Source organism: Tinamus guttatus, unplaced genomic scaffold, assembly GCF_059628265.1.
Source record: "Tinamus guttatus ecotype Peru unplaced genomic scaffold, ASM5962826v1 Tinamus_guttatus_pri_ptg000242l, whole genome shotgun sequence".
Lineage (NCBI taxonomy): Eukaryota > Metazoa > Chordata > Aves > Tinamiformes > Tinamidae > Tinamus > Tinamus guttatus.
Genome location: NW_028288776.1, coordinates 1 through 72,089, shown reverse-complemented (window position 1 = coordinate 72,089; position 72,089 = coordinate 1). Strand labels below are relative to the sequence as shown.

At 40.0% G+C, this 72,089-nt stretch overlaps 2 protein-coding genes across 2 annotated transcripts; both read left to right on the top strand.

The window, feature by feature from the left end:
• The first annotated feature begins 29,813 nt into the window (after positions 1-29,813).
• On the top strand, positions 29,814-50,902 carry BRDT (bromodomain testis associated). Its single transcript, XM_088526006.1, is given in 19 exon segments — positions 29,814-30,053; positions 31,906-32,043; positions 32,715-32,844; positions 33,566-33,735; positions 34,819-35,184; positions 36,426-36,554; positions 36,754-36,942; positions 37,644-37,828; positions 37,903-38,195; positions 38,274-38,387; positions 40,038-40,169; positions 41,214-41,275; positions 42,316-42,511; positions 43,273-43,385; positions 43,814-43,958; positions 46,696-46,763; positions 47,666-47,868; positions 49,953-50,115; positions 50,825-50,902. Coding segments are annotated over 19 exon segments (3,114 nt in total).
• Positions 50,903-53,677: 2,775 nt separating this feature from the next.
• On the top strand, positions 53,678-69,382 carry EPHX4 (epoxide hydrolase 4). Its single transcript, XM_010222901.2, has 7 exons — positions 53,678-53,914; positions 56,261-56,346; positions 59,483-59,640; positions 61,703-61,831; positions 64,446-64,549; positions 65,534-65,682; positions 68,507-69,382. Exons 1-7 carry the CDS (start codon positions 53,678-53,680, stop codon positions 68,739-68,741), a joined length of 1,098 nt encoding a protein of 365 aa, XP_010221203.2. The 3' UTR covers positions 68,742-69,382.
• Positions 69,383-72,089: the final 2,707 nt, after the last annotated feature.

Here is a 72,089-nt window from a genome sequence, read left to right as displayed (position 1 = left end):
AAGAACACAGTTAAGATAAACAGCTTTTTTAAGAGCTAGCTGTCAGCCACTGCATCTTCACATGTACATCTGTGAGATAGGAAACTTCTCCCACACAAATAGGGAAGACCTTAAGAGTGCCATGCCATTAAAAGACTGAGTCAAAAGAAGCTTCCCTTTGAGTAGGAGTAACTATCCTCTGCTAATTGTCTGCCAAATAACCAGGGAAACTTAATTGTTTGGCACAGAAGCATTTGGTTTGAAGCAAAGGGTTTTTTTTCCATAAAAATTACCTCCAATCAGCGTGATGTGGATTTGCTTCAAAGAGGATATGCATCACTGGCATGTTCCACTCAGAATATACATACACTCCCATGTAGCTTTTACTAAAAGAAGTTTCCTGCCTCTTATTGTTATGTACCCATTTTACCAATAAAGCCTACAAAAGGCTTTGGATACATATTTAGGGAAAGGGAGGATTGCAAGGAATACCTAAATACATACAGGTAATTTGTGGATCTCGAATGCCAGAAGAACATCACTGCATCCCAAAGTAGAGCAAACCACTGGATACACCAGTACATAGAAAAACTATCAATTTTAAATAGTTCTTTCCTGCACTAATTATCACATAAGACGAGCTGGGCATATTGGAGAATATCCAACTCATTGCGAAAATCTCACTTGTGTGATTTTTTTTTTTACAACTGCCAATATAACCCTACATAGCTCTCAACCACATTGTGCCAAATGCAGCTGCAGTCAAGTCAGAATTATTTCTATAAATCTAAGACAACGAAGGATACTGGCAAGGAAACACATATTCAGTAGATCTAAACTGTACAGTAAACCCACTAGATACTTTGGGGTTATGGTCCCCATTTCATACAATGAAGCTTGACCGATTTCCAACAGAAGATGCCAACACTTACAAAGAAAACCAGATTATAAGCCTTAGGGAATACCCACTCTTTTTTAGAATTATTACTTTATATATGACAGGCCCCACTGCCTTCTGTGCAGAAAAAAAACGCATCTATATATGTTAGCCCTATAATTAATCTGCTTCAGATCCACAACCTCTAGGTAAACCATTCTCCTGGAATCTAAACAGGTCTCTTTCAAGGTCACAGCTAAACTTACTTAAAACAGAGGCCCTTTTCAGCCAGGTCCCAAAATCTTGCAGCATGCTGCAACAGCAAAAACATTGAAGCTGGCCAACCAGTACCATTAAAATTAGACAGAAACTATTAACAAGAAATTTCAAATATAGCTAAACGATCTTTTTAATGAAAAGATAAAGCTAATTTTAAAGTACTGTTCACATTATATGAAATAAGGATATAAGCCCATCATAAACATCATAAACTAGTATATTTCACCAGACAATTGTTATCTGTGATACAGTTCAACAACATATACAATGCAGTATACAATATATAAATTCATCTCTGCTAAGCTTGACAGATCTGATCATTTAAGTACTGGAGTTTTAGTTTATACTGCCTGAGAAAAATAAAAGGTGTGTGCAGGGGATGGAGGGGCAGGAAATAAATAATGACTAAATAGCACTTTAAAGACTCTCCTCTAATGATTTCCAGAGTTGTGTAAATTTGCTTCATTTTGGTTACTGTAGAGTTAATCACTGCTGTCATAGCATAAGAAATGCTGCTCTACTGGATGGCTGCCAGCACATAAAAATGAGAATCCACAGTTACGGACAAAACAATTCCAATTGTACTACTTCTTCACTGGTAGATTTTTGTGGTAAAACACGCTTCTTTGCATGAAGTAGCTAAAAATCAGCATACATCTGTTAATGACTAATTATTACTGCTATGGAAGTAAAATCTACTTATAATACACAAATATTTTATGGAATTGAGATCAAAAGTAAATTATGAAGATATTTACAATCTGTATTCCACCAAATATTTTCCAAAAATCTATGCAAGTTGGGTATGATTAGCTAATTCACATCTTAAACGTCAGAACGTGACTGCAGCAAACACAAAAAAGCATTGCAAAACAAGCTAGGCAAAGTCTTAGCACTATTTTCAAGTAAAAATTTTGCTTTGACTTTACAAACTATACTTCAGCAACTCAGAAAACCATGGGTGGAGGAAGGTTTTGTCATTCCCTGTGGGTACAATCAGAATGTGATAGATGTATGAGCTCATCAATGGAATTTGATATGGATTTTTTTGGATCTTTGGATCTAACAACAGTTGATAATGCTTTATGGAAAAGAGAAAATGTACAAGCATTGGTATATGTACACACCTGCTTACTGAACTAATGAGAAGAAACACATTTGCACATTCACTTAGTGCCTCCGTATTCAAGCACTTCTTTCAAGCACCATTTCAAATCCATATGAGGGTACAGCCAAATGAGTTTACCTCTTCTTATAACCTTATCTTAATTACAACAAAACTATATTTTATCTCCACCCACTTGAATTGCATAGGTATATACAATTGCTGTCACACACAATTTATCTTGCAATAAATCAGCTAATCCCACCTTAACTGAAAAATTGTTTAATAACAAAGTATAAGCAGCAAGATACATCACATTTACTGTAGCATAAGAGTCTGTTCCCTGGCTGCTACTAGGAAATAACTTACATGCTGCAAATTCACTTGTTAGCATTAAGCAATCTGCTTGTATACCCTTACCTAAAGTATGTGGAGCATCAGGCTTTGTAAACTGAAAAGCAATGTGGTCATTGTAAATCATCAAGATAACAGTCTTTGGTAACAACCTTTCTTTTCAGGAATCATAGCACAAAGGAGGACCGAACTGCTACAGAAAACCTAAACACTGTGAAAAGTTTCTTGTGAGAACACAGCTTTTTTGCAACTCAATTTTAGCTTTCAAAATTGTGTATATACCATCAAGAATGTGGTACATTACTTCGATTCCAAAAGTATTTGCTCAACCCATTATCTACAGCTTTATAGATAAAAATGAGATATCTTGGAGTTAAATAACTCCCTTCAAATAATTTTAACTAAGCCTCTCAGTTCTGGGTAATGCAGCAGAACACATCTCAGAAGAATAGGGGACATCTAGTGCAATAAACAAGCATATAAGAATAATGTAGGTATTCCAGCATATGGCAATTCTTCTCAAATTTGACATTCATCCTTTTCTAATAAATATTTGCAAGAAACACAGGCCCCAAATTTAACAATTTGCAATTACCATAAAAAGAGAGACTTCACAGAGTGTTTTGTGTTCCCCCTGCTGGTTTAGCAATTAACTTAAAATCAGTGTTCCTAGAAGTAGGCATCAAGATGCAACTGTATTCAAAGGTGTTTTGAATGGTGGCAAAGAAAGAAAAATTGAACCTTACTTCTCAAAAGACCTTGCACACATGGCAGGCTGACCACTTAGGGCTCTGGATCTACATACGAAGCTAAAATATTTATCAGGATCAATGACAGAGTAAAACCTCCCGAGAGAGGGGTAAGTATGATAGAAGAAGAAGATAGAAGATTGAAGAGCCACTTAAGCTTAACAAGGTTGGATTATAGCAAACAATTGGGGGAAGCGACTTTCAGCAAAAAGGACTCTTCACTGAATGAAGCCAACAACCTGCTCCCCATCACCGGCCTTCCCTTCTTGCTGCCCCTGTTAGCAAGGAGCTCCGGCTGCTACCCTTGGCATCTGCTCAGGTCCATGTCCAGGCAGAAAAGCTCCTCTGCGGCTCGCAGTCAAGCCCTGGGAAAGAACCTTCCCAAGCTAAACTGCAGCTGCTCAGCTGAACACGAGGCTGCCATTAACATCTTGCTAACACTCATGTTGGGAACACTTTCACAAGACACCTGTGCAGTTCTAATTAAAACCCAACCACCAACTTGCAACGTTCTTGAGATTCATAGAAAAACTTGGAAGAGAGAAGAAATAAAATATTCCTGGCTAGAAGTGATAAACAAGTAGACACGTGCCTTTAGGAAGAGCTGCATTTAGGTGTAGTCTTTAAGCCTTCTGCAATGAGGCTCAGACAGCAACAGAACTCCAGTTCTCTGGGAGCTTGAGCCTAATGGGTGCACAGGCTGTTGAAAAGCAGGAGACTCTCTCACGTCAGGTTCTCTCCCCAGAGGGGCTTTAGTATCAGCCAGTTTGCCCTCAGCCAAAAAAAAAGTAAATAAACTTTTAACTTGGTAGAAATACAGACCTGACCAGGTCACTGACTTTCTTAGAACAAGATTGTGCTATGGCACTGAATAAGCCAAGTTGGTTTTTCTTCTCCAAACATTTCAAAGCTTTATAAATCCTATTAAAGTATCCCTGATAAAGCTTAACCGTACTGACCATCATACATTTGAGAAGAAAAAGATATGACAGCATTAAATTATAACAACTACTGCTTAAGGGAACTGAGATAAATTGAGGCAGCACCTTGTTACATCCAGAGCAAGGGGAAAAGGTGCAACTCGCACTCAGCTGTATCTGAAACTCCCTTTTTTGGAGGAAAAAAAAAAAAAAAAAAGAGTACTTTCCTCAACAGTGTTTGTCTTCAACAGCATAACTTCAGAATCACAAGTGCATCTGAAACTGAGGAAAGCTCAATTGCTGCATTCAGATCCGACTTCAATGCCATATAATCACTGATAATTGCAGCACACTCTCCCTGCGCAGGGCGCCGCGCTGAACCCCGCAGCGCGGCCGCGTCCCGCGCCGCCGCCGCCCGCGCAGGTGCCCCCGCCGCCCCCCGGCCCGAGGAGCTGGCCCGTTTCCTGCCGCAACCAGCACCGGCGACCTCGCGCCTCGTGCACAGCGGCCTGACAACACTCCGGACGTCCCCTCCACACCTGCAGCTGCTTTTCCGACCCTCTTCCCCAACCCCGTGGCACCTCTAGCTTCTCCGGGCACTTCTCACACGCCAGCGGAGCCTGCAGGAGCCGGGCAGGCTGCAGGCACCAGCGCGCGCCGGTGTCACCGCGCTGCCTGCCCGCGGCTGCGGCGCGCCGGCTCCCACCCGCCTGCCCGGAGCCGGGAGGGACCCGCGCCGCGCAGGTGGCGCGGGGCGCGCTCCCCTCGCACCTACCTCCGCGCAGGGCTGTCCGCGCGCCGCTACGCCATGGGCGCCGCGCGCGTCGGGACGAGTGGCCGAGGCCGCCCGCTACTGCGCGGCCCGCGGGAGGCGGAGAGCGAGGAGGAGGAGGAGGAGGCGCGCGGCCGCCCGCCCGGCCCCCAGCCCGCGAGTAACCCCATGGCTGCGCGGCGCCGCGCGCACGGCCGGGCGGGGAGGGGCGGCCGGGCCGGGCCGGGCCGGGCCGGGCGGTGCCGCGCGGCCATTGGGCGCGGGGCGGGACTAGGCCGGGCCGGCCCCTCCGCCGCGCTCCTCCCGCCGCCCCGCGCGGCGCCCGCCCGCCCCACGCCCCGTGTCCTGCGCCCGCCCGCACTGCAGGGTCCCGGCGACGTTCAGGAATTCGGTTGGGATGTTTGCGACAATGTCACGCATCACTCTGGTTAATAATCACGCTTGGCCTCGTCCACAGTACCGCATGCTAAACACAACGTGCAGCACAGCCCTCCGCACCACTGCAAAGCCACAGAACTTCATCCCAGGCTGTAGCTGGTGCGGAGGCAGAGCAGGAGACCAGGGCAATCTCTCAGCGCCTTCAACCCTGCACACACTGTCTCTCCCTAGGCTCGTCCCTCCAAAGGCCAAGTCCTAGGCTGAAGACACCTAATTATGAGTTATGGTCAACCCACTGCAGTTCTCCCCCTCATCTACTACAAGAAAAATCATCCTGATCTTTTGGGTTTGTTATTTCATGGGAGAAAACTGCATTCAACACAAAACACACTATCAAGAGCATCCAAAGTCCCTTTTGCTCAGCATCAAGAGTGCTGAATTTGTGAACTACACCAGCGAGCACCACAGTTTAGGGGTCAGGTGCAAGCTGAGGGCTGCTGGTCTTCAGCCCCCGGCTCAGCAGCAGTTATCTCCTGGAACAACAACAGGAAGCAGCAGCGCTTAAGGCAGCCTCAGACTTCAAGAGAGGCCTTGGGGCTGTAATGCTCTTATTCCCTACATATCCTGCTAAAGTAACAGCATTTGCAAACATAACCAAATTTGAGATCCAATTTTCCCTCTCTCTACAGCAAAGCTTCCATCAAGGAGAACAAAACTGAGCCCTAATCTTCCTCCTACTACTACCACCACTACTAAACAAGCAAAAATTCTTGTATATGTACAGAGAAGACTCAGAGATACAGAGAAATGAAGAGGAGCTTCAGAGTATTTCAACAAAAAAATACCAATTTACCGTGCTTTCTTACTACACTGATTGTCAGTGGTGCTCCATGGCTTCATTTTCAATCAGGGACACCTGTTGCCAAATTGCAGCCCTGAGTCCTTAGCGCTACCTAACAGGAGCATTAAAAGAGGTCAGACAATTTATTCATTTGTGTCTTGAAATGCCAAATATAATCTATTACCGCCACTTATGTTTGTTTTTTCCCCTGTTTGGATGAGTCTTAATCATGTACCACTGTTGTATGTGCTGGAAGTCAGGAAATGCCCTGCTTTCCCAAGGTGCTTGAGCACCTTAGCAGCAATGCTGAGCCCCTCACTAAGACCATGCCTCACATCTTTGACATAATTTCTAGATAAGAGACTCTTGGCAAGTAAATCCAATGGTTGGTATTATAAGAACTCAGTTTACATTAAAGATTTCAGGGGCACACTTATAAAACCTGCAGAAACAGGCAAATGCAAGTTCAGGCTGTGTGTTGGCAGCCTAAACCTAGTTACACAATGTTTGATTTATATTTTTGGTGCTTGAAAAGTTGCACATGTTGAGGCATGACATACTCCTCTCTTACCACTCTCTGTCTATAGGTAGGATGTAAAATCTTTGCAAGAGAGGTGTGGAGGTGGGGGAAGTCCCTTCAACAAAAGAGAAAATTAATATTCTACAGCACTAAAAGTTACATATGTATCTCAATGCATATGGTGTCTACCTCATTTCCGCTAGCTGAAATTCCAGAGTACTGATTAAAAATGGGATTGAAACTTCAGAAAAAGTTACAGTTTTTCTTTCAAAACTAATTTAGGTCCCAATTCCACAAAGATGATATTAAACAAATTCAGTTAATTCAAATCAGCAGTCATGAAAACTAAGTGAGTTTATGATGTTAGACATGTGCACAGATCCTGGCAAAATCACATTCTTGGTACACAGGACTGATGCAAGTATAATTACCTTCACTATTTTCCCAGATTTCAGTTAAGGACTGATTCTCGTCCTTCAAACTAACTTTGTGAAGATAGCAAGCATTCCTTGACTGTATTTGAGGCTTTGCATATCTCAAATCTGGAAGTTATGCTGTGACCTTGGAATTTTGAATTTCTTTCTCCCGGCTACATGCTGCAGTTGGTACCATATCAAGTATACTTCCTGCATGATGGTATCCTTACAATGAATCTAAGCAACTTAGTGTGAAAGAATTTACATGTCTTACAGTAGTTTTTTTTAATATCACAGAAATGGTTCTCAGACACTAGAAAGGAATAATCCTCATGTAATATTGTCTTTCTTGCACAAGATCTAAAATCTTTTCAAGGCTGAAAGATCATCCCAGACACTATGTCATGAAAAAATCAGAACAATAGGAAAGTATTCCAAGTATTCCAAGAACTGGTCACTTTTTAATTTAAAGATATTATCCTAGATTAAGTTGATATAGGCCCTGAAAACCTGGAAAACTTAGGCCAGCAGACATATTCTTCAAATGCTAAAGAAGCATTGGTACTTTTAAAAGTCCAGGAAAAAAAGTAAATAGGCTACTCTGACTTTCCAAAGATGAGTAGGCATTCCACAAATATAACTTGACTAAGACTGGTCTTGAATTGCAATCAAAATGCAGAGTGTATTCAGATGAGTGTGAGTGACAGTTATTGCTCATCAGCTGAACCGCAGTTACTGCCTAGGTAGCCCATTCTCAGAGGTCCCCCTCTGAGGCAAAATGCCATTATTTAAAATAAACATTGTGATTTAAGCTGAAGTACTTCACTTTGGAACTGGAAGCGAGGGAGATGGGAAAAAAAAAAATAACCACAGGCTGCTATGCTGCAGGAGCTCCATCTTTACAATCATATGACTCCATCCTCATGACCCTTTCTACAAAGCTTCAATAAAATTTAGTCATTAAAAGCCTCCTAGGAAATAACTCAATACAATTTAGCAAGGCAAAAATCTACATTCCTTACCGAATGATCCTGCATTCCTCAAACACCTAAAGCTTTTGCTGAAGTTAAATAAATGTTAGTGTTTAACTGCTAGGCTTGTCTACACTTGAAAGTGACTTCGGATTAGGACAGGGAATGAACGTCAAGTGCAGCAGCAAGTCTGGAAAAATTTCAAACACAGGTAAGTGATATGGATCCTGGAGTTACCACAGATCTCGAGCACAAAACTGATGCTAGATATGCAATTCATAAAACACATTCTTTAATATTTCAGATGAAAAATGGACAAACAAAAATTGCTTCAGTGTAACTAACCATGTGCCTCCCATTCATGCTTTTATGCCTTTTTGACTAACTCTACTATGCCCCTAACCCTCCTTCAAACATTTTTCTGCTAAGATGTTTATAGGCCCTCAACCTAGCAAGTGCAAACACAACAGAACAGAAGAGGGAGGAAAGAGAGATTATGAGAAAAGGGAAGAAAAAAAAATCAACAAAAGATCAAACAAAAATGTGAAAGGAGCATACCTTTGCTGCTCAGTCACTTCTATCCAGCTGTATGCCTATCCTCATACTCTATGTTGTCTCTTTAGATGCTAATCCAAGACCTAGACAAAAGTTAACAGGTGGCTTTAAATTCTTCAGTTCTGGACAGTTCTCTTTACATTTGATCACAATACACCTAAAACTTATTAGGAGTCAAATAAAAACAAAACCATTAAGTGAATCTGAAAGTGTGTATTATTTAAACCCACATAATAAATAACTCATTCACACTTGGGAATACTTAAATCATGGAGTTAAATATGTGACTGAAATTGCATGTGGTCTGCAGGATTGCATCTTGTATTGCTATATTCTGTTTGGAACTGTAAAAGTATATTGTGGGCTTGTGGTTTCAAGAGCTCTTTATTGATGGAATTCTTAGCAGCCAAGACGTAAATATCAGAGGCTAAAATCTTTTCATGTATACAATGGCCTAATTACTTCATTATTTTTCATTTATGTAATACCCACAGGGTGACAAGTGCTTTACTGAAAAACATCAAGACAATCTGCTGCCTAGAGAGTTAACAGCTTAAACTGGCAAAGGTAAGTGAAAGGAAAGAATGCAAGACAAACTAATTGAGCATTGAAGTTTAGCACATTCTATTAGTTATGTGGTTCGGAATATTTTCTTTTCCTCCCTTTGATCTTTTGTTGATTTGTTTCTCTTTTTCTTGCCTTTCCCAATCTGATTTGATGCAAAGACATGATCCACTGGGTTGTGACTGAGAAATGGAAGGAGATTCAGGTATAGACAGCCTCACTGAGGAAGCAAAAACAATTATAATGGATATTTCACCAGGCATAGTAAAAATGCCTGAAATACGGCTATGTAAATTATATTTCTGTCCTGAAATAAGGACAATCATTTAGATGTATAGAATGTACCTGTAAATATCAACAAAATTATAAAATATTTCATGTGAAGTTTAAAAAAAAAAAAGAAAAAGAGGTCCAAATCCTCTTTTTAAAGCAAAGCTATCATTTTATCAGCTTCTTTGCAAAGGAACTTGAAGATGGGGAGATTATCACATTTCATTAAGATGTTTCTAAGATTATATTATTATAATATTTTTAGAACCTGATTTCGACAATTTAATTTTAAAGTGGAATCATAAAATAAATATCTAATATATACACTTTTTTTTTCAAAATTGCTCCCCTCAATGGTAAATTCCCCAGTTAAACAAATTAGCTGTATGAAATTCAATACCAGCCTGCAAGAAAATTTCTGGATTTCAGAATCACTAAGTATATACAAGCCGCAATATATTTATTCTTTGAGTTTCAAAAGATCAATGATGGAATTCTGCATTGTTGTTTTCTGCTTAGTTTTAGAATGGCTCCTTGGAGGACACACATTTAAATTTTTTTTGTGAAAAAATGTTACCAGGACTGTTAGAAAAGTTTAACAATGTTTCATTTTTTACTTTTGTATGTGATTTTCACTATGCATTTAACTAGAATTAGAATTACAGAATAAGAGATTTTCATAGACATATATTACACAGTATTTTTTATTTCAGGTGACATATGTTTGTATGTGTGTATATATATAAGAATTAGAGTCCTTTTTTGCAAGTATTGAGATGCAATTTCTTATCTCCAAGTGATCTGTAATATGCTACACTCTTTATCTGGCCTTACACTGCTACTGATTAATTTCTTATGTTGGATATTTGTTTGTTTTTCCTGGGACTCTGTGTCAGTTCATCGTCCTTGGAGCTACAATAACAAATGTACCAGGGAATGTGACCTATCAATCTTAACTGTCCTTCACTGAACGTGAAGAGAGATGCAAAGCAATCCATACATAATATATTCTAGTGTTTATACTTAGATACACTCTTGAAACAAACTGGACAACAAATCACAGAGTAGACCTGAAGTCATACACTTGTGAAGTCCTGTTTCACAAGCACTCCTAAGTATTCTCCACTGGCTGTACTTGCATTGATACTCCTCAGGAAGGGCACAAACACAAGCCTTGGTAGCTCACACAGCTGCTTCCATCAGCCCAGCAACATCAGCTGCCTTGCTCAATTAGCAGTAACAGGCATTTCATGTATTTTTGAATTATTTGCTCCTAACATCTGGCAATGTCAAATATGCAGGAGATAATGAGCTGAAGGACATCAGTAAGCTAAGTACATCAGAGCCAACACTCTCCCGCTAATCTTCCCAATGTTATCACATGGAAATTGCTTAAAAGCAGGGAAGATCCAGGCTCTGTTATACCATAGTATGAAGAGCCATATGCATGAAAATGGTTGCTCACAGTCACTCTATGCAAGATGTGCAGTTATTGAACCATTTCAGGTTTCTCAGATGACAATTCTAATCAATACTTTTGAAAACCATGGACAATAATGAAAGGCAAATTACACTTTTAGCAGCGATCATGAATCAACACAACTAGTAGAACTGCCATTTAGGCCTTTCAATTTTGCTGTTAGTTTAATGATTAAGCATATAGATCTTACCAGCAATTCTGGTAAGTATTCAGGAGTAGTTCCTTGGGAATTCCACCTGGACCAAAATCTTTCTGAGGTATTTGTAGGCTGGCATGGTGGGTAGCCATCATGGAGATACCAATCTGCAAGAGATTTCAAAATTCGTATCAAAAAAACTTGTGCTTTTCTGAACTACCGAAAACATACCTAAAGACCTCCACTTGTATGGAAAGATGCACAGAAAATGTAAGCACAATCACACTCCTTGTTGTTTTATATAATTTTCAATTTAGGGAAAAAAATAAATCTGTTCAATATATACCTTTTCATATACCTGGAAGGATAACATTTATGTACTCTAGAAAATATACTGGTACATCCAAGCAGAGATAGACTGAAGATCTTTAAACCGGAGAGCTCCTTACTATTTTACGAGTAAACAGAAGATATTTTTATATTGTATTTAGATATCAAGATTTTCAGGCACCAGAAACTGAGTAGATAAATACATGGAAAATTGCTCCTAATGAGGGAGCCATGAAACTATCACTATGCGGGTGAGAGTCCTCACACTAAAGAATGTTGGCTAGCCTCCATCTGTGTCATCCTGCTTCTCACATACAATTGACCAATCAGCTTGTTAACAAACACTAATCATTTCTAGAAGGAATAGGAGATACAAGAACAGATCCCTACAATCATCGAAAAAAAAAAAAAAGGACAGTATTAGTTGAGGACTTGATACCTACATTACGCACAGGCTAGGACAGTTATTTCTGACCAATTCCAGGGTGCACTGTGCACCAATTAGTTGATGGAATATGTTAGCTCTGATCCTGGGTCACATCTTCCAGTTTAATTTCCTTCAGAAGAAATCCCATGTGTGCACTCTGAGACTGCTGCACACAGGAACCGCGAACCAAAGCGACTCAGGTGGAAACAAGCGAGAGATTCACTTTCAAAGCCCACTCCTCATCTGACCTAAAACACTGAGGAGGACATATCCCACACGCCTCCCTGACAGCCTCAGTCCTACAGGCCCATAGGTGCCCACACAGGCCGACCCTGCAGGGCACTGAGGCACTAACAGCTGCTGCTGGCCAAATAGACCCATCTGCTATTACTCCAAGATGTTCACACTCAAAGTGAATATGAGTTCACAGAACAATCCTAGATCTCTGCTGCTAACAGGTGAAATTTATGGCAATGCAGAGAATGTTTGTGAACTGCTAGGCCACTCTTTCTTAAGATTTTGAGTTCAAGTGTTTTTTAGGCTCTGTACTGGTCTTTGGCTAGGGAGAATTTCACTAATTTTCAGTGGAGGGATTGCAGAACCCTCTGCTCCTCTCAAACAACACATATGACTCTTCTACTACACCTGGAACCTTACTCACCTTTACATGCATAAAATATATATGCCAGGGGGATACCATCTATTAGATTCATCCCAGAAGCTTACCTAGATTTCAAAATATCTATTTCACTTAAGTGAGTTCCTAACAGTTATGTGATAGATAAGCCTCACACACATTCATGATAAATCGGACTTATTTAGCTGAGGTATGAGAACATATTTTTTTTCACAGGCAAAAGTAGTTTAACCAAATATATTGTTTATCTAAAAAAGTATGATGGTAACAAATAAAAACATCTATACATCCAAAGGTTAAGTTAGTATCCATTAGACCAAAAGACAGACAAAACCTACATGATTGGGACTGCTCTCTTAATTACAAGAAATGCAGTTAACATTTAACAGTAATTCCTATCCTAAACACTTAAGCTAAAGCCCATGTAGGTTTTGCACATTTGTTCTATTTTATTGCTAAAAAATCCCAACCAACATATTTAACAGCTTAATAGAATTTTCTTGTTCCACTTCCAGATTTGTGAAATATGGGCTCAGTATACTACTCAAAAAAACTTATTCCTTGGTAACTATTAGCATTATATTAACTATGCCTATATGTACATTTTTATTGTAACCATATACATCTCTCACAGGGGCATAAGCTGGAGAGCATTCTTAGCTCATATTTGTTTTCCCCATGTAGCCACACATGTGGTGAACAGCTGTAGAAGTTGTAAAATTGTCTTTACACATTGCACATGTTCTTGAAAATAATATGCACACATATATGCATGAAGCAAGTCCTGAAGCAAAGCAATGCACTGAATATTTCCTTTTATTTGTTTTTGTAAATATTTGGCTTTCCATAGGTAAATACAAATGCTTCTTGATTAACTCCTTTTAACAAAATACTAGCACTTAATTATTCAGAACTGCAGGTTTACCAATTCATAACATGAGCAAGCCTTTCAGCCACCTCCATTACGGCAAAGAATCAAGTGCTGTCAAAAGTGGATCTGCAAAGCAACCGTTACTACGGTGTTGTGACCAGTTCCACTGCAATAAAATACAAAAATGAAAACGTAAATTGTTACTTAGATATACATTTTTCTCCAGGGTGCTATAAGGAAAAATTGAAAACAGCTGAAACTGAGTCACCCTTCTAGAAAGTAAATATTGCTAATAGGAATCTGATGTGTTAAAGGGTGGGGGATGCTCCAGAGACCAACCCTCCCCTCATTAATATTCAATCACCAAATCCAAAGAAAGGTGTGGGGACTTTCCCCTCCCTGGTGGCAGCTTTGGTTTCTGAAAGCAGCTAAGTCAGTCCCCGCAGAGATATCTTATCTGCAAGGCTCATGACAAGTATCTGAGGAGTAAATGGATCGCATTTGGAACAGACCACACCGCCTGAAGTAACAGTTATTTCGCAAGAGATTTCCCAGGGTAGATATTCTCAAACGCGAGTATGAGGTCTTCACTCCCCCACCCACCACAAACAATACTGGTTCAATGCTGTGCCACGCTATTAAAGCACTTGGGGTGACTTTAAGCAACAAACAAAGCACAGTAAAAGGATACCTTCTTTCTTAGATGTAATTTAGAAAAAAACAACATGCAGGTCCATTTAAATGAAAACAGCTCATTGCCCCTATCTTCCATCTGTCAGCAAATGCACATATTGCACCTGGGACTCATCACACACCAGGAAGGGAAGTGTTACACAAGCCCACTGTTAGTTCAGTTGAGCAAGTGTGAGCAACCTTTAAGCTCATCTCTCTCTTTCTCTGCTTTCTTACAGCCCTCATAACATTTACAATGTTCCAAAGAATGTGCATTCTTTCCTGTGAAAAAAAAATCAAAGGTATTTATAATTTTAATTGTATTTTGACCAACTATGTAATGTAGAAATGATATCACTTTGAATTTAATGTTAGCCTGTTAGAAGAAAAACAGGGAACTGCACATACAAATTGTCTACAAGTCTTTCACGCTTATGCACCACATACATCTTCTGCATGTACTAAAACTGATCAGATTAAAAACTTTTCTCTCCTATTTAATAAAACCAGCTGAATCGCTTTGTCTGACTTAGAGATGAATAGAGAGCTTACAAAAATTGTTAACTAATTGAGAAAAATGGTTATACTTGACTACATCTAGTACAAAATTAAATATGTTCTACATATCAGAACAGTGCACTGTGCACTGATTATTCTCATATTTAAGGGACCATCTTACCCACCTTTGCCAGTCCCAGTTTTACCAACTCCCAACATGTTTAGCAATAAGTTAATAACTTGTTCCACTTGGAGTTAATCAGCCTGCTCAGCTGTCCCCGCTGTGTTGATTTCAGCTGTGTTGAGGTAATCTGTCTGGAGAGATGCAAGTTGGAACTCCTCACAATTTCTATGAGCTCAAATCTGTTGATACCCGGAACTGATACTAACCAAAGATCAAGACTCAAATAAATACAAAAAATCAGGCCAAGATAACCAAAGAATAAAAGTATATGCTACTCTGTAGGATATTGCATTACTGAGCTGAGGTCCCAGTCCTGTTAGCTCCACTCACTGGGACAATTCACACATTATCTGACTTGCACAAATATGGCTGAACCAGGGCACTTCAGATTTCACAGCCTATGAGCTTTAGCATTTAGATACATGTTCACCAGATAATTTGCTTTCCAAAAAGTTAGTTTTGGGTTTTTTATTATTATTTTTATTAGAACAGTAGTTGTTGTGTATTAAAGGTATTGCTGATGGATAGAAAAGACACTGGAGTTCCACATTCTGAGGATTATCCTCTCTGCTACTTCTTTTTTTCTTTTAATATACTGGGGCTTTCTTTTTTTCCAAAAGTTCCAGCAGAGATTTGGGAGAAGAGGGAGGAGGGGAAAGTTGGAGAGATCCTTAGATGAGGAATGTAGTCCCAATAATGACTTACAGATGTCAGAGTAACATTCTGGGATCCTTCTATTATTCCAAAGCTATCATTTTTAACATTAGCAGAATAAAGGCCCCATGCATAAGACTGTAAACACTTTTCTCAACTAAACTAAATTATGGCAATTTCAACTATTGGAGTGAGGGTACAGAGATTTCATTTTATAGGATCACACAGTATTTTTTTTTCCTTATGATTTTACCACTGTAGCTTAGAAGTTGGATGTGTCTACTCTTTAAATTCCAAGTCGCCACCAAAACTATCAGAAATGTCAATGCTCAAGCAAATAAAACCACACCCAATACTATAAGAGAGATACTTGAAATTCAGACATGCAACTGTAATGAGAAAAGATGGAGTTTTCCTTTCAAATGTATAAAGTTCACTGCCAAAAAAAGGAAATAAAAATGCATCCAAGTTGGGCAGTTGATGTATGTCTAAAAGAGTTTATGTTTAACTGCATCCTGCTTACACAGTAAATAGCACAATATATAATTAATTACACTTCACTATCTAATTCATTAATAAAATTTCAACAGTAAGTATTAAATTAATATGCTGAATGCCTCCTGTACTATCAAATACTGTCAAGGCCCTTTTTCAGATAATCTCATTTGCACAAGTTAGATTTTTTTGTACATGTTAACAATTGATCTTCATACTGGTTCTTAATTATCAGATAAAACTCCTAACAGTTCATCTCTGATGTGACAATAGCTTATTCATGATGCATCACCAAAGAAGGTATTTGTCAACACACTTCAGATCAGCAAGAGACAATTTGATTGAGTCAATTAGATTTTCATGTGGATGCCAATCAGCATTCTTACCAGCAAAAAGGACTTATATAAAAACAAACAGCAAAAACATCAAAAAGCCAAATGCTTCCAGCACTGAGGTAAATTTCAGGACAGGTCCAATAGCCCTTAATGGAAAGATGGTAACTTTCCATATCCAAGGACTGGCATTTGACAAAATTGTTAGTCGGGGGGGGGGGGGGGCGGAAATAATCACACTGAGAAAACTGAAAACTATTTTAAATTGATGGAAAGGGACATGGCACTTAATCTAGAAGGAAGTCTCTTCAGAAGAGTATCAGCAACAATTTTCAATTCAGATTTCCCATGAGCCTCAAAAAAGAAAGTACTGAACAGTATGTTATTCATTTTTACTGAAATATTATGTTTCTACATAATTTTGCTAAAAAAAAAAAAATAGTTAACTCCGAACCGCATGTGAATCCCAGAACCAGAGAACAATTAAGGTTGGAAGGGTCCTTTGAAGATCATCTAGTTCAATCTCCCTGCACAAGCAGGGTCACCTACAGCACACTGCATAGGATTGCATGCAGGTGGGTTCTGAGTACCTCCAGAGAAGGAAACGTATATATTCAGTCTAAAATCATATATTCAGTTTTTACTCTTGAATACTGAAATCAAGAGCTGTGGTGCTCATAAGGACTGTAAGAAATACTGCGTTTTATCCACCTTTTGTTTACCAACAGCTGCAGTGGGCTCCATTTTTCTCTTGGTATCTCCACTGTACTGCAAGCAAACAATATTTTTAAATTTCTTTTCCCTTTTTCACAAATTTGCTTAAAATAAAGAAGATGAAGAAATATTTTTTCTGCTTTAAATGAGGACATATTTCGAAACATCTTTTCAGCTTGACTGTTTTAATAATTTCTTACATAGCTAATTAATAGGATTAATCAAAAGCTTGAAGAAATACTCAGCACTCACAACTTCCACTAGGTTAGGAGGTTCTAGATTCACCTTAAGACTAAGGCCTCAATATCTAAGATGATCACACAATATGGCTACCATTGTATTCAGCACCCACAAAACACAAGAAACTACACAAATAACTGAAAATATACAAAGTACCTGAACATTGTTGTGGGTTTTCTTCCTCAGACATAGAAACTGTGTTGACAGCAATATGTGCATAAAGTACAGTAGGATTTGTCCCCCTGCATACAGCAATTTTTATGATCAGAGCATGCAGAAAGGTCACACAGTTGTAATGGACATCATTTCTCCTCGATGAGAATTCTCCAGTGCTGGATGGATGCTATGGTGGATTTATGCTTGCAGGAATCACCTGAAAAAGGTAGAAGAAAGGAAAACAAGTTACAATTTTTGTTACTCATAGAGGTAGAAAAGCTGTCCAGAACAATTTGTTCTTAATGGCTGTTTTAGCTCAAAAGAGGCCCTGAAGTGAAGAATAAACAAACTGTCAGAGGAACAGAGAGTAAGTCTCTTAAGATCAGGGTTAAGGTTCATTGGTACAATTGCTGTGAGGCAAAACATTACCACATCTTGGATTAATCTTGGCATGTAGATAAATACAAAGGTACAGCAGTACTCCACATATAATGCCTGTTTTGCAAGCACTATAAATGCAATGCACCCAAATGCATAACACAAAATGCAGTGTTTTGTAAAAATTAATTACAAATTATAAATATATTGAGAGGCTTAGATCATAAAAAGAAGATAATAAACAAAGGTTATATAAACATGCTCGCCTGGGCCTGTCTTGCACAAATTGCATTACCCTTGTTTAAGCAAATATGCTGGCTGGAGTCCATTATCTAGCTCAAAAAAGCTGTCAGATTTCATATCTACAGCTTGCCTTCAGCTTCCTTCTCCCCCACAAAGCCCTAACATTTTATGTTTTTGCTTGAAAACATGATTTTTAACATATTTTGAGCCTCCTGTGAAGCAACCAGAGTTGTTTATGCAGAGTTAAATTCCATGCAAGATTCAGAAAAGTTCTCCACATACTCTTTGGAGAAATTGATCCACTCATATTTATCTAATTTCTTTTCATTAACATATTACTGAACAAACATTTAACTTGGTATCAGTTAAAAGAAAAGTTGTACCGAAACCCTCTGCCCTCCTCCCTACCCATAATTTACTGTCTTAGACAACCAAACTCCAGAACTCAGATACACCTTTCTTATACCCCTAAAAATATTCCCCCTCTGCAATTCCCCTGCCCATTGCAGCTAAAGAAATTTCTGCAGAGGCTGGATAGAAAATAGCTTCTCAGCACATAGGCTGTAGGCTCAAGCCTAATAGTCTGTTCTCTTTTCCACCTTCAAAGCTGCTGCTGCATCACCTTAGCTTCAGATAGAAGTCGATCACATAGAAGAATTTGGTTAAAGTTGCAAGAACAGGGCTCTGGGCAAGGACCTTTTCTCTCATCTTGCCTTAAGTTCCTCATTCAGGCACTACAGATTGTAACTTTAGCTAGCGTGACACCTCACACCATGCAGAAGTCGCATGAACCCACACTGATAGGGTGATGGAGATTTCTGACGAGCAAAGCACTGACCGAGCAGCACAACGATGAGACCAGGGCAACATAAAGCTCTCTGTCCACACGGCTTATCCCCCCCTTGCTTATTCACAGAGCATCCCTGAGCTGAGAGGGTGAAGGAGAGAAGCCATTTCCTGACAGTGAGCATCTGCGTCCCACTTGAGCACTGTCAGCAGCGTCATTCCTGCGCTCTGGCAAATGTTATTTATTAGAACAAGAGCACTAACCGTTTGTCACATTTCTGGGCAGGACAAACTCAAAAGAACTGCCTTGGTCACTTACTAAACCTCTTCATTTGCTGATATGCTGCTCACTACACAGACTCTGAAAAAAGTCTCCTTGGCTCGAGGAGATGGAATATTCCCATTGGCCTGAAATATTAGTTCATTTTTCCATTATGGTATTTTAAAAACTTTTATACTGTCCAGGCCTTCCCTGGCCTGCAACGAAGCTAGAACCAGCACAAGTAACAGACCCCATCGCAGGCCAAATTCTAATATAACTAAACCACTCTTAACATAAAGTGTCTGTGGACGCTAATAGCAAGAGCTGCTGTCAAGTCACAGATGGGGCTGGGGCCAGGAGTTTGCACATGTGGTTTCATAGCCAGCTTCTCCACCAGCTTCACTATCGGTGCTCCTGCCCTAAGGCACCAGAGCCCACACACCAGCTCCAAGCCACTTCAAGCAAGCAGTGCAGGGCCTGCTCGAGAAGCCAACAGCTCCATGAGCAAGGTGGGTGCTCCTCACACATACTACTCATACACACATGTTCTCCACGACCCAAGTCACCATGCAGCAAAGGCAACATGTTCTGCCAGGAGTAAGGAAGAGCTCCTCAGATGGCCATTATCGATGAGACCCATCTTCAGTGCTTTCATTTTTGGGACTTGTGTAATCTCACTAAGACTATTTTAGATGTGTTCAGTACACAGACTTGCAGATAATTTTAATTTGCATGGCACAGGAGTTACTTTTTGCATATGAGCAACTAGTTGGTAAGTTTAAAATGGTTTGATTTTGATTGGTTAGTTCATACTTTGGTTTGGCTTTTAAAATGTGGTGCTACATGAATTCTGCACATGCAGAACCACCAGGAATCTGATTACTAAGCTTTACTAAAATTGCAAAATATCACAATTATAATAAAATCTAAAGCCATATTAAGTCTGTAAAACATGGTCACTTAACACCTAAAAATCACAGCAAACCATTAATTCCATAAATCTTGTGACAGGTTAACTGATAGGCGTATAGTAAAATCTGATCACAAACTAATTTAAAGAATTCAAATAATTGCAACCCCCAGAAAATCAGGGTGACGTGTACCCTATGTCACCAGGGGGTAGGCATGCAAAACAGTTCCCTGCCTGCTTTGATCCAAACCCAGTAACAAAAGCAGAAACTTTCTGGTTGCCCCTAGCAGGTCTGGAAGCCAGCAGGCTCCTGGAAACGCTCCACAGGAAAAGAGCACCCCATGGTGCTCAGCACACGGCGCTTGTGCGGCCTTGGTCTAACTGACAGCCCTGACCTCACTGGCATCCAAGGGGATTTCTCTCAAGAACAACAACTTGCATTCGGCCTGACAAAAATCTCTTAACCTGCGACTGTCAGACGTACATAATCAACCTTGTGTGCCCGGCCTTCTGATGTGAACAGCTATCATGTGTTGAGCAACGGCACTAATGAGGGAGTCCAGAAAAGAAACTAACAGCCATGACACACAGTGAATAGCAACATCCTTAGAGTCAAGTTTTTCAGCAAATAAGCACTTGATCTCCCCTGCACATTGGTGCTATGTGACCTTCCTGAACGTAATATGTTGGCATTCACAGTCATACTTTGAACTAGGTGACAGTATACACAAGATAAGGAATAATGCTCCCCTGGAATAGATACATCCCTTCATCTCTGCAGGGGCCACACTGAGAGCAGGTATGCCATCTATAGGACATTTAACAATTTGGGAAGTCTAATCTCTGGAAATGATCTATTATTTCTTATATTCATAAGTTTTGAGGACACACATCTTCAATCATTTTACAGACTCCACAGTACTAATTATAGATAACTGAAGCACCAACAACATTTTAACTTATACTTATTCATAAGTTATAATTTACAACATATATAACACATAACAGCCTGTGATGGCTAACCTGCAAAATGCATTCCTTGTGCTCAGGCACAAGGATGTTAAACTCAGGGAACAAAAGCAAGAGGCTGCTCCATACAGCAAGGGGAGCCAGAGGCCAAGGGTGACAGCATCCTCTGACCAGCAAGGGCCTCGTCCCACTGCCCCAGAGCAAGGAGAGAAGAACAGGAGTGATGATGGTAACCAGGCTCAGCCAACAGCCCAGCCATCACCAGACAAGCCTGTGATGATGAGGCGGGTCCAAGGACAGGCCAGGAAGCCAGCCAGCAGGTCAGGATGAGCAGGCACATGACAAGGCATGGGCACAACTACCACACAGCTCAGGCAAGGGCAAGGGGCTGAGTTTAAATGCTGAACCAAAGTGGGGAAGCATCACAGAGGCTCCTCGGCCCCGTGTCACGCAGCTCTTCCCACAGCCGCCCCGTCCAAGGCTGCGCAGCTGCGCCGTATCGGGGCTGGCCTTGAACACGGGCAGCCAAGCCACCTCCCTACCAGGAAGGGATTGCACAGCACTGACAGATAGGAGAAAACTCCTTATTCAGCTCCATGGCCTGATTCCTGGATGCCCCACTGCTCCTTTACCGAGATGTGTCTGGTAACACCAAGTCAGCCCATTCTAAAGCACCAGCCCATCCACAAGAATACCACAGTGAGTGGATCATTCATCATGGCTGCCGAGTCTGTGTCCTTATCTCCTGTGTTCTGTCTCCTGCATCACAGTAAAAAAATTGCTACTGAAAGCCAACCAATTCACCAAACACATATTCAGCTTCATAAACAACCTGCCTGCAAGCAGGAGCAACTGATGCACTTTAAAATGCTTATTGGAACAGACAGTGCTCAGGAACCCATACAACAGGAAGAAGCTTAGCTAAATGTGACAGTGGACTAAAATTGCTGCCCCTAAGGGCAGAACAAGCTCTTCCCAGTGTCCTAGACCAGCTCCCAGCACAGTTCCAGTTGCTGAGGCTCCAAGGTCCCTGGGGTATTCCTCCAGAAATCCTCAAGAGAAATAGCTGTAACTACAGCAGTACTGCAAGTGTGGGAATATTCTTATGGTATGCATCTAATTTCAAAGCATGAATTTCTGGACATAAGACTATCTTGCACAAGAATACTCAGAAAACAGAGGCACACTCTGCAGTTAGTACTGTTTGGGCCACTCCATGCCCCATGGGCACAGAAGAAAGTCATTCCATACACATCAGAGAAAAATGCCACAAAACAAGCACCTCTTTCCACAGTATATAGAGAAATTTAATTCTTTCTATATGGGCGTGCAGATGCACATACAGTGCCACACTTCTTAAAAACAGATGGTCTAATTTTTGCCTGTATAAATATATTATGTATAGAACCAGCATATCCCCTGCTCTCATTCTCTCATATAGGCAGCCAGTTTACTGGGGCTAAACCTCCTTCTAATTCTACAGTAATTCTGTTTCTGACTGTGCAGAGGTTGCCACAAATTCATATGTCACACACTGAAATAGTAGTTACTACTGCCCTGCCTCATTAGCTCCAAGTACATTGGTGTTAGAAACCAGAGTCTGATTTCTTTTTTCCCTCCTTAAAATTATAATCATTTTACAAGTTTTCAGAATAATTGTTTTTCCTCTCTCTCTCTTTTCATTTTTCTCTCAATCGCACATCAGTTCTAACTCTTTCTCCTCATAAATGTCACACACAAGGTGTTCAAATGGCCCCTGGTCATATGTTGACTTTCTGAACAGCAGATCATGCTGCCTGATGTTCTGAACATTTTGATACAGAAATGGCAGAAGCCACAAAACCACCAATTGCAATCACCTTGAAACAAATGGAATAAACATTCACCAGTTCTGAGCTGACATCTACTGGTAGAACATTGTAACAGTGTAGGGCACTGGGTGTAGTACGGGGCAGGCTGTTTTATTAAGGTTCTCCAGTGAAAACTGGGGAAAGGAGCTGAGAAGATGATAGGTCATAAAAGCATATATTTCATGCAGCTCTGCTGTGAGAATAGTAGCCTCTCAAGCAAGATCAAGCAAAGAGTTGAGGGATTTAACTCTTTAAACACTACCTCAAGTTTTGATTTTCAAGCATAATTAAGGCCATTTTATTAATATAAAAAATGTATTGGAATTCATTTTAGTCAGGTCTGCTTTGGATCAACTCACAAATGGTAGGAACCTAAGTCACTGCAATTAAGCCTTACGAACTTTTTGAATTGCCCTAACACATCTGAGGCAGTAATTAGTGGCATATGCATCCTCCTAACAAGCTGCAATGTATCACCACTGAAGAGGGTTTAAAATTCAAATTTTGCTGAAATAAGCCATTATTAAATCAAACAAAGATTGTTTTCTTAGTGACTGGTACACCACTCCCACAAAATCTATTCAAATCAGAATGTAGACAAAGCTGCAGATGCATCTTTTCCAACCTCAATTTCTCATGTTGTTTAATGAGGAGATTGGAAGGCTAGAGGCATCCAGTCATTTCAGTACCAAAGAAGTGGTTCTCTAATGCTTTGGAGACATTCATATGCTGACAACACTGACACACCATTATGGCATTTGAAAATTCTTACCACAGATTCTGTTGAACTACCATAACTCCTCATCAGTGTCTGAAAAGTCTTCTGTTCTTCCTCAATGTACAGAGGAATTTGTATTTTCCCAGGATACCCCTTCAAAGCACAGAGTAGCCCTCAGATCTGCTTACAGATGGGATCTCGGGGCAGATTTCTAGCCCTCCTGGAGGAACAGAAGTTTGGCCATTGGAAATAAGGGCCTGGAATTATTTTGACGAGGTAATTACAGTTAGCCAGGGGAATATGGGTAAAAGATGAATTTGAAGGATATAAAGAGCAAGCAGCCATCCCTCACCTACCCCATACTGTCAGGCTTGGCAGGAAGCCAGGCAGCTGGAGGGACACGTTTGTTTCAGGTGAGAAGAGGAAGTGACAGAAGGCAGAGTGTGGCCGGGAGACTGCTCATCCTCCGGCTGCGCAGAGCAGCAGCAAGGCTACAAGGAGAAGCGCCCTGGCTGTCAGAAGTAATTGATTCAACTGTAATGAAAGAGCTCAGGAATTACTCTTCAGGAAGAGGGGGGAAAAAAAAAAAAAAAAAGGTAGTTGCCAGCTCCATGAGCTCATGATGCAATATGGCTCAAATTAAGGATCGTTCTGCAAGACTCCTTTGGTTGGACACTGGCTGAAGGCTGAATTAATAAAGTGTGAGATTTCTCTAAGAAGTGCAACCATTCTAAGTGGTGATAAAGACAGCAGCACAAGCACAGCTGCTTTCTGGGACAAATGGATTTTTTTTCCTTCTCCATTGTAGTTTCTTGTACATGCCAAAGGGCTGCCTGCACAACTTCCATGGATGCTCTGTCTTATATAAGAGTCTCAGCTCAGTATTGCTTTACAAGTAACTGGGAAAACAATTCAATGAGGTAAACAAGCAACACAGGGCTTCACTATCATTTATCCCAACAAATAAAGCATATTCAGAAAGATGCAGCTGGATCCTCTGTGGGAAAAAACATTGTCAAGGAAGCTGCTAGCGTAATGCCCCTCCATCTCGGGAATCTCATCAAACTTGTACAAATGCACTAACGGGCGTAACAAGTCACACACTAATCTCTCACTTACATAGGCAGTACTACAAATGTTTTAGAAACAGCGGTTGAAGACAGCAGTGTGGAACATCTCCTCTCTCTCTTTCCTTGTCCTCTTCTCCTTTTACTCAGTTATCACCAAAGTATTGTTAGCAGTTACCTGCCTACAGCTCACAGAGACAGCAAAAATCAAAACAGGTAGCAAGCTCTCATATTATGTGAACAGTAGGGGTTACTGCAGTAACTTTTAAACCTTTTTTCTTAACATTACATTTAAGCTAAAGTTATTGTAAAACACTCTCCTTTAGCATACTTTGACATCAGACACACATCAAAGACACGATTATTTTAAAACTGACTTTACTAAGTGATTACAAACCAAATCAGATTTTTAGGCATAGTGTTTCTACATTCACAGCATGGCCTAGCAAATCCAGCTGACTTAAAGAACAAAAACAGATTCAAGAAAGAATTAAGCAATTACAGATTGGAACTTAGAGGAGGAAAAGCTGAGTAATACAGCAAGCACACACAAAGAATATATATTTTTGCCAGTATTGGACTTTGGCCAGTACTTCTGCCCTCTCACTGCCTATCCCCATCAAAACTAAAAAAAAATCTACAATTCTCCAAGAGACTTTCATTCCAGTGGGAAAAATCACTGTTCAAAAGCCTTGAGACCTACATGCGATTCCACTCCTATCCTTTTGCCTCACTTCATTGAGAGAAAAATCTATTGCTTGCTCTGTCATAGATGCAATCTTTTGTTACCCAGTAAAAATACTCCTTTGCTGTCACCCCTAAAGAATATACTTTGCTTTTAGCTACTCCTAACTCAATAGAGATGTTAAAGGAAGCAGCTCCTTGGCTGCTTCTCCTAACAACTTCATCCATATGCTCTTAACACATTGGGCTGCTTGAGTTAAACTAAGAGATGGACCTACCTAGATATTATTAGAACCTATATCACTAGCTCATAGTTTTACCAGAAATCCAGGAAGCTTCCAGTTCAAATAAATTTAACCTGGTCACCAGGACATTCTACCCCAGCAGTCTGGAAAAAAAGTTTGCTATACAAACAAGATTAATCACTGGCTTGAGAAGTACACAAGTTGTTTCTGGTCCCTGAACGACATACACAGCCCCATGAATGAAGATATCAAACGCAAAGTTGATTTTACAGAGATATCTTGTAACATGCCACAGCTAAAGTCTTACAGTAATTTGAAAAAAAAAAAAAAAAAAAACTTAATCAATAACCAAAATTCTGCCAGAATTCCAAGTTTTTTGTTTCAATGACAACAAATTTGATATGTTAGGAAATAAATTGGTTCTAAACCGAATGCTACAGCATTGCTTACTAAATGTAAATTTATTATCTTTGAGTAGTGCATCTAGATAGACAAGTAGAGAAGATAAATACTTTAGATCCATTAAGTCAGACATACTCTTTAGGAGCCACTATCATATCATAAGGGAATATGATTAAGGAAAATGAGGGCAAAAAAAGCCCACAACCATTTAAAATCTGTAAAAAATCTAAACTTTTAAAGTGTGACCAAAAAAAAAAAAAAAAGTTCTAAGCAGAACTGCTCATATTTTTCTCATCTCTTCTTTTATCTTATTAGTTAGGTAACAAGTAAGCAGGCCTGTTATACATAACTACCTTCACAGCTGTTCCTATTTTATACTGATAAATTCCCAATTAGAAGTGCTGCTAGAGCAAGTTTTAGTGAGGCTTTTAGGTCTGTGGTTGAGTTAATACAACAAAGGCAAAACTGGGGAAGAAGAATATTGTAAAGATGTTGCTGTCCTTCTAAAATTCTGCTCCTCCTTATTCTGCTGGGCATAAAGAAAGTGAGTGGTTTTGGGGGTTTTTGTTTGTTTGTTTTTTGGGGTTTTTTTGCCTTTTTTTCTCCCCTCTAAAAGTTAAGATAAAAGTATTATTGGTTTTGTTTTGGGTGTTATGTCAATTTTGAATTACCTTAGCCTAGTAAGACTGACTACTTATTGTAGTGTTATTATTTTTTTCTAGATTTAGTGGGGTGTTTTTTTTTGGCTAATGTTCTCTTGATGTATTTCATAGGAGGTCTTAAAATAACAACCTACTGTGCTGTGGATAGGTGTAAGGAACTAATTCTGAAATAAGTTGTTACACTATGGAGTGTACTGTTTGCACTACTGTGTTTGGTTCTAGGTAGTTTGGATTTAATGAATTAGGCTTTGTTTTTGTATTTTTTTTTAATAAAACATTTATGTGAGAACTGAATGTCAGCAAAGTGAAAAGTTGTTAGAAAGGTCTTGAAGGATAAATTGCTCTTAGCAGGCAGAGTCATTTCTTGCAGATTCTGTTTCTGTTCTGTATGTGGTAGGCTAAAGCAGCAGCTTTGAGCTGCTGCTTTTAATTGGTAGAATGGTATGTATAGGCTCTAAAAATGTAGGTTAAATGCCAGACTAAAACAAGGAGCAATGTCTTTTTTTGGCAGGCTAGTTGATGCTCTTTGATAAAACATTTTAATATTGCCTAATCATAGAGGTACTTATGTATGTATATTTATTTTTGTTTATTTTTTGCCTTTTGTTCAGAGATGTAAATTCTGGCCAAAAGGGCAATATTAGCATGGATATGCTAATAAACTGGATATGAAGAGTGCTTATAAAGTCTAATAAATATTCAATTTAAGTCACCTTAGTTGAAAAGCTCAAGCTTTCTGTAAGCCTTTCTTGGTGTAAGAAGGGATACGTGTAGCACTAGAAATGGTAGATCTTGAAAGCTGCTGTTTTGGGGATTGGATGCAGCTGTGAAGTATTTAGTGGCTATTCATACTTATGTGTGTAACTTTTTTTTTTTTTTTTTTTTTTTTATAAAAAAAACATACTGAGGAAGGAGAGGAGATGATACTACTTAATTGTTCATGCATCTTGTTGTAAAATCTTGGAATATCTCTGGTGCTGGTAAGGATGAGGAAACTAAAGCTGCTGTAGCTGTTCCCCTCATCTTTGTTCTCTGACTTTCTCATTTCTACCCTTCCCTGGTATTGGATCTTGATTAGATGACAGCAAATTCCATGTCCAGAACTTGCATGCCTTTCCACACTTTCCTGGTTAGTCTGCCTGGATTCTGGTATCAGTTTCTTTGGAAAACAAACTGCGTCATGACCCTGACAACTACATAATGCAACATAGTTTGTTCTATGCATTCAGTACAGCATCTGGGACCAAAAAGATAAAAGGTGAACAGATTAACGGTGCCATTTTTCCTTAAAGATGATAACTGGGATGTTGGTATTCAGGACCTCATCCTTAAATATTGTTGGTTTTGAGTCCTTCTGAACGGGAAAGTGAGAATAGCAAAAAAAATTCAGAGTATTAAGTCACTTTTGAGTTTGAAAGTCAAGTGCTTTACCATGTCTCACACTAATAGTTGCCACTGTATCAACTAGCTTTGCGAAAGCAGTCAGCTGTGAGCTATCTAACTTCAAAATTAACATGCTCTTAATTCCAAGGCAGACTTTACTTTCTTAGTTGGTAGAATGCTAGGTGCTTTGTACACACTGTATTCTCACGCTTGAATATTTAATTTCAGGAAAGCTAGGTTTCCACTTGCAAGTAGTCTGAAGTTTGCTTTACAATATGTGCTAGATTTTCTTTCGTTAGAAGACACTGAATATGCGATATAAAGGATGCTTATATTTCTATTTATGAGCAATATAGCATGTTACTTATATCTTGAAACTAAAACATCATGCCTAAACAGTTAAAATAGTTCTTTCAAGTTAAATTAATTTTCTGGAAGATATTGATTGTCTTGATGCCACCTTTACTATGAACCTCAAAGCTGGTCTTGTACTATGACTTGCCTAGTGTCTGTATAGACATGCTGAGTCATAGCTCAGCTGTTCCTGGTTCTAACAGCTCAGTTTTACATATTTTCTTTTTTAAAAACAGAAAACCTGGATGGTAGTACAGTTCAATGAAAGACTTCTGCCTTCTGTAAATGACAAGAATGAACACATGGGGGAGAAACCTGAACACTCTTTAGCCTCAAGAGCAGTTAGTCAAAGGGCTTTCTTTCAAACGTAGAAATAAAGAACAAAGCTGAGAATGTAAGATGTGATATGCACTGTCTGCTTGAGAGCTGCTTTGGGAGAGGGAGGCGGATGCCGTTCAGTGGTGTGATCAGAGTAGCTATCTAGCGAACAATGACGCTTTCTAAAATTTCCATGAAACACTGCACGCCATGATCAAAAGCAGGCAAGAAGGTATTCGAGTAAAAGCAGGGTGATCTGAGAATGGAATAAGTAATGCTTGGTCTAATGAATGCATAAAGAGCCACTGTTACGTGAGAAAATGCAGCTCTTCTATTGTAAGAGGGAAGAGGAAGTGATTTAGTGTTTGGAAGTCTGCAGTGAGCTGCGAAGGTGGGCAAGGACTGGGACTTCTGTGACTGTGTTTGCTGTAGGCCTTGTCTAGCGCACACACTCCAAGCACAGCATCTCTGCCTTTCCTAAGCACCTACGTGTTCTCCTCTGCCATACCAGCACTGCACTGACTAAAACCAAATGACCACAGTTGTTCCTTGCAGCAAACTATAATGATCCAGAAGAGTTGGGAAGGTGAAAAAGTTGTCAAAATCTTCTCATATATAACACTGTGGTGTACAGTGGCAGGAAATACTGTTGTGCACGTGCCCAGACCTTAAAAGCATTGTGTTATTTAGACACTTTAATGCTAAAATTTAAGTATACTGGCTATTGCAGGGTTTCTGTGAGGTGACTTTACAGGAGTGTCTAAGGAAGGTACTATCTAGCTGTTGTATGCAAGGTTAGACTTGCAGCATGCTGTAAAGTTGCACCTAAGGGCAAAGCTCTCCTACAGGGAACAGGGAGGCAAATGTCTTTCTAGGTTTTGATAGATAACTTTTGGTGAGGAAACTTACAATGTTTTATTCTCGTGTGTAGAGCTCTTAAACTCTTCCTATGTGTATCTGTATTAAATGCCTGACTTCCTACTGTTGTATGTTTTAATGCTTTTTTTTTTTTTTTTCTTCTTAACTGAAGAACTGACCTGCACATCCAAATGTGAACTGTAAAACAAATGTATTTTAGTCCATCATGAAGGTACACTGGTCAATAAGTATTGACATTTTATAAATACAAGTGCAAGCAGCATTAGTTCTGGATATGTCTCCTTAATAGCATCTTTTTCTCTTTATTTTTTTAACCCCTCAGGCTGGATGTACAATGAAGATCTTGGAACAAGTAGCTATATAAGCTTGCTGAAGATGTCTGTTCCAAATCGGCGAACTTCTATTATTGTTAACCCTCCTCCACCTGAATACATAAATAACAAAAGTGGTGGCTGTCAAACAAACCAACTTCAGTACTTACAGAGGGTGGTCATGAAAGCCATGTGGAGACACAACTTTTCCTGGCCATTTCATCTGCCTGTAGATGCAGCAGCACTGAATCTTCCTGTAAGAATAATATCAATATTGTATTGAAGTAAAATACTACAATGTGAATTACTGTTTATTTAAAAGATGAAACTCTACAGATCATGGAATACTGCTTTTCACTTTTTTTTTTTTTTTTTTTTTTTTTTTTTTTTTTTTGTACAAGGATTTACAATTAGCTCATGTTATTTTCCAGTTACTGGAAGGTTATAAAAGTAGTAACTAGATAATATGGTTTAGGCCTACACAGAGTGTGCCCCTGCTTATTAGTGGCATCTTAAGGAAAGACAAGCATTATCTAGATATTTAAATGCATTATCTCTAAACATGTATCAAGAATGTTTATTTCCCTCCACCCCGGAAAAGTATCAGTATTTTGAAGTCAGTGAGTTTGTCCCAATATCACAGAGAAGTTGAGCTTGGAAGAGATCTCTGGATATGTAATCTGGTTCAGCATGAGAATGACTGCAGTCCACTGACCTCAAGGGTATGAGCCAAGCACACAGTGACACTTTGCTTCCTTCTGTAATTTTAATGGCATTACAGGGCCAAGTTCTTCAAGAAAACTGCTTTCTCTGGCTCATTTCAAATGCTGCACCTTTGTTCCTTTGCTTTCTGAACTAATATTGTTTTACACAAGTATCCCTAAAGAAGCAGTAAAAGTGTTTGATGCAGGAAACTTCAGCATTTCTCACTTTTCCTTTTTGAGTTTCTAGAGGTTAGATTTTTGTCCCTGCTTCATCTGGGAGCAAGGACACTCAAAACAGATCTCTATCTGGATCTGTTTCTCATGACAAACTCCCTTGGTCAGGTTCTTAAAAAGCCCTGTCAAGGTTGCTGTCTACCTGCACATCCCTCTATCTTAGAATGAACTGTCACTTAAGGTTAATATTAAAGGTCATTCAGCCAGAATAGTGGCAACAATTGCAGCTGGCCTCAGGACACTTCTGCCTCTTTGGATTTCTGAGGAAGCCACTTATGTTGCTAAATAATATGTATTTTAGTTTTAACCTTTCACAATTAACAAGAAAATTTCTGTTCTGTGACAAGGAGAGTAAATGGCTTTGCATTTGCTTTGCTTCTCTGTTCCAAGTGTTAGATGTAGAATGGACAGACTTGACTAGCTCTGTTTTCCTACTGGTGTTTTGAACTCAAATATTGTACACTTATTATGTAATTAGATTCACAAAAACAGCCTTTAAGGACAGCTTCTGAAGGCTTTTCATTAATTGGTGACGACTTCAGAAAGCTATTCTGTGTGTGCAAACTTTATAGTGGTTATATTAATGTTTGGCTTATTAAATTCACCAGTAGGAGTGAGCATTTAAAGCATTTAGCTTTAAACAATTCTACTAGGGTAATACATTAGATTGTGATGCCTTTGAACAATCTTACTGCCTTGTTACTAGATATACAACATGGTAGATAAGTATTAAATCTGCACCTGGGCCAAAAAAAACAGGTTCTCCCTTATTAGTCAACAAGCAAGCAGCTATCTGTCTTCAGCTCTCTCCCCTTGTCCTGTTCTGTAAGATGCTATGTCAGGTAAGCTGCTTGGAGTTTAGCAAAGTAGTACATATACTTTTCATAAGTCCTATTATCAGTACAGCTAGTATAACTTGGGAGCGTACTGGAAAGAGTATATTCTTTAGCGCTTTAAACATTGTGGAGAAAGTTGTAGGAAAGGAGGAAATGCAAGGTTAAGAGTTCCTGAACACTTACTTTTATGGTACCTGTGACTACTGAAAAGTTTTCCTTCTAGCATAACAGTTTATCTTTTACAATTTAATTTTCCTAACTACATCTGTAACCACCTTCACATCCAAGTATTTACAGTATTTCTTGAATTATTTACACTATTTTATAACCACAGGATTATTACAGTATCATAAAGAAACCTATGGACTTGAGCACAATTAAAAAGCGGCTGGAACACAATTACTACACAAAAGCTGCAGAATGCATTGAGGACTTTAAAACCATGTTTTTGAACTGCTATACATATAACAAGGTATGTGAAATAGAATGGCATGCTCTTACCAATAAGCAACAATATTGAACAATACAAGCAGGCAGTTATTCCAGCTAGCACAAAATTTGTCAGTCTGATTTTTCAGAATGAAAAGTGCCAGTCACTGTGTCAGTGAGTCTGCTGTTCAGCACCTGAACACACAGGATGTTCTGAACAAGGATTCTGCTTGAAGTGTCTCTAGGTTTGTTAGGCAGCTTATGAACAGCAAAGTATAGTTGTTATACAAGTTCAAGGCTGACTATTGTGAATCTTTCTAACTTTCTCCAGTAAGTCTGATGGACTGATCTAACCCAAAATGAGCTGCCTGCTGTGTTTGGATGCTTTTGGCTGCCTTTTAGCACTCTGAGCTTTAACATCTTTCTTTAGAACATGAAAAGGAGTATGCTCTGTCTTCTTCCTTTACTGGGAGAAATATGTGGATGTATGAAGAAGGAGGATTGTGCAAGGGGAGAAGTAGCTACTACTTTAAATTAAGAAGATGCTTGTAACTAAATGAATGGGGCTGGGGGGAGAAGGGGAAGGGCTTAGGTCCTGCTGTGATTCTGGTGACTTACTCCAATTGCTGGAGACTGAAAACTGGTTAGTAGAAAAAGCAAGCTTGCTCTTATAGCTTCCCCTGTACTCTGAACATGACTGACTGTATTTTACAGCCAGGTGATGACATTGTGTTTATGGCACAAGAACTTGAAAAAGTATTTTTGCAGAAGATAGCACAAATGCCACCAGAAGAAAGAATAGTGATCCTCAGCACAGGGAAGAGAAAAGGAAAGAAGGCAGAAGGTAGGGATGTTCCTACTGTTTTGATAGCAGAGTAGACCATTGTGAGCAAAGAAACACTTCTTGTTTTCCTGATTTTGGCCTTATAAGCAGATTTGTGCATGGAGTCTACTTCCCTGAAACAACCAACAGATTTCCATTTCAGAGAATGTCCTGCTTTTGCTTAGGGTTACATAATATTAGCTGATGGGTTTGAACAAGTATGAGAAATGAGCAGGATGATAGTTCTGAACAGCTACCTAACCTCTGTGCTGGAAAGAACCATCCCACAGAGAAACACTAATCTGAACTGTCTCTACACCAATGAAATAGGTCTGCAATACGTCTCTGCAAGATCTGCAGGAGCACATAAGCTTGCTTAAAGCTTAACTGTGCTCGAACTCAAACCTTCTTTGAACCCAATGCTGCTTGGCCTTTTTGAGGTATCTGTAGAGAATGACTTATTCTCCTCTTGGCAAAGATCTTTCCCAACTTTCAGCATGATGTTTTTGATACTCCCTCAGAGTAAATTCATAACTTCCTTGAAGCAGGGTGTCTAGCTGATATCTTAATGGCCTTGAATGAGTAAGTGCAAAGCATATGCAATTGCTTTGCTGTATACAATGCTGGTATTTGTTTAGCTTAGGGAGGAGGGGAAGAATACTCAGATAATTGCTTGATTTAATCATGGAAAAATTAATTACAATATTTAGAGCATAACTGGATTTTTTTAATGACAAAACAGAAATTCAGGAGCCCAACCCTGGAACTTCTAAACAAAACATGATTCGGGAACAAGCTGAAAGCAGTGAGCAGCCTCCAGTGATGACTCGAGAACTCCAGCAGGTCACACTAGCTCCTCTGTCTGCAGCTCACCTGCCTGCTCTGATGCCAGCTGCAGTGCCTATAACAAAAGTAAGTTACCTCATAATTTTTTTTTTTTGTATTAAGATGACTGTTCCAAGCACTTAATGGTAAAAACCATAGGAGCCAACTATACTGCAATATCTTTTCAAAACTTCTATTGAGATAGTAAAAGATTTGTTTTAGATATTCTGGATTCCTGCTAAATACTGGGGCATTACTACTAATTCTACTAAGGCAGCAGAGTTGGTGTTGATCATTTGGCATCTGTTTTATTTAAAAAAAAAAAAAAAAAAAGGTGGTTTAAAGATGTTGATCATAAAGAAACAAAGTGAATTTCAAGGTGGTCATTCTTGATGTGTATTCCTACACTTCTAAATGTTTCACATAGATGAAGACAGAGCCCTTTCATTGAGGGTTTGGCAATGTTTTTAACAATAAAACAAAGCTTTTTGTAAGATCTAATTAACTTAGGCTTTTCACTGTCAGTCAATTGCTTGGTTGCCAAAAATAACATGCTTACTTAAACACTATATAAGTAGTCTAAAAGCATTTTGTAACTCACAAATATTGGTAAACACCTGAAATCCAAATTGCACATGAATACATCCATTTTTCATTGGTTTAGTTTTGTTTGCACTCTTCCAATTATGAAGACATGTGCCAGTCTCTTCCAGTAAATACTGTCCCTTTAATGAAGGGTGAAGCACTGAGGAAAAGCATGTCTATTCTAAACAAAATGTGACCCAAACTAAAGAAAACAAAGATAAATCTTATGTGTAAGGCCTGCAACCACACCTAAACTGATTTGCAGTCACTTTTTCTGTGCTTTCCCCCAACACTAATCTTGTGCCAACTTTATAACCTACCAGCTTCCTGGAATCTTCTCATGGCTTAAAAATGGACCACAGCCTGACCTAGAGTACACTCTGTTCTCATCTTTACCAATCAGTGCCAAGTTCTGTCTTTAAATGTGACACTATGTAGGCTTTCAGACTTCAGTTAAAAATTCGATTTTTAGGAGCTGTAGAAGTTGAGATATTTTCTTAGAATTTTTTGCTTAGTTTCAAAGCTGTCTATTCTCTCACTGTTCTGGATACCTGTGTTCTAAATAACTGTAAAATCATTTTCTAGGCTAAAAAAGGTGTGAAAAGGAAGGCTGACACTACAACTCCTACTACTTCAGTATTCACAGAAAGTGAATCTTCTGCAACATTTAGAGGAAAAAAAGCTGTTAAAACTTGCAGAGGAGAAAATGAATATACGGTACCAAGTAAGCTTCTGAAGAAGGCTTTTCCAGATTCCCAACAGTCACGTAAAATTTGTAAAAAGGTTCGGTTATCAAAACAGCTAAAACACTGTAATGAGATACTTAAAGAAATGTTTTCCAAGAAACATGCAGCATATGCATGGCCTTTTTTAAAACCTGTGGATATTGAATCCTCCATTGCTGAGAAACAGGGGACCACTAAATGCCCTATAGACCTGGGAACCATTAAAGTAAGTATGTTTTGTAGGGAATTGGGATATGTATGTTTGCTTCAATAGCTTCTGTTCTGAGTGGATTGAAATATTGTTAACTGAAAAGGCATCGGGAAAGCTGCTTCTCATTTGAAAGGGTTAATGGGCACAGAACCTGTACACACTTTTTCGTCAGTTCTAAATTGCAGCTTACTGAAGAAAATGTCTTTTGAGCCAGTGAGGCTCTGTGCACAGTGGCTAATTTATTTGTTGAACATTTGTTGAACATGTTTAATAAAAGCACTAACAGGAATTACCCTCCTGTATGAACCACTTCTAAGCAAGCTGCTTTCAAAATGTGTTTATTATCTTTCAGTCTGCCTGCAAAATGCTATTCTTCCATTTTAAACCACAAGGTAGTTCTGTGGCGTCAACTTGTGCTCCAGTCAGAATATCATTATCTTTGTTGAAGGGAACCTTAAAGCACCAAATATTTAAAAGCTGCTTTCAGTGTTTCTGTAAAAAGGGATCTTTCTAGTTGGAGATATCAGTGGCCAGTGTTCTGGAAATAGTGGGCATATCTGTCTTGTGTTGAACTACTTAACCAAAGTAAGACCTAATATTGGGAATAGAGCTGAATTTCAATAGTTGATTGAAAGAGCTTAAAAACTGCTTGCACAGTACAAAGGCCACTACCAACTTCCAGCCAATTATTTTTACTCCAAAAGTAGTTAGAGAAGGCTTTGTAGATATATACTTAGAATCAAGCAAGTGACTAGATAAAATCAATGCTGAAAATAAAACCTGACCAGATAAAATCAGAACTGCACAAAATCACAGAATGGTTGTGGTTAGAAGGGACTTATGGATCATTTAATGCAACCCTCCTGCTAAAGCAGGAACACCTGTGGCACAGGACTGCAACCAGGTAGGCTCTTAGTATCTCTAAAGAAGGTGGCTCTGCAACTGTTCTGGGCAGCCTGTTCCAGTGCTGTCACTCCTTTTTGTCTTGATATGAAAGAGCTGAAAAATAGTACTAGAGCAAGTGTAGTTCATCAGCTGTTCAAAAGGGGAAATTCTAGTATTTTGTTACAGTGAAGTCTTTGTGATGGCTGTTTTTTTATTTATTTTTTATTTTTTATTTCCTATGCTGAGGCAAGCCGCTTTTGATGCTTAATGTTAATTCTTGTTCCTTCTTTATTGTCCTGCTGGTTCATGGTGATATGCTCTAGCTCTAAAGTTAGAAGCCCTAAATATGCCCTCATTTTCTTTCCTCATAGAAGAAAATGGATAACTCTGAATATAAAGATACACAAGAATTTGCCACAGATGTTAGATTAATGTTTATGAGCTGCTACAAACATAATTCTCCAGACCATGAAGTAGTTGCTATGGCAAGAAAGCTTCAGGTGAGTTTTCACACAGGCCAGACTGAAAACAAGGTAGCAGATTCCCTTGTGATCATATGCCCTGATGCAGCATCTATTGATGTTGCTAACTATGATATCACTTGTTTTCCAAAGCTACGCAGCAAGGGCTTCATAACATTCCTAAATCTGAAAGAAAGTGCTAATCTCTTTACTATTCCTGAACTTTTCCTATTTTCAGGATGTTTTTGAGATGCATTTTGCCAAAATTCCTGATGAGCCCGTTGCAAGTGTTTCTCCATCACAGCCCACAAGAGAAATAACAAAGACTTATTCCAGTGAGAGCAGCAGTGATGAATCTTCAGTAGAAAAATCATCTGAGGACTCTGAAAATGAGCAAGCAATGCACCTGGCCAAGCTTCAGGAGCAAGTAAGCAATAGCACTCAGAAGTGCCTGACAGCTGTAACCTGTCTCTGGTAGTGCCACTTGTAGTTCTCCATCCTCACACTTAGTATCAAAGGTCAGTATTTTAAAAATGCAATGTTCTGGACTTTTTTAACACAGCTTTGTTTTCTGAAGGAAGCATCTCCAAACTTCATCTACAAGTGAACATTCTGTTAGCAAATACAAACTATTTATCTACTCTACTGAGTTTAAACAAGTTTGTGTCAGCTTCTTCTCCAGAACTGCGTTAGTTGCTCCAACTAGCCATTTCATATTGCACAATATATTGGATTTATGGGCTGAAGATGTAGAAGACAAGTCCCACTAGCCTGGTTCAGTAATTTTTAAGGCATAATTCAATAAAGCATTTACACTTTCCAAATGCCTGAAATTAGAGAAGGTTGTTGGACACTCCTATAGTGATTCTAGTGTTTTTTTTATCTTCATAGGATGTTAAAAGACATATGCTGAGAACTACTGTTAAACACCTGCTTAAAATATGTAGCCTTGCATCTTCAGAAGACCTAGTCTGCCTGTGACTAATGTATATGACAGTAAGATGCTTGGAAAACAGGCATTCTATTAATAATCATTCAGATGCCATAAATGTCCTGTGATACTAAGACTTGTTTGTTTCTGTTACACTACCTAAGACTCAGAGGTTTTTTTGTCATTGCTTTAAACAGCTTAAAGCTATGTACCAGCAGTTGCAGGCTCTGACAAGAACATCCTTACCTAGATTGAGAAAGAAAAAAGGGAAGACAAAGAGAGAAAAAAAGAGGAACAAGGAAAAAGCCAAAATAAAAAGCCTGATCCAGAGGAAGAAAAAGCTAAAACACAAGAAATCTAAGCAAAAGCTGTCTTTAAACATGTAAGTGTGGGGGGACTTGTATGGGTGCCAAATTAATTCAAATTGCTCTTACCACAGTAAACTTTTTCTCACAGTCAATCAAAGAAATCCATGCAGCACATCTTGTTGGCACGTAAGTCAGAAGATGAAGATGGTGCCAAGCCTATGAATTATGATGAAAAAAGGCAGCTGAGTTTGGACATAAATAAACTCCCTGGAGATAAGCTTGGAAAAGTAGTCCATATAATACAGTCAAGAGAACCTTCACTGAGGAACTCTAACCCTGACGAGATAGAAATAGACTTTGAAACTTTAAAAGCTTCAACACTCAGAGAATTAGAGAAGTATGTGGCAGCTTGTTTGAAAAAGAAACCAAAAAAGCAACATGGTATGTATGTAGTGTAAAGGATGCCTGAAAATGTAGATTTGCTCTGTTTGGCTGTGTTAACTTCTATTTCACATGCAGCTAGAAAAACAACAAAATCGAAAGAACAAATTAATTTTGAGAAGAAACAAGAGCTAGAGAAGAGACTACTGGATGTCAATGGTCAGCTAAACCCAAAGAAGCAGAGCTTCAAATGTAATGTGGATCTTTCTCTTTGTAATTTGGGATACCAACATCTTAAAATGGGATTGTCTTGGGCCTGTGTGTGTACTTTCTTGTTTGTTTTTGGAGAGGGGGGTTGTTATCCATTCAGGGATTTCTCCTCAGCATGTTTAAGCCAAGCTTCCCCTGCTAGCCTCTAGACTTCTTGGTATGTTAACTTGGGCACTAGCAGCAACTTGTCCTGCCTAAAGCCTTTTCCTTAGGCTTGAGACTAACTCTTTATTAAAAGGATAAATGATAGCTCTGTCACTTCTGTAGTATGATAAAAGCTGTAAGGATGAGAGTGGTGAAGGTGTAACCTCATGTGGCATCCTCCATCTGATAGCCAATAGCTAGTAGAGGCATCAGGCCCAGTTGAGGAATGACACTCCATCACTAATCCTGTTTTTCTGGATTAGACAGTCAAAACCTGGCTAGGTATTTTTCAAGCACTGTTTCTCTACCACCCCCACACTGTGGACTGAATGTATATGCTTGGTTTGAAATTTATTTTCTGGGACTTACAGAAACCGAAGAATAACTAACTTTGCTCATATGCAGTAGTAACAATTCTGCATCACTGACAGATCTGCTGCCTTCCTTTAGGCTTAAGGAACTGCACTAGGAAATGCAACATGGTTGTCCAGGCTTTTCAGTGGCAAGAACAGCAGTAAAGCACATGCCTGACCAAATCCATACTTACTGATAGTTCTTAGTCATGGACAGATCAGTGCAGCTAATGCTACTGTTACAGGTTGAGATGTTCATTGAACTCCTGAGTGCTATTTTTGCCCTTTATTGAATATCTAATAAGTTCCTATGTAAAACAACTAAAAGCAGCCCTTCAAAATGTAGGCTGACATCAAGCATGAGCTCAGGCAAGTCTGTCTCGTGTACATGGTGGCTGGAAAACATCCCAGAAAGAAAAGCTGTAAGTGGCAGATAAACCAATTGCTATTAATGTTGGAGAGGGAAAGCAGGCTAGGGAATCTTTACTGTTAGTACTTAGCCTACAGCCTTTCTTGAAAACGAGAAGGCATGTTTAAGCAATTTGCGTCCAGGGAAACAGCTATACTTGTGGCTTTGCATTTTTCAAAACCTCACCAGAGCAACACATTTAAAGAACTGTTTTTGACTGCACAATCACTGTAAATTTGAAGTTAAATCAGCCCTGCAGAGGCAAAATAGTCAGATGGTGGGGAGGTGGCAAAAGATGACATCCTACAGTACATATGGCTTGGGAAAGAAAAGAGCTGGCTATAGACAAACTTCAGCGTGCAAGTCTGGGAGTGGCAACAAGTACAGGAAAAAAAAATGCTTAGCAGCTGCAAGACTTCTGGCTAAAACTGTGCTTGACCTGGTCTGAAGGCGACTCACATCCTAATTTACCTTAGTACTGTATGTGTGGGTTCCTCTTTGGATTTTTCACTCATACAGCTGTCTTGTAGGTGGTAAATCTCCCTCTATGAAAGTCTTAAATGTTTAATTGAGCTAAATGGATTGTGGATGGGGGCATGGCATAAATCTACAAGCGATATGGCAGCACAGCCCTCCACTGGGTACCTCACTACTGAGTATTCTGGGTCTGTGTGTGTTGTGCTGCATTTGTAGTGTTTTTTTTTTTTTTTTTTCCCCTCCTTGCAGTTGAAAATAATGCTGAGCCCTGTATCGGACCTAGCCGCCTGAGCGACAGCAGCAACAGCAGCAGCTCCTCGGACTCCGGCAGCAGCACTAGCAGCGCTTGCAGCTCCTCAGACAGTAGCGACTCCGAATCGGGTTAGATAACCTCCTCGTGGCTGTGTAGGCAAACCTCTGCCCTGTGACTTGCTATGCCTGCTTGTTCCCAATGCTTACTGAGCATTTTAGCCATCCTTCTAGGCTTGCTTTATGCTAAGGCCAAACTTCAGTGCTATTAAAAGTCTTAATTGCAATGTTATACCCCTGTTCATGTTTTTTTTTTTTTTAATTAATGATGAAATATCTGCTTGCTTTAATTTATCAGTGAGCAACCTAGAAAAAAATCTGCTAGTAAGAGATCTGTGTACCTATTCTGGAAATTTGGCTATCAGCCTATAGCTTATCTATGTCTTCATAATTTTGAAATGTATTTTTTTAATCTTCTGGTTTGTGATGTGAAGGAAGCATTAAACATTATTAAACTTATTAAACTTTTTTTTTTTTTTTTCCTCCCAGAAAGGAATTATCAGGAAAGTTTTAGATGAGATTCTTTTCAAAATAGTTGAGACTTACATGTATAAAACCCCAACCTGATTCCATGAGATTTTGGAAGTTACAGCTCAGATGGTGGAAAAGGTCTGGTGGGATGCTACAAATAGCTATAAACTCTATCCTCAAATTTAGGCTATTTAAGGTGTCAAGCTTGTTCAGGGACATTATAGCGCTTCCAAATACCAGCCTTCTTCACACAGAAGCTTTTGTCCTTCTGGGACATGATATATCTGCTAAGTGTGAGGGCTACAATTTAGATATGTCTGAGAGAACAGTCTAAGGTGAGATGATTTCTGCGACTGTTTGTAGTACAGGGAAGCCATCACAGAAACATTCTTGGTAGCAAAGATCTTGATCCTGTGACAACCTGCAACTGGCCTCTTTGTATAGCCTTGAAGCAGATCTCTACATACATCAAGCTCAACCAGTCTAAGTATTCAGAATAATGTTCCTTTCTCTGGGAGATTTGATGCTCTAGGTACAACTGTAACTCACACAGTATATGTGTGAAAAAAGCAGCATATGATTTCTTTTTTTTTTTTTTTCCCCTTCTACCTCACTCTGCCCACCTTGCTTTATTTGCATTTACAGAAACATGCTCAAAACAGAACAGAAGCAGGCAGAGTTGTCCACTTTCAATGGAACAAGTTAAGGTAAACTGATTGGGATGGATAAAAAGTGTTTGCCCTAACCTAAGTTTTATTAAATACAGTAGTATTGGAAATGACAGAAGCTGTTTTGTTGCTAGGGAGTAATGAATGTAGCTTGAACACTGTGCTGTATGGGATGCATGGAGATGTGAAATCTGCTGCTTGTTCCAAGTAGCTTAAGTAGCTGTGCAGACAGTGGGCTGGGAGAACTCCTGAGGTTCTCGCCTCTTCCAGATATCCTGGTAGTTTAGTGTTGTGCGAAGAAGGGAAAACACAAGAGGCAAATGTTATTTGGTCATTTCTGTACTCCCTTTTCTGAAAGCTGTACAAACACTACTCAATCACCTTTTCTCTAACTATGGTATTATAAGCAACAGCAAAGTATTACGTAAAACTAGGGCTTAATGCTTCTAATGTCAAACTGTTTGACTCACCTGTGAATATAGTGAGTGTTATTTCTTGCTAGAGCTCGCTCTCCTTCTTACATTGCTCTTAGTTAGCAGGGATAGAGACATCAGACTTCCAAGCACTATTACAGCACAGCCTTCATTATTTCAGTAGACTAATTTTGTTTTAAATGAAAAAGTATTAAAAATTTACCCTGATAGAGGAAACTAGACTGTAAGCTTAACTTACTATCTCTATTTGGCAGCTCCTTGGGCATCTTTATAAACTCCAGCTGAGGAGATGAAGACACAAGATGTAGTTTTGCTAAAAAGTTCAGTCTCTGCAATGACAGAACAACAAAAACTTGAAACAGATATAGGAGTTAAGCTTCAGTTCGGTCAGCTATACCAAACCCTTGCTTCCTATCAGCATCAAGCATAAAACCTCAGAACAAAATGCAGTGTGATGTTTTGATTGAATTCTGTCTACCAAGGAAGTGCATTTTACCTTGCGGGGTTTTGTCTACTCATCTAAGCTCCTAACAATGTGCTAGTCTTACAGCACAAGTTCTGTAGTGGAAATAGTGGTTGAGTAGAGGGATGGGATTAAACTAGTATTTGAAAAAGAGAGACTATATTGCTGAAATTTCTTTCCAGAGAATGCCATTGTCTTTACAGGGGATGTACTGCAATGCTGCTCCACAGTTGCAGTCTTCACCACGTCTTACTCGTAGCTTGCCCAATGAAGGATCATCTGAAACAAAGCAGCCATCTCCCAATGTACTGCAGAGGTTTCAGACATTACAGAGTAGGTCATTCAAATCACCAGAACAAAATACACAGTTTCCCTCAGGTAAAATCATTATGTCAAGGAACATAGTTATTTTCCAGTGAAGGAAAGAAGGGCTGGGAAAACTGTTGATGTTGCCCAAGGAACTTATCTTGAGGTTTTTGATTGTTATCTGGTTGGTAATGTTGAAGTCTCTCGCAAAGGTCTCTTGTACCTTTTAAAAAGGCATGACTGTAAATATGAAAAGTGTAAACACACCAAAGATTAGTTGGGATTTTAGATTACTGGGGCAGTTTTTGTAGAACAGAATAGCATTAAAACAGCACTGCTCCTGCTCACTCAGTAAAGGGAGGCAGCAACTAGAGAGGAAATGGAGAGTTTCTTGATGAATCTAGGGCTGAAGTTAAGACATTTAAACCCACTCCAACCACCCTGAAGTCATGGTCTAGAATACCTATTTGCTGAATTTAAGGCTTGCTACCCCAAACCTTCTGATCTGCCCACTGTTATCTAGACATACATCAAATACAAATTGCTTAAAAAGATGATCAAGAAGTAGCCATTTTTTTTATCTTCTCTCCTGTATTATAAAATGTCTACTATCTTTAGATTCTAAGAGTTAGTGGTAGAAGATAGCTTGAGGTGGTAGCTGACTAACTATTTGTGAACTTAATTAGGAGACTTACTTTTAATTAGTAAGTCTAGCAGAGCTAGGATACATATCTTCATATCTAGTTACTCTGTAGTTTTAAATATTAACCTAATTGAGATGTTGTAGGACTGTCCTCTGTCTGATAGAAATCATCATCTCCCTTCTTTCCTAGGTATAATCACAGCTCCACCTGCTCTGCATGACAGTCCAGTCCAGCAAATGCTTCAGACTACTCAAAGGACAAATCAGCCTCTTGCCACCCCATGCACTCACACTCTGCTAGAGGTGAATGCAGAGTTCTGTAATGGATTCATCTTCAGTAAATTGTGTTCCCCCCCCCCCCCCAAGTATATACTTGCTCCTTTAAGTATGATCTGATACTGTAGCACTCTTGGCTTGACCCAGACCCAATGAAGGCCACTCCAGGTTTATAGCAAATCTCTTGTCTAAAACTCTACTAATAAAGTGATCCTGTTGACCCTTAATAGGGTAAGAACCCATTCCCTGTTGGCCACTACACAAGGGAAGAGTTTGGCTGAGGAATATATGTTTATAATGCAATATGTTTCTTTTCCCTCCAGTGCTATAGCTTAGATTTTTGTAAGCCTTGCAGAAATATATGCCTGTTCTAAGTCTGTCTTCTTGCTGCTATATAAGAAGAAACAACATTTTAAGCACTTTAAGGATATTTTGAAATCTAATTTCCCTTCTAGGTATCTGATACAACTTCCCAGATAGATGTTACTCACTGCACTAAGCAAGTTGAGAAAACAGTAATAAATCCAGACAAATCAAGTAAACTTCAAAACAACAGTGATGACTTATGGATTTTGAAGCAGCAGTTCTGTCAAGAAAAAAGTATGTACTGTCATTAAAAAAAAGTGTAACTGAGATCAGGGGTATAAAGTTAGAAAGCATATGTAAACCTCCCTTAATGTACAAGTGTTCAGCATTTTATTTAATAAGTTTGGAAAATATGGTGTAGGGAGCACTTTTTGCATTTATTCTTCCTTTTTTCTTAAGTCTTTGCTGCTTTTTTTTTGTTTTAATATAAAGCTAAACAGACACTTCGTTCTTGCTCCGTGTTAAGACTGTAGAGCAATTTTTTAATTATTATTTTTATTTAAGGACTTAATTTTCTGAGTTTAAGATTAGGAATAAGCAACCTAGTCTTTTATGTAGAACTTGGTTAGGCTTTAAATCATCTTATGCAGAAGCTCCATGGCACTCTTTCCCTTGAAAGATTGTTTTGTGTGCATTGACTTACCACCATGGGCTTTTGGAGGTGATGGAGATCTGCCAGAGTAAAGGAATGTCAAATAACTCTTTGGCACATAACAAACTGATAAAACTCACTGATCTTGGAATTAACACAATAAAGAAAGTTAAGTGGCTAAGGCACTGCATACTTCTGTAACACTGTGGTATTTCAGGAAGTCACCGTGCATGAGATACTCATCTAAAACGGGTCGCAGGAAATGTCAATGACACACGTAGAATAGTGCAGATACTAGACTAAAAAGGTGCCTGAAAGCCAAGTTCCATACAGGAATGTGTATTTAAATATGAAGACTTATAAGATGGAGATTGATCATCTATGCTGCTACGGGCCTACTTAGTAGAAACTATACATGTCTAGAAACACACAGCTTCTAGAAGAAAAGAACCAAATGGTGTGGACATGATTTTTTCTTTTTAACTCTCCCTTTCCAAATTTCTTGCATATGGTTGAGCAGGGGATGAAATATGCTTCTGAAAACTTGACTAAGCTTAAATCTTATCACTTAACTGTTGTCAAAGAATATTGCTGGATAACAAAGGGTTGTATTAAATCAACTCTAAAAGTAGAGACTTAGTCTTCTACTGCTTTTTTTAGTATTTGTGTGCTCTTAACATGCTTATATGTACATAGTCCTGATCCCTTTTTTAGGATCTTAGCAGATGGAACTGGTACCTGTTTTCTAGGAACTAGGCAACTATCTTAACTAGCAATGTTTTGGGGTCTTCTGCCATTTTAACTTTCTGCACTGTAAACCGGATGACTAACTGTATCGATATCCTAGTGTTCTCTGAGGATGTTAAAGGACTAGGAAAATTACTAGGAGTTCAAAATAATTGTTTAATATTTGTAAGGGAGGGAAAAAAAAGCTAGCTATTGGAAAAGCTCTCTCCTTTCTATATTTGTTTACTGTTTAGCCTCTATTCCTAATAATTTTCATCATTTAGTTTGCACTGCCCTGCTATGCCTCAAATTCTGTGCGGAGAAAAGTAGGGGAACTCTCTAATGATGATTCTGCCTTCGAGCAACTGAGCTTCAGCATTATGTTACATAACACTGTTTTGTGAGTGCTCTTGTCTGCTCCCTTCCACGACACAGCGCTGCTCGGCTGTGCCCTGGCAGCGCTCAGCATTATCCCAGGAGGGTCCTGCTATTGTTAGTTCCTCCTGTGGAAAACTGGAAGGAGAAAGGAACAAACTTGTGGGGTTGCTTGGTTTGTTTTTTCGTTTATTTGTTTTAAACAACAATATGAAAAAACTGCTAGCCTGGAACTGTTGTATAGTCACAAATCTGTTGTTAACTGGAGAGTAGTTAGTGTTACATGTATCTATTTAGAGCAAATCAGGGGAACTAACTCTAATTTGGTCTGGATACTTAAATCATCATTAATTTTGTAAAGAATTCTACTATCTTAGGCATTTTTATGAGGTTTCCCATCTCTAAAATAGGAGCTTTTTGATTTTAAGCTCATGATACCTCAGATACTATGGGTACAGGCTTGGTGCTGCATATCACTGAACTCAGCAGTGCCTTGTTAAGAAGCTTAATTTGTGAAATAACCTGGTAATCACAAACTTTCTTTAAGAAATGCATTTTTTAAAATTTATTTATTTATTTTTGTCTTAAAGGCTTTAAAGCAATTTTCTTACGTAATAGTAAGGCTTGCAGCATATCAGAACCGTTCATCTGTATTTAGTGTTATCAAAAGAGTAATTCTGGTTTGCCTGGCTTTCCTCATCCTTCACAATAAATGGAGCACAACACAAAGTATTTATGCATCTTGTAGGCTAGTAGAAGTGTAGTGCTGAGCTTTTACTGGCTGACCTACTTGTCTAAAAAAGCAGAAATAGGCAGTGTGTAGAGCTTTAGGCAGCACGAGTTTACGTGATGAATGAGATCAGTTAGTGAACACTGCTGGAATCAAAATGGAAGTGCGTGGGGTGGGAAGGAGACAGGAGGTAAGATACAAGGTGCTGCAGTCAAGGACTTTCTGCCAAAATGATTTGGATGTTTTGCTGGGAGACCTCTAAGAACTGCATGTTAATTTCTCAGCTAGATTTATTTAACTTAATTTCTTCACCCACCTCAAATTGGAAAGAAACTTTTCAGTTTGGTCTGAGCTAGGAAATGTACCTGCATTTGGGACTATTTTTGCCTTTAAAAATAAATAAATAAATACAATAACCCAGTAGTGTAAAACTTTAAGCTAGTTTCTAGAATGGCTAAATTTATCACTTAAATTTGAGGTAACAATCTATAAAACTCAGCATCACCAGTTTTTTATTTTGCGCTCCCCCACTTCTCTCCTTCCATTAGGTCATTCTGACACATCTACCACTGGTAAAAACCCATTAGAGCCAGAATCCCAGGTTCTTCCTAAAAAGGTAAGAGTATTAACCAAGTCCTGTTGAGGAGAAGAATCTGGATATATGCCTGTAAGGATCAGAAGCTCCCTACCATGGATGGTTCTCTATAAATCCCATCTCTTGTGACTTTAATGCGTAGTATCTGATTGGTCGTGGACATTGTCATAATCTGTACAGCTCTTCCTCTTATTTGTAGTGCTAAACAAACAAAAATATCTCTGAACTCTAATGACAAATGTGTCCAGTCTGAATTAAAGTGCTTCTATGATTTTTCTTAGGGTATTTAGCTTTCAGAAAGCTATTAACTTCAAGTCAAGTCCAAAAACATACATTTCCTTCATATGTTTGGAGCAAGTTCCACGGATTGCCTTTTCTCCCTTAGTCAAGTTCCCGAAGCATTAGAATTTCTGCTAGAAAATTGGTACTTCTCAAGAATACGAGTTTTACGATGTTCTGCAAAGCAAGGTCTAATAGGACAAAAGAGTATTTAAAACAAGACTCACAAGCCTACTATAAAACTCTTGTTGTATAAGGAATATTCATAAAAATAGGAATTTTCGGGATTCAAATATTGTCAATGCTCCTTGCATGAGCGTAGTTTTGTGAGTTCTTGCTTTCAGGATTCATAGAATGGGTAGATGGGTCCTCGGAGAAAAGATACTGGGTGAAAAATAATAGCTGCAAATGCTAATAAAGGAAAAACTTTTTTTCCTAAGTTATCTCAAACCTGATGAGAAAACATATAGAAGTCTGGTTGGATTGCTGTATTTGCACTAATTTTCTATTGAAATAAAAAAGTTTCGTTGCAGATATTCTTAGGTAGATCCAGCTAATGTACTAGTGTAAGAACTAAATGTACAATGGATGAGGGAGAAAAAAAGAAACCTTAATTATTGCACTATATGTATTTTTTTCTTTAGGACACAGGAAGTAAGAATATAGATTCCTGGGTAAGCTTATGTAAAACGATGATGCTTCCAGCTCCAATAAAAACATCTGCTGAGAGCTTCAAACAGTTCAGGAAAGCAGCACTAGAGAAGAGGAGTGAGCAAGCCCAGGAGTCAACAAGGCCCCTGGTGCAAGCTGAAAGGGAACTGCAAAACCTTCCTCAAGGAAAACAGAGGTTTGTAACCACATATGTATAAACATTACTCTGATTTTTGCCTACTTCAATTATGTGCAGGGTCTGCCATCTGGATAGTTAAATGACTTTCTGGATTTGCTTCTGCTTATAAACAACAACAACAAAAATCACCTCAGGCTGATTAACTGATGCCATTATAATTCTTTAACGCTTATGTATCCTTGTGTATGATGTGAGGCACAGCCAGCTTTACCAACTGACAATGCTATTATTCAAAGTTGTATAATAAATATGGCTGTAAGGGATAGTGTCACAGTTGAAGAAGCATCTGGCTAGCGACAGTAGCTGTGCGGGAGCACTGATGTGATGCTTCATCTTTCAACCTCTACGAAAGTAAATTTACTAATACAACTCTGTTTCAGTAATCACTGGCTGAAAAATACTTATGGTATCTGCTATGTATTCTACTTGATTAGACAAAAAAAAAGAGGGAAAAGTAACAGTTTTTGAGTTAATAAATATCTTTAGCATGTGTTGCTTGCGCTCAAAAAGATTTTTACTGGTTGGCTAGCTATTCAGAAATGAGTAATCAGATTAGGCAATAGCCATATGTCAGATACCTACTTGAAGGACATGGAAAAAAAGGCTGTGGAACTCTACTACAGTTGTTCAGTGTCCTCTGTGCAGCCATAAAGACATTTGGTAGGCTATTGCCTTGGTATTCATCACCACTAACTTGTAGCTGCTACTAGAATACCTGTTTTAGGGGGTACCCACATCCCTAGTCTGAGGTCTATTATTAAGCTGAGTGGTATAAGTAACTGCCTGCTAATTGCTGCAGAATAGCCTGGAGAGCTGTGTGCTACCTTCTTGACACTCAGCTTTCAGAAATATTTTGTCCTTAGGTACTTTTTGTATCATCCGTTTAGTCCTGTAAAAGTTACGTCTAAGGTTGGTGGCTCAAATCTTTTGCTCTGTTATCCCAACACTGGTGTCTCAGAATTGCTCACTTGTTTGGAGCGTGTTAACTTAATAACTAGAGTATTTAAGAAAGGCTTAGAGAATAAAGAACTTGTTCTTTATTCAGAGAGTACAGCAAAGAAGGAGGACACCTTCAGTTTCACTATTAGTTTCCGTGAGAAGGAAATTCATCCAGGCCCGGGAGCTGCATGCACAGTATCCGTCTATCCAAGACACAGAAAAACATTAAGACCTCTGAGCAACTGTTAGACTTCCTGCAAGGATGAAAGTCCTGCACAGTATCTCTAAATTCTACAGAATTCCAGTTTTAGGAAACCTGTTGTTTCATATTCGGGATGTTTAATCTCGGATACTGCAATACATGCAAGGAATGTTGGCTCTTGAGGTTTTGTTTAAAGTCCTCCCTCCCAGAGGAACCCACGTGTACTTGAAGAGGCACCTTGCATCAGCACTCCCTCACTGCAACTTGTTAGAGATTATAGAGCAACTTGTGCCTAAATCTGCAAAAGCCAAGTCTCAGCGGACCGCACCGATGCTTCCCCTCCTCACCAACATGTAACTAGTGTGTCGTCCGTTCTAGGCGGCTGTCAAAGCTAATGGCTCTCCTGACTTTTCTTTTTTATGGCGTGATAGTTGCTCTTTGCTCTCTTTTACATCTTCTATAAATATTTCTCTGTAAGCCCCTAAATGGTAATGATTGGTGGATGAGACTACTTTCTGTTAAGACAACCTCTGCATCATCATCTAATGTAAGGGAAACATCTGTGGAACAAATTGTTTGAGATGCTTGCCTGAAATTTGTAAAGTCTAACTCAAAGTGCTAGTTGAAGAGGCAGAAGATTGATATAAAACATCACTGGCCAAGGAAGTACTAGTAACTTAAGTGTACGCATCTTGCAAGAAGTAGGATTTCATCTAAGTTATGTGCAGCACACAAATCCTACGTGTTCCATAGAATGGAACATAGAGAACCTCATCTTCCTGCAGTGTAAAACCCTATGCATGTACTTCTTGCACAGGAGTTGACATATAAAATGGCATCACACTTTAAATATTATGTGCTGATTTCTGCTGAATTCCCTTCAAGTGCAAATGTTTGTTATGAAAAAAAAAGATCAATTTTTACCCTCTACTTTTTTAAGGGGCCACGAAGCGGCAGGATTGGAAGCCATGGCAGCCAAAGAGTCAGACACCCGAAAAGGAGAGTGTAAGAGCAAACAACTGCCAGAAGTTCAGCAACACTCTCTTGCTCAAGATCGTAACTTGGCTAGAAAAATGGAACAAGAACGCAGGAGGAGAGAAGCAGTAAGTTGCTGGCTTTCCAGCCGATTTTGTTTCATTTTATTGAGAAAAGAAAATATGCTTTCTCAGGTCTTTATTTTGAAAGACCTGAACTATTGAAAAACACAGAACTCTGCTACCTGAAAAGTTGGTCCAGAAAATAAACCAGGTTTTCAGGTGATGTAGCATGAAAAGCTCTCTATTTGGTTCCATTACTCCCATCAGCTTAGAATAACTGCATGGTAATATCAAATTTTAAAGTGATGTTCCTGGTCTCTACATTACTTCAAACCAGAAGTCTTGCAAGTTGTCCATCTTCTCCTATGCACTGCATGTTAATAACAGTACTACTCATATTGTCCTGGTCTGAAATACCAAGACAGAGCGTTTTTAAAAGCATCTTACCAATTTGATCAGTATTGGTAAGGAAGGCACTTTAGTCACCCCTATTTCCCAGATAAAGTGCATGTTTGTTTTAATCCATAACATGGACAACTGAACGCAGTGTGATGAAGGTCACACTGGATTCACACAGGGTCTCCTGAAGCTTGCTTTCTGTGCAGCTGTTTTCAGAGAGGACTTTACAAGCTTACATGCATCTTGTTTGTGACAGAGGAAGCCTTGGGCGAAGGAGGATTTCATTTTTTTCCATCTTTAGTCTTTCTGTATTTGACCTGCATGGTATTTATTACATCTGACTGCACTGAAAATATATTAATTTTCCTTCTTACAGATGACTTGTACAATTGATATGAATTTGCAGAGTGATATTATGGCAACTTTTGAAGAAAATCTTGAATGAAAGCTGTAGTTCATGCAGAACATTGACACTACTACAAACTGTATAACTTTTAAAATGTACTGGTTATAAGCTTAAACATTAAAGAGTAAGTTGCTTTAAAATGCTTAATATTAAAAGCTTATTGGTATTTGAAGGACTTGTTGCTTGTTCATAATGAGATCTACATGTTGTGTTAGGCAGTGGAGCATAGTTGTTTTTCTGATTACTGTTATATCTTGCATACATAGGAGAAAACACCAGTATCTTGATTTCTTTTTAATTTTAAACTTGTTTTAAGATCAATTATTTTTCAGATATACTCATACTATATACGTGCGTTACACCAATGTTGGGTGGGAGGGGCCGACCCGGTTGAATCTCCCGCTCGGCTCTTTCCCCTGGGCCTTTCCTGCCCTCCTGCCTGTTGCTGTTCTGCACAGCCCTCCTGTGAGAAGGGGGTGCTCGTGCTCCCTACTAAGCACCCACTGGTGCCTCTCCTGTGGACACGCACCTGCCACGTACATCTCCTTTTTGCCTCCACTTTCTGGTATTGCTGAGAAGAGTTTGGCTCTATCATGAGAACGCAGGACCAGCGTGTGCTCTGGGCTAACGCAGCCATTCCAGCTGCTACTGGCTTCTTGCATCGGGATATTCCTTCCCTCTGGACTTCACAGGCTGGGGAGAAGCTCACAATTAACTCTGGGATATCCAGTAGCCTCTTCCCAGGTTTTCTTGGAGGATGCTTTCTACTCATTCACTCTGACATCTCCTTTACTAAGATGCTCTATGCCCACTATGGTAAAAATACCAACATCAATTGCTTTCCTACTGTCGCACTTTCCCCTCACTGCCCTCCAGCAGTAAAGTAGAAAATCCTGCAGCTAGTCTGATACTGAGAAGTTATGAATGCTTCTTTTCTACACGTTAACACAAAGGCTGACACATAACAAAATTAGTTATAAGCTAATCCTAAAGTTGGCAGTATGAGTAATCTGGGCATGAAGGTAAGGGTCAGGTATGACTCATATAATCCTACGGGAGACGCGGAGGTTACTGTCTTAACTGACTCCATTAAGATTCCCTTTCACTTCATAAGAACCGTTTTCATTTCTCCTCCTATTGCCCAGGAGAGGGAAACATCCTTAAACAGCCCCACGTTTTCCTCCTGCCCCTGACCATGAGCCTGGGGGACTGACTGACAGCAAGCAGGGCTACACTGGCACAATTCACATATTTTTCTAAATGCATAAACTGAAACCACCACTGTCATCTGATGTAGTTTACTGGGAGCGGATTTCTGCTCTTGATAAAAGGAAGCTAGATGGCTTCCTTTACAGCTACTCGAAGATGTTATCTTTATTAGTAAAAAATACAAAGCCAAATTTCAATTTATTTTTATCTTAAACTTTTCAGTGAAAGAAAAGGCAATAATGGGCAATTCTTTAGAACATTCCCTTTTTCTGCTTAAGCTTTATTTTGATTTTACATATAAGAAAAAATCTGAACTCATAGAAGGGAGCCTTAATTCTGCCATTGCATTCACTGACACAAGGCTTCAATATTGGAATCTATATTTGTAAGCCTGAATTTAGAACAAGTAGGAGAAAGCATTTGGTATGTTACAGACAAACTGTCTGCAAGCTGTGTTCCATGCATAATGTAAAACAGGATATATATTCTGTCTGTATGCATGCTTCCCCAACTGCTATTTTAAAATAACTCAGTTACATGCCTTTGAGTTATCTGATGCATGGTGTCTTTGTAGCAGAACGCACCAGTCATTTTGAAATTTGAGTTCTAATCTTTCACATTCAGTTGAACCAAGTACAAATCTTGGCCTTCAAATAAAATTTGGCCAACGCCTTCACCCCAAACATCATGAAGGCAGGTGCAGACAGGCCTCCAGTACAGGTGCCTCTCTTGTATGACCAATACATGTCCTGGAGGTGCTGGTGAAAAACCAGGCGCAGAGCAAGGAATAAAGACAGGCAGGTTCACCAGCGAGTTGGAGTGGGATGTGACTGCAACCCCGCTTCCACCTTTCTTCTAACCACAAACTACCCCTTCCATGTTTCTTTATCTCTCAGTCTGATCAACTGCACAGTATTCCTGTATTCTTTCATGTGAAAAAATAAGGGTTGGATATAGCCATACTGTTTCTTAAAATTTTCACTTACATGGATCGCTACCACCTTAATGCATCCTCTACCTGCCTCTCTCTGGGCTGTCCTCCTCTCAGCGGATCTCTGGCCTCGCAGGGCCGTGCGTCCTGGCCAGGGCCCTGCAGCAATTTAAAATAAAGACATGAGATTGCTAATGGAGGAGGCCAAATCATCATCACGAGCTCTATTCTGGTGAGAGGGGAGCGACATCGCAGCCATGCACGCTGATGCTATAAGCTAAGCAATTTTTCTTTTAGAATAAATTGAAAAAAATAAAAAGTTACTCAGTGCTGGCACTGGCGTTCAAATGAAACGGGCACCCCCCTGCGACGCGCTCCGTCCCTGGCAGGGGCCCACGGTGGCTCCGCACGGGCGCTCCTAACGGCACCGCCCGCGGGGCGGCGGGGAAGGACCGAGCCCGCAGCCGGCGGCCCGGGCGGCACCGGAACCGGGGGCCGCGCTTCGCCGGGGGCGGACCCGGGTGCCGGTGGCGGGGCGGGGCGGAGCGCGGCGGGCGGCGGCGGCGGCGCGGGGCGAGGGCCGCCGGGGGCCGCGGGGCGGTGGCGCCGCCGCCGCCGCTCGCGGTGGCTCCGCTCGGGCGGCTGCGGCGGCGCTTTGAGGCGCTCTGAGGCGCTGCGGGCCCATGGCGAGACCCGGCGCGGCGTGTGCGGCGCGGCGGGCGCTGCTGGCGGCGCGGGCGCTGCTCTTCTGGGCGCTCGTGTACGGCTACTGCGCGCTGTGCGCCTGCCTCGCGGCGCTGCGCCTGCTCTGCGGCCTCGCCCGCCGCCCCGGCAGCACCTTCCGCCGCGCCGTGCGCGAGAACCCGCCCGGCTGCCTGCTCGACCCCTCGCTCGGCACCCACTGCTACGTGCGCATCAAGGTGAGCCCGGCCGCAGCGCGCTGCCCCCTGCATGCGCGCGTGCTGCACGCGTGCCACCTCTGCATGCACGTGCGCTCCAGGGCATGCACACCCACGCATGTGTGCTGGCATCTGCCTGCAGCTACACTTGCATGAATGCAGCGCTGTGCAAGCACAGGTGCATGCACGTTGGCTCTGCTGCGTGGGTACATACATGTGCATGTATGCACACATGTAGGCATACATGCACACTCCCCTTGTGTGTGTGTGCATGCTCTCCTCTGCACGCACACTCTAATGTGCACACACATGTGTGTTAAGGCATGCTCTCCTGCACATGCATGCAGGCATGTGCACATACGCACCCAGCCATGCACGTTTTCCTGCACCCATCTAGGGCCTTTGCTGCTGTGTGCAGGTGTTTGGGTTCGGCAGGGCTCTGCACGGATGTCCTGTGTCAGTCCTTAGGCCGCTCTCTTGAGTGTCACCCGGGCTGCGAGTCGTGAGCGCTCCCGCATGCGCAGGGTGCGTGTGCTTGCTCCTGTCCGCTTGGGCACGGAGCACACCACACGCTTTGTAACAAGCCATCTCTAATGAAACGAGCTCTAAGCTCTGGCTTTTCTGGGATCTGTGGAGGTTCCTTGGTGCCAAACAAAAACTTAGACTACTAAGGACCCCTGTTTCTCATTAATCTGCTGTGCCCCTTTCCAGCCTTGGTAGGTAGCACGTGCAGCTGTCTGCCCTGAAGCTGTATTCTGCTTTTCTGTAGCACTGGACGTAAATGAGAAGCTGGCTGGAGACGTGAGGGGCTGGCCACAGATGGTGGCCTTGGTGTGGGGCTTGTGGTGTTGAGAGTGCAGCCTGGGCCCCCAGGGGAGCCGTGGAGATGGTATGGGCTTGGCGGCAAAAGTGCTCAAGGCAGGGGAGGATAAAGCGCACGAGTGATGATTGAAGTGCATGAGTAAAGGGGACATCCTTAAAAGCAATGAATAGACTGCAATAAAGTCACTGAGGGTACATTCCTAAAGGACACCAGCTGCAGCAGTGGGAGCGAGAGGGGCTTTCTGGCTACTCCCAAACTGAGAAGCTGTGGAAGGAGGGAGAAATGGCTGGGCTCAAAGACAGAAGTGATGGGCAGGATGATACAATGGCCCTAAAATTTACCACAAAGAGATCATTCAGTATTTAGAAACCGATATATACTGGTACCAGTACCATCCACCATCACCAAGTTGGAGGGACTCCAGCTTCGCTGGCACTCCAGAGAAGAAATATCAGTATAACTTGGGGCACAACTTAGCAAAAAGTCCCTACTAAATCCAGAGAGAGTGTGAAAAGAAGTTCTGTTTTGAGAGCCCTGACAAAGGACCGAGATGTCAGTTAATGATTTTGTAGCTGGTCAGTGATTTAACAGTGCCAAGGTGGCTCAGAGAAATGAAGCGTCTGTGGCAAAAAAGCTTGTTTCTCTTTGTATTTGTGACCCTAGATGTGGTGTAAGCTCTTAATGTATAAGCAAAGGCATGAGTTGACTGTGTCCTTTTTTCCTGCCTTAAGTAGCAGGGACTGCAATCTGTGACATTTGTTCAGGAGATGTATGACCTTTCTCCTTGCAGTTTCCTTCACGTGGTTTCTAAGCAGCGTGTTACGTTTTGTCAGCTAAGGCTTTTCCAACTTCTGTATCCACTTCTGTGCAAGAATTCAGTAAATCTTATAGGTCCTAATTTCATCTTATTTAAATTCTGCCTGTTTGACCTTGAGTTAATATAAGCTTTGCACATCCTTTCTTTTCAGTGGTGTTTCAGTGTTCAGCCTCTGGACCGCCTGCAATAAGCAGCTTCTAATGATTCTAATAGGAGCTAGGTCCTTAAATGATTCTAATAGGAGCTAGGTCCTTAAAAGGAGCCTCAGAAATAATGACTATAGACAGGATAGGAAGAAAGTGATTGCAGCCAGACCGTTTTGTTTGTTTGTTTGTTTGTTTGTTGTTGTTGCTGTTTTCTGAAACCTTGAATAGTAAAAATAAGCAAAACTGTTTCCTTTCTAGTTATGTTCATTTTGATCACTTTTGCTTTTTAAACCCCCCTGCAGCCCTTTATTATGCTAGATTGCCATGTGACATAGTTTTAAATGTTGCTATATTGCCATGCAATACAGTTTTAAGCGGCTGGCTGTAAATTGGCTGGGAGGATCGACAGTGCCTTTAAGGCACACTTCACTAAGTGTGCCCATCGTGTGGACCACGGGTGTCTGTTTGGAGGGATCTGTATTTCCTAGACATGAGTCCCACTGAGGCCATGCTACTGTGAATCCCAGTATCAGTAACAATCCAATGCAGCAATGAAAGCGCGTTTTTTTCTTTCCTTTTAGGATTCTGGGTTAAGATTCCACTATGTGGCCGCTGGAGAAAGGGGTAAACCACTCATGCTGCTGCTCCATGGCTTCCCAGAGTTCTGGTAACGCTCCCTACTTGCTTTCCAGTACAGAAGAGGCTTCCTGAGATACCTGGCAGAGGTCTCCTCACTTTAGGTGTCCCCAGGGGGATCTGTTGTATGTAACTGTGCACACCGATGGTATTAATTTGGAGGAGGGCACAAATGACTGAAATTGTTTTTAACTGCAGCATCCAGAAATTAATTCCTACAGCCTAACTCAAGCCAACCATCCTTTTTCTCCACTGCAAAGCCATTTTTTTTCCCCAAGGATGTGCGCTTTTTCTTCATACTTTGGGGAGGAATTGCTTGTTTTTGATCAATTTCTTCTTTGGAAAAAAATATTGTACTTTTATCATTAAAATTAGGAACGATAGAGGGTACTAAAATGAGAATCCATATATATTAGGCACAGTATGGATTGCTGCATTTGTTAAAAATAATATACATGAGGTTTTAACTGGAGAAGGGGGAGATGAACTCCACGTTCTCCAGTTGTGCACAGCCCCGTTTCAGAGAGCTGTGCAGGGAAGAAGGCTCTATTATTAGTTCCTCGAGAGATGACTGATGGCATCTGCAAGACACAGGGGGATAAGCAATGAATCCAAACCAGCCCAAAATGTTTGTTTACAGCAGTGGAAAGCAGTCATGCGGCTGATGTTTGAACCAAATTGCTTTAACTATTGACAGATTTAGCCAGTCAAACGTGGGTTACAGAACTTGTACCTTAAAAATCAGTAAGGAAATAGAGGAAGTGGTGGTGGCAGTAATTCAGCAACAATCCTTTTCCATTCAAAATTCAGCTATGGAGCTAGGCTCCACTCTTGGAACTGTGACCTTTCAACTGGCTTCAAGTCACACTGTGTTGATCTGACCCAGGCAAAACAGAGGTCAGTTCTTTTCCCTCAGCATTTTCCTATAAATACTAAAGGCATTGAGGATGATGGTAAAAAAATGCACGGATATTTTTAGAGAAATTTTTGAGGAAGCAGTTTTTTCTAATAATAGCTTGCTAGCTAATACGATAAAAGATGTAAACAGAGATTAAAATCAGCCAGGTAGATTAGGGGAACTTTGCATTTTCTATGTAAAATATATGCATATCTTGCATAATGTATGTTCTAACACAAAAAGACAACTGAGAATACAGATAATTTCCTCTACAGTGGGTATGATATGCAAGATCTAGGATTTTATATACATATTCTACTGAGATTCAATATATTGTTTCCAAAATTCAGAAAGCCATTTTTACATTTTAAAACCATGAATCATGCTTTAAATGACAATGTATTGCATTATATTATCCAACAACCCAAATGGAATGGAATAATGAATAAGAAACTTGTATATAGGTCACTGCTACCACCAATAGCTCCTTTAAAAAACAAAAGGACATGCAGATAGTTTATAAAATAGGTACACTACAAACACCGATGCTGTATTTTTATTCCATCCATGTAGAACATTTGTATGGAAGAATTGAGATTGTTTTGAGAGCAAAGAATAAAATAATCACAACTAAGAGCTATTTAAATCTGTATCAAATTTGTACTGCTTGGCTGGAAAAAAAGAAATGGGTATGTTTCATTGCTACAAATCTTAATTACCAAATCCTCTGCCTTCAAATGTCTCAAGGTTATAACTAGAAGAGCTATAACCAGACAATACTGACCTTGGTGAATGATTGCCAGTGTCTTAAGGTGAAAGAACATTTAAGCATAGAATGCATTAGAGCCATTAAGAGCCTTAGATGCCTAAGAACTTGAAAATCAATACCAATTTTATAGAAAGACAATATTAAAATACTTCAAAGTGGGCATAATGGGAGATAGCTGGCTCTCTCTGTATGGATGTGTGCAAGCTGTTGAGTTTTGTACTAGCTTCCTTCCAGAAATAGTGTGATCAGAAAGTCGTAAAATAGTTTCCATTAATCAGCCTTATGAAAACAAAGGCATTTACCCACTTTTCCAAATCCTGCTTGGGAAGCAGTTGTCTGAGTAGCATGCTCTATATGCGCTAACAGTTCTGTGAATGCAAATAAAAAGAATTACCTGAACAGTCAGACATGTAGTGATTGGCAGACTATTGTGAAAACAGCCTAGGGAGAGAGCAAGTTGGCATGCTTCTAGAAACAAAAATATTTATTTATTTATTTATTTATGGGCCTTGGAATATATATGGAATATATATGATAGCTATGACGGTTACCATGGCAAACTCTGCTTCCAAGTTGATGTATAATGACTTCTAACATTTAAGTCCCGCCGACCTGTTTTAAATCTTATATTTGCACTACATGGTACGGAAACAAAAAGGTAATGACTGTTTTGTTTGCATGAATATAGTAATATTGCTTACACTACATTCAAAAACCCTAATAGACTGGAGGCAAAGCTAAAGGGGCAGAGACAAAGATCTAGTATAAACACAGTTTGAATTAAATAGAATTTCGTGCCTTTTACTGACAATAAGTGATGATCCAATAGCTTTATAAAATTTCTGGGAGATTTTTGAAACAAGGCCAGAAGTAAGAGCTAGATCCAAGCAAAAAGAAATTCAGCCATTGTTATATTTGCCTAGAAGGATGATGTTTTTCATGTATCTTTAAATTACGGTATACGAAAATATTTTTACTTTCTTGGTACTGGCTAATCACAGTTTTAACTGATTCCAAAAACAATTAAAGGTTAGATAGTTCTTGCACGTCAGGTTTGCCATTTTTGTATTCTTTTAGTTTTATATTGCATTTATCCATTCACTACTTACTAGTACAGAATGAGGAATACCCTAAGCTTTTGCCCAAGTTGCTCGTTTTGCTTGTCTGATTTCAGTGTACGTAATTTTATCCTTCTTCTCCACAGAAGCACAAGCAATGAAATGCTTTGTGTAGTATCAACACATTGAGAGATTGCTCTGTAACAATTCTGGTGGTATAGAGAACACACATAAAGTAGTAATAATATAAATCATATATTGACCAAGTTAACCAAGCAGTTGACCAAGTTCCTTTGTTACTGTATTTCTTTCTTGAGGTTAATTATTGTTTGTCAGCCCACATAACTCACCTTCAGCTATTTGGGAGCAGGAGGATTGACTGCATTTTGCTAGCATGCTGCTTGACCTTATATAACTCCAACTTTTTTTTCCCCTTTGCTAGGTATTCTTGGCGCCATCAATTGCGGGAATTTAAAAGCGAGTATCGAGTGGTGGCCCTGGATTTGAGAGGCTATGGAGAAACAGATGCTCCTTCTCATAAAGCATATTACAAGTTAGATTGCCTGATAACAGATATAAAGGACATTTTGGAATCTCTAGGTGCGTTAGTAGAAAACAAAGTGCTCTATTCAGACTATTTAACTTTCTGGAAAAAAGACATGAATATCTATGCTTGAGTTTTAAAAACTGTGTTCTCTTTAATAGATACACATTATAGATACATATATAGAGGGAGAGATACTTAATGATTCTCCTATCTCATGGATTATTATCAATGTCAATGAAAAAGATGTGTTTTCATAACCTAGTGTAGTATAAACAATAGGTAAAGACAATTTCCCATCATGAGTTTTTTTTCAAAAAATCTTCTATGTGTGCTGTGAAATCCAGCAGCACAACCTTGAGATCCCTTTTTCCTGACTAAAATGTTCTTTACTTACTCGTAATGCTTGCACTTGATGAATATTATTATGAATTAGAGTCTAAGAGCACAAAAGAATTTAAATCAGGTGTTTTTTTTTTTCTGTCATGTACAGTATGGAATAAATATGCTGGATTTTGTAAAAATGATGACAGTACACATGCTGTATTAAGAAGAAGAAGAAAAAAAAAAAACTAAATCCCCAAATATTACTCCTGCACAGTAGTTCTCAAGAACGGAATCGCTCTGTCTTACATAGCTATGTGGAGAAGAGAATGAAGAACACAGGATATTTTGCTCCTTGTGACAAATAGACTAAGTGAAAGCCCAGAACAGAAGCAGGTCTGCAAAATTTGCCCCTCCAGCTCTACAGGAAGCGTAGCTGTTCGGGAGATAAATTGTTATCACCCAGTGAAGATTATTTTCCTTCTGTGCCAATAGCAAGACAAGGAATTGGACTGTTGCTCTCTGAATCATTTTCATTCCCAGGATGCTCTAAGGACAGCGAAAATACTAACTGCATTTCACATAAAGAAATGGCAAAGCAGTGATGCAGTCCTAAGGCTTGAATATAGGATTTGCGTGCGAGGCTTGAATATTGCCAGAAGATGAGGCAGGCAGTCCCACACTGTGTTTACAGTTTCCAACCTTCTCTGTTTCTGCTAATTTCCATGGCAATGCCATAGTTCTGCTTGTGAAGTGCTGTCTTCATAATGCAATTTCATAGCGTTTAAAAAAATCTGGAAAAGCTATTTCTGAGCCTTGTTATCCTTGTTCTAAACCCAAGGCAAATTCTTCTGGAGAGCCTGATTATATCAGAAGTGCTCAAAAAGATTTCCACTTAAGAGGTGTTTAAAGGTGGTTTGACAACTGTGTCCAAATTCCTGTGTCAGAATTTGAAAGTATTTGGCTTTTACACATGTGATTTGGCATGTGTCTGCTCAATACTGCCATATTCAATGGGGAATGTGATGGCCTCTGACATACAAGAACAGGTATTCCAGGACTAGTTAAAAAAGGAACGGTCAAGCTTTCAAAAAGTCAGGATTTTTCTCCCTGTTACAGTAAAACTCCCACTTCCATCAGTAGAAGGATGACTAGGTTAATACCAAGAATTTTATAGACTGTCTTGTAGCCTACTAAGTATATATAAATATGTGTGCATACACACAGACATTTTATATGCATTGTATATATATATAATGTAATACTTTATATGTAAAATATCACTATGGCTTTTAACTCCCTTTTTTTTTCCATAATAATGATGTTTCATACTTAGATTGCCTCCCATATTTAAACTAATTCAGATAGCTCAATTTTGGAGGGGCTCAGATCTCTCAGTCTTTCTGCCTGCAGTTTCAAACTCCAGACTCCCCAAACATGACAGGGGTGCAGGCATTATAAGAATTGCAAGTTGAACTATGCATTTGACCCCGTGTTAGCTGAGATTTGAACAGTGTGGCCATTTGGATACATGAATATCTTGTTTGACATTAACCTAGTAGGGTCAAAGTGTAATTGAAGCCAAATTAAATCATTTTTAAATTTTGTGTTAAAATTTTAACAATAACAGTGCACTAATTTTTCTGGCTAGTAGTACTAGAAGCAGTGCAGTATGAAACAGCAATGTTAACAAATGTGCTGAGCCACCTGTTTTAGCTGATAGTCGTTGTATGTTATAATTTGTACGGCTGCACATGTCACTGAAATAAGGTTCGAATCCGTGTTTCTGTGCAGGCTACAACAAGTGTGTGCTGGTTGGCCATGACTGGGGAGGAATGATCGCTTGGTTAGTGGCCATCTGTTACCCAGAAATGGTGACTAAACTGATTGTGGTTAATTTCCCTCATCCTTCTGTGTTCACAGGTGAGTTTTATATCTTATGATTTTATGTTAATCAAGAATATTTGTATTTTCATTAAGATTTTGTTCTCTTTGAAGGGATTTGAAGAGGAACAAACTACTTATTTTAGTAACAGCAGATCAGGAGATAAGTTGCCAATATTCAGTGCCTCTCACAACCTGGACTGTATTTCATGAAATATTAATGTATCATGTTTTAATTTTGGAAATAATTTATTGTAGGAAGTGGTAGTACTTGCAGGCAAGCTTACTTTTTTTTTGGTGTTAATTCTTGAAGGTCCAGAAACCTATTTTTCTTATACATAAATCTCTTTTACATCATTCTGGGCAGGATAAAGTTCTCTGACCATGAATATGTATTGCACTACATCTAGGTTAAGGCCTCACTGCAATATTAGAACCGTATAAAAGAGCCTCTCTACAGGAAGTGAATGAGAATCAGATTTTTAGAATTTAATCCTGATTTATGTGACAAGTGAAACTTTATGATTTTGTACAGCATCCGTTGGAACAAGACAACTTTTCCAGGCTATTTCTAGAGGCTCTGGAACATAACACTGAGATGAAGCAAGGATTCGGGTACACGAGTAGAATTTGTGGTGTGACAGGCTTTGAGCTTGTCTGCTACCCAGACTTGCAGAAGATTTCACAGAGATTAGATCTACATTCAGTATTTTCTCCCTGCTAGTAGTAGAACGCCCACTTTCACTAATTTTAACTTCTTTAATTGCCAACCTCACCCTTTTTCCATTAAGATGGCAAAGAATGTTTAATGAGGCTTTATTTTTCATCTCTAGTGAATCTAAATGTGACCTGTCCTGGTGTAAGGTCACTTGGAATCAGAACCATTCACACTTACTGCTCGCAAGGTGTTCTTGGCCACCTTTCCAAGACACTATAAAGAACATTTTGATGGGTAGTTAAGCCTCACTTACCACAGAAGGGCTCTGTTCACCACCACTGCAGCAAGCAGAAGCTTTTACAGTATTTTTCCTGAGAACAGGAGCCAGCCTGTATAGAAGCAGAATACATTTTACTATAGACTTCCTTAGCATTTGTTCTCATACTTGATAAAGTACTAACTCTGTTCTGTAGCTGCTTATAGATTGTAATTTTTAACATATTATTTTCTAGGATGAAATACAGTTTGTTTTATTTTTTATTATGCATTCAGTTCCATAGTAAGTAGGAGTTAAAGTACACTCAGCCATTCCTAAGGAATTACGTACTTACCGTACACCTTAAATTGCTTGATCTTCGGTCTTGTGCCTTACATATCACTACTTTGTGCAAACTATAATCACTTAGTCAAATTAATGCATGTCATTTCTTGTTGTTAACTGATAGCAATTACGATACTAGATTTTCAGTAATTTCTTCCTTAGGTTTTCCATCTCAGGATTGCTTGACTTCCCACTGCATTCATATGTCCTAACATCAAAGATCTGTGTTTATTAATTATGCTCAGCAGTGAAGTGGGGAAGTCTACCTGTTAGAAAATAGTTAGGTTTTTTTTCAGTATTAAAGAGAGCTCTGAAGCCCTCCTTGCAGAATTAAAACATTGAACAAAAACTTTAGAAATCAGACGATCCAGAAAATACCTCAGCTTGCTAACACATTAAAACAGTAAAGTAAACATATTAGCAACATATTAGTGCAGAAAAGTCAAGTGAGTGGTGCTGATGATGGTCCTTCGAAGGAGAACAGTAATGGCTGATGCAATTTAAGAATGTATAAATTATGAATGTTTAGAACATAGCTGAGACTTAATTTTTCTTTGTTTTAAAACCTATTTTCTTTTCTGTCAAAATTAATGTTTCGGAGTTGTCTCCTCTTTTGGGAGCAAAGTGTTGCCTTCCTGAATTCGCATCTGTAAAGGGCAGGTTCTAGTCTCCTACCCAGTATCTGCCTAGGTTCTGTGCTTGCTCCTAGGCACTTGGATATGTGAATGTCAGTGTTGGCTTTTGCAACTCATTGGAGACACAAAATTACAATTTTGAAAGAAGAGAGACTCAATGTAAATTCCACTTCATCATTTTTTTTTGTTTTATATGTCTTCAATGTCTTTCAAAAGTGACGCTCTGTAATCTTGATTATGGATCTCGAAACTGCCAGGGAAGAAGACTGTTAGAAAAACTGTGTGCTTTCATGAGCAGAACTGATGCTGTCTTTAGCAGTGTAAGTGGATTATCACCTATGGATTCCTATGCATCACATTTTTGATAGGAGAAAAACTTAAAAGATGGAAGAAACAGTTAAATTTATACCCTTGTTATTTCACAGCTGAAAAAAACCCACTTTGGACTGGCATCACTAGGATCACAAATAGAATTTAAGTGAAAACTTAGGCTCTGAAACCCTTCAGTGTTGCTACTCTCACCTAATCTTTGGCAGGCTTCTGTTTTGCTCTCTGTTTTTACTAAGGCATAAAAATAAGTGTGTTTTAATAGCCACATCATATGCTTACTCCTGAAACAATAATCATCTTTTGTCACATAGCATGTTCTAACGTAATACTTTTAAAACATTCCTTTAAGTTTAAAAAGTAGTGATATTAACAGTAATTTTGTTTGAGTCATCAGTTTTCATTTTTAATTCATGGACATTTTTGTTTCAGAATACATTCTACGACATCCATCACAATTGATTAAATCTGGTTACTTCTTCTTTTTCCAAATGCCATGGTTTCCTGAATTCATGTTTACACTAAATGATTTCAAGGTGAGCAAAATGAGTGCTCTTGTTTATATATTGAACTGTGAGTGATGGAACAATTGCCACCTGCATTAATTCTTTCTGGTTTTACTATATAACTATAGTTACTGGAAAAAATGAGACATTTTCTGTTTTTCCTTCAGCTTTATATACTTCTTTTATGCTACTAGTAATAAACACACTAATACAGCTAATACATATGCAGATAGAAATATTTTGCATTCTTTTTGTAGAATATAAATATTTAGTACCCTCTTTGTTGGATGCACTCTTGCATTGGCTTTTCTGGCCAGTGCTCAGGGATGTACTTCTAACCTACAAGCCTGTAGAGCATTTCTCCTCCTAGGCAGCCAGCTGGCTGCATGTGACCTGTGTCCATGGCAGCGGGACACATTTGGTGCCTTTGGATCTCCTCCCGACTTTGCCGAAGCTCCCTGACGCCTGGGACATCCCCGTCCCTCACTGTCTGCCACAGGGCAAGCAGGCCAGCAGTCCAATTACACACCTCTGCCAGGTGATTAATCCTGCCCGAGGAAGCAGTATCTCATGTAACCTTTGAAAACAAACACATGGAAGGAGAAGAAAAAGCACCTCGCATCCTCCCACGCTGCAGCGTGGCCTGCCAGGGGAGCGCACGGGGGGGCCCTGCCTGGGCAGCCCCTGTCGCACCCTCCGTCCCACGCTCGGCTGCTGGGCTCCGTTTCAGGACAAATCTGTGCATTAAACTGCCTTTGCCCACCACAGGTGACAGGGCAGGACCCAGAACTGAGTAACTTGGTAATGTCATGTGGATATTTGTACGTTGCTGTTCTGAGGTAAATTATACCAGAGATAAGTGTATTGTATACTTATAGCTCTCTAAAAACATTTGAGCCATTCATTATATTCCAAAATCTATAGATAAGTTTTAGAAAGATGTGTCCTGTTGAAGGAGAGAAATAGCATTTTCTAGGTATCTTAGGTCGTGGCTTTTTATTTTTCATTTTCTAGATTCTGAAAAACTTATTTACCAGCCAAGCCACTGGAATTGGAAGGAAAGGATGTAGATTAACAGCAGAGGATGTTGAAGCTTATCTCTATGTCTTTTCACAACCTGGAGCATTAACTGGACCCATTAATCATTACAGAAATATTTTCAGGTCAGTATAACATGATGAAACTAGTAAAATATTTTAGAGCCCTCTGGAGGCCCAAAATGATATTGCATCTTCTGCCACTAAGGTAGGACAGAAAAAGGCCAATCTGCTCCTGAAGTCTGAAGAGCCCACAGATGCATTCTGTGTCAGGCTGCATGAAGCAAAGTGAATTATATAGCATATCCACAGTGAAACAAACATTGTGCTGATGAGCAAAATGTGTGTTTCAAAATCTAAGGAGGCAAAGAAAGACCCTTCCTCATTCACAGAGCTAGAAGCAACCACAAAGATCCATCCCTAAATGATAATAATTTGATGTCAATTAAGTGTTTGTGTTTTGGTCTATACTGGGTGATAAGGTCTGTGAAGACCAATGGGATCCAACGAAGTTTCCCTTGGTTTTTGTTTTTTTAATCCTTTTATAAAACCCTGTGTCGCTCTAATTTTATCATGTTTCAGCTGGCTTTTATGAAAGGTGATTAGGTGACTTTTCTGGTGGTTTTGTCACACGCTTGGTTAAGATAGAGGTAAGCAATTAAGTGCGAATTTTTTTCTGACACACCATTTTTTAAAGATGGGATTACTGTTACATGTCTGGGAATACTTCACTAACACAGAAAAAAAAATGATGGTCAGCAGTACCATATAGAAAGTTTGAACCTGTTTTACAAAGACAGACCTAACAACTGGAACTTCCCTTTCTGAATGTGAAATTTGCACATTCATGCTCATTACAAGATATTTCTAGAAACTTCAGACACAATGTTCCATACTCCAGACTGAAATGTAATGTTCCTCATAGGCAGTGATAGGTGTAAAGAAACTGGCTGAGTTTTCCTAAGCAAGGCTACAAATTTTGCACAGCACTTAGTTACCAAAGAATAGTACTAAACTGTACTGTAGTGAAAAAATATGTATACAGTATAAATAGTGAAGAAATCCAGGATACTTAGAAAGTTAAAAGGTAAGGAGATTAGTCTAAGTATACTAAATACACTGAATCAGATCATCAGATTATCAGTTCTAACAATGATACTATGAATAAGCTATAGGTCAGTGTGCTCAGTCACTTAGTCTGAAAAATGAGATCTAAATCCTCTATTACAAGAGCAGCTTTGAATTTTCCTAGTTCATCATTCAAACCTGAGAGAGCACGTATATTTTACCTTTACTTTTAATACATTCAGTCTGTTCAGAATATTGAATACACAATGTTGAACTCAAAAAGAAAAGGTCAAACTTTTATTTATATGACTGCTTTTCATGGTTAGCAATCTTTCTTATGAAAACAGTGATTTTAGAATTTAAATATGTAAGAAATGATTTCACAGGAAAAGAATGAGAGAATAATCTGTTCTCCATGTATCTACTGGATAAGATGAGCAATGGTTTTAAATTTTCATGAGGACATTTCATAGTAAACATTGGGAAAAACTTTCTAATAGTAAGAAGAGGGAAGGATTCCCTTCCCAGAGTTATGGCATTGCCATCTTGGTAGTCCTTAAAGAAAAACCAAGATAAATACCTTCAGTAGGTTGAATCCACTTTAGGGCAAGAGAATTAGTTTTTAAGGTTTCTGCTACTCAGTATCTACATTTTTTTTCTTTAAGAAACAAACACAAGGATAGGAAACAAGAAGAGTGTATTTACATCAGAAAACTTGCAGTTACATCATAAATTGTCTATATGTCTTTTGCTTAATAATAATATTTATTGGAATGAAAAAGAGCTTAAAACTGCCTTTTTCTTTAACCTCTGGTTGGTATTTACTTTCTTCAATGAGGATTATAGTATGGCATGCAGGTTAGTGCCAGGATCACACAAAGTAGTTGTTAGGTAACATGCGGAGAAAGTGTTAAGAAATTTGGAGATTCATTCTAATAAATGCTTACCAATATATTATTGTCAGAACTAACTTGTAAGTGATTAAAAACAAAAGCTCTGGACTGTGATGTTGAGGTTTTAAACAGATTACTACTGTGCAGCTTTTTAGGAAACAGTTTTATTTCATTGCATACAGATTTAGGTATGCAAGTTCAAGGCCGTCAAAAAGATACTGTGTCTGTCTGTACTAGGAACTCTGATGCACTTTGATTTTAGAAATCTCATAGAAGAGTGAATGTGACTGATTTCAGCACTGCAGACATCAGTGTCCTATTGAGAGTTATTTTTTTTGATAAATATTTGTACTTTTAGCCATATTGCTCCATATTTAATTTTGAGCGGAACTGAGACACTGTAGTCGATACCTTCCACCATGTGTTTTAAAGGGGCAATAAAATAACAGCCTGCCATTTCCTGGATGAACACTCAGGAAAAATGATTTTTTGAGAAAGTTGTTTTGACCAGTTGGATAGTAGGATGCCTTGAACACTGTATTCTAACCATGATGCAAAGCATCATGTTTTATTAAAAGCTATTTGGAATAATTAATACAGATTCTGGAATTTGCCATAGCATTCATCAACCAAAGTAAAATTACTGATCTACAAAATTCTGCCCATGTTATTCTGCATTCCCTTTTGCAGAGGTCATAGGGTCCCTGAATTGCACATCATGAAGAAGCATCATTCAGATTCCAAAAGTAAGATGTTGGTTTGCAGCCAGCTCTTGATACAGACATGCTACAGTGAAAGTTAAATATTATTTTCCTTATAAACAATAAAAGGACTTAGATTCATATGAGTATTTTTGTAGAATATATCTGGGAACCTAGATAAGGTTGCACTGAGTTAGGGTATGTTGATTTCAAAAGCCAAGTTGACTAAATATATATTATATATATATATATAAACAAAACTAAGCTGAATGTATTTTCTTTTCAAAGTTGCCTACCTCTGCAGCACCATGAAGTTGTCATGCCAACCCTGCTGTTATGGGGAGAGAAAGATGCATTTATGGAAGTTGAGATGGCAGAAATGACACGGATTTATGTTAAAAATCATTTCAGATTAACTATTTTGTCCGAAGCCAGCCATTGGCTCCAGCAGGATCAACCTGACATAGTGAACAAGTTGATATGGACCTTTCTAAAGGAAGAGACAACACGAAAGAGAGAATGATATTTGTACATGTTTTAAGAGGTCTACATAGAAGCTCTTCAGATTTAAAAACTAACTGTTATCAGGGCCATCTTTCCAGCCTGCCTTCTATTCTGAGCTCTGTTAGAGAAGTGTTTTCAATGTACTGTACATTTGGACACTGATGTTACTGCTAAAACAAGAAGCGAGTATGAGAATATATGATACCAACATTGTTTTTACTTGTATACTTGTATTTTGCACATAAAAACACCTGCCTTAAGATATATGTATTTGTACAGAAAAGTCATGGAAAGTTGCTTGGTTTTGTTTTTTCACTTGCTTTACAGTTTTAATGTGTGGTGCCTTTTAAAATTTATAGACAATGGAGTGGTGCCATACAGAAAGGAAGCTATGAGTTTTCATTGTAGATTTGCCTGGATTTTTTTACTGTATTTTACCATTAAAACACTTACTAACTCTTTTTATTATCTATATTTTAGCATACTGAGTGACTGAACAATTTCTGGGCACATTTCTAGTCTTCAGGTGACCAACGATACATACCTTGTTGTACTGTTGAATGCAGCTGCTTTGTGCAATGTGTTTTCTTGACTGAAAAACGGGAACCTGTACACTCAACACGTGTGAACAAGAAGAATAGAAAATTAAGATCTGTACTTACACCTTAAGTATCAACTTCACCTCTGTCTAATAAAACGCAACTTACACGACGCCTCTTACCAGGTTTCTTGGCGGGATTTCCTGCCGGAGCTGACGAGGGGGTCGCGAAAGACCCGTGCGGCCCCGCCCCTCGCGCGCGGCTCCGCGAGCGCTCATTGGCCGAGGCCGCCCTGGCGCCGCCCCCCGAGAGGGCGCGGGGAATGCGCCGCCGCCGCCGCCGCGGAAGGGCCCGGGCGCCGCTGCCGCCGTCGCCGTAGCCGAGGGAGCGGTGTCGGTGTCGGTGTCCGCGCCCGCACATGGCGCGCTGCGGCGGCGGCGCTGCGCCCCGGGCCCCCGGCTCGGCGGCGGCGGCCGAGCGGCAGCGACTGAAGGAAGCGCTGGCCGAGCAGCTGCGGCAGGAGCTTGGCAGGTGGGCGCGTGGCGGCGGGTAACGGCTGCGGGCGGCGGGTAACGGCGGCGCGCGGCGGGCAGTAACGGCGGCGCTCCCGCAGGCTGCTGGCGGAGGGCACGCGCGCCGACGTGACGCTCCGCGCCGGCGAGGCGGCGCTGCGGGCGCACCGGGCGGTGCTGCTGGCGCGGGCGCCGCGGCTGTTCGGCGCCCTGGGCCTGGGCCGGGAGGCGCAGGGCGCCCCGGAGCTGCGGCTGGACGGCGTGGCGCCCGCCGAGCTGCGGCGCTTCCTGCGGTAAGTGCGCGGTGGCGGCGCGGGCGGAGGCCGGGGGGCGCGGGGGAGCCCCGGGCTCGGTCCCTCCTGCGGCTGTCGTTCCCCTCGCAGCCCAGCGCTCACTCTCAAACTTCCCCGTGGGCAGCTTGTCCAGGCAGCCTCGCCTCTCCTGCAGCGCGTGCAGAGGGCGCTCCCGCTGCTCGTTTGTTTACCGCCGCCTTCCTCCATGTGCAGGCAGCAGGTGCTGCCGCCTCACCAGAACCTGCTTTCGCAGGGTATGGAAAGGCTCTGTAACAGGGCGAGAGGAAAAACTGTGTTCTGGGAAATTGTCAATGACTCTTAATAGGGTTGTTAGCGAGACCGCCTCATGGAAACAACAAAGGAACCACTCTGGTCATGTCTAACTTGAAACAGAAATGTTGCAGGTCTGGAAAGCAAAGAGGGTGTCTGAGCAGCACGTGCAGGGGGAAGCTGCATGGCCATCACCAAAGCCGGACTGATCCCCAGCGCCGGGCTGAGAGCAGAGCTTTCTGCCCAAAGTGGGAGCCCAGCAAGGCTTGCTGAGCCCTCAGTGCCGTGTGTGGGGCAGATCTGGATGAGCAGTGCACGGGCCAGAGTGCAGTGTTCTCCCTTTGCCAGCTCTTAGTGTTCATGTGAAATCTCGGTTGTCCACCCCAGACTGCAGGTAAGTACAGCAGGGAGGTTGGCTGCTGCCTCCACTGGAGCTTCCAAACTCTGTGCCACTAACTTCTCTGGCCAAGAACTGAGCAGCATTTGCTTTCCTTCACCAAGGCTGCAGTGTGCCATCTAGCTGTATCTGGCAAGATCGCTGTTGGAGCAAGCAGGCAGTTTGGGAGAGCCACGAGCCTGCTGGTAGTCCCTGGACTCGGGGAGGGGTATTCGTATACGTAGTAGTACAGAATGCTTTCAGTGGAGGCATGATAATGCAGAAGTGCGTTTTGCAAGATGCTTGGGTGTTCTTAATTTAATCTTCAATAGTATTTAATATCTAAGCTTTCTAAACCTCCAACCTAGCACATTTTGTGAAAATGCATGTTATAAAATGCAGAAGTTTGACTGCCTTGAATTGTTTTGGGCTAAGGAAACGAAACAGCTTTCATTTAAAGGAGGCTAATTTCACTGAGGGACTGATGACTTCACTAATCTCAGTGGTTTCTTATCACTAAGGTGCAAACAAATTAGATCTTCATAAAACAATGCCTTGAATTACAGCCTGCAGGTGATTGGAAGCTAGCCCAGATCTTGGAGAACATGCATCACAAGGAGGAGTTGTAACTAAGCCAATGCTGAGCTGCTGGCTGAGAGAGAAAGTTGTGGTCTCCTACAAAACTTACAGCTTTTCTGCTTATGGATACTGCTTTCTCCTGTAGAATAGGAAAAGCACAATACTATGATAACATAGAAGCGGTCATCAAATCTGTAACAAACCTCTTTTCTTCTTCTCTTCTTCTTCTCTTCTTCTTCTCTTCTTCTTCTCTTCTTCTTCTCTTCTTCTTCTCTTCTTCTCTTCTTCTCTTCTTCTTCTCTTCTTCTTCTCTTCTTTCTTCTCTTCTTCTTCTCTTCTTCTTCTCTTCTTCTTCTCTTCTTCTTCTCTTCTTCTTCTCTTCTTCTTCTCTTCTTCTTCTTCTTCTTCTCTTCTCTTCTCTTCTTCTTCTCTTCTTCTTCTCTTCTTCTCTTCTTCTTCTCTTCTTCTTCTCTTCTTCTTCTCTTCTTCTTCTCTTCTTCTTCTCTTCTTCTTCTCTCTTCTTCTTCTCTTCTTCTTCTTCTTCTTCTTCTTCTTCTTCTCTTCTTCTTCTCTTCTTCTTCTCTTCTTCTTCTCTCTTCTTCTCTTCTTCTTCTCTTCTTCTTCTCTTCTTCTTCTCTTCTTTCTTCTCTTCTTCTTCTCTTCTTCTTCTCTTTCTTCTTCTCTTCTTCTTCTCTTCTTCTTCTCTTCTTCTTCTCTTCTTCTTCTCTTCTTCTTCTCTTTCTCTTCTCTTCTTCTTCTCTTCTTCTCTTCTTCTCTTCTTCTTCTCTTCTTCTCTCT

Coding starts and splice junctions, on each gene's coding strand:
- EPHX4 (XM_010222901.2), top strand. CDS start 53,678: ATGGCGAGACCCGGCGCGGCGTGTGCGGCGCGGCGGGCGCTGCTGGCG. Junction 53,915..56,260: donor ACTGCTACGTGCGCATCAAG/GTGAGCCCGGCC, acceptor CTTTCCTTTTAG/GATTCTGGGTTAAGATTCCA. Junction 65,683..68,506: donor CATTACAGAAATATTTTCAG/GTCAGTATAACA, acceptor TTCTTTTCAAAG/TTGCCTACCTCTGCAGCACC.